Source organism: Haliotis rubra, unplaced genomic scaffold (genome assembly GCF_003918875.1).
Source record: "Haliotis rubra isolate DU_JTF1 unplaced genomic scaffold, ASM391887v1 Scf78, whole genome shotgun sequence".
Taxonomy (NCBI): domain Eukaryota; kingdom Metazoa; phylum Mollusca; class Gastropoda; order Lepetellida; family Haliotidae; genus Haliotis; species Haliotis rubra.
Genome location: NW_025767501.1, coordinates 1 through 72,089, shown reverse-complemented (window position 1 = coordinate 72,089; position 72,089 = coordinate 1). Strand labels below are relative to the sequence as shown.

Below are 72,089 nucleotides of genomic sequence, written 5' to 3'. Positions count from 1 at the left end.
TATCTCGTTAGTCGCCTCTTACGACAAGTATGGGTTACTGAAGATCAATTCTAACCCGGATCTTCACAGGTATAATGTTTAAGGGAGACAAGCCGCCTACTTTCATCTGAAGGCTTAATGGACCTCCTCTTCTTGGAAGTGTCACTCAGACTGATCAATTCCAACCCGGATCTTCACGGGTCTGTGTGTGGGTCTGTTGGGAAAAAGCCTGAAGTGATCATCAATGGTGAAATCACCATAAATGGTATGAATAATTTTTTTTATCAATTGTCAGTGTTTCGTGGTCAGTCTTGCCTGTAGCTAAAGTCTCTACCTTCCTGAGCCTAGTGGTTAAAGCGGTCGCTCGGCACGCCGACGACCCGGGTTCGATTCCCCACATGGGTACAATGTGTGAAGCCCATTTCTGGTTTCCCCTGCCGTGATTTTGCTGGAATATTGCTAAAAGCGGCATAAAAACATACTCACTCACCCCTTTAATCTGACGCGGTCTACATATGTTCTTTAGCATGCGTCTGTGAGGCCCGTCACGACGGGAACGCTACAAATTGAGCTCAAGCTGTTGGAAGCATGTCCCCAACGCAACCCTTGCCATGTGACACCAACGTAGAATGCTGACGTCAACTAAAGTGTTAACATTACACGCACAAAATGTGAGATCTGGTGTAAGAAGGCAGGGCAACTGTAACAATACCCGCAGAAAATTAAGAACTAAATAATGCTAAAGGAATCAACCATTTCAGCAGGGGTGAAGGCTGAGTCGGGACGACTGTGATGGTGACGGATCTACATGTCTTGGGGATGGAGAGGAGGATTGAAGGCAATTGGTAAAAGCGTTCGGTCGTCCCGCATTGACTAAGGTTCGATTCTCAATATGAGTGCAGTAGTTTCCATGGAATAGCCGCGGTGATAAAGTTTTAGGGTCCTGTTCTGCCATGGATTCGCTCGACTGGGAGACAAGCATGGGGTACCGGGGACCTATTTTGCCCCGCAATCTCCACAGGGAAACACGCATGGAGGACTGGGTGTCTCATCTGCCGGGGAGTGACCACAGAGAGACAGGCATGAGGCATTAGGGACCAATTATCACCAGGAAACTTCACAGGCAGACAAGCAGGAGGCAGTAAAAGCCTTTTGCACTTGACCTCTCACAAAGCGACAAGCAAGAGCTCTTTGGGACCATTCTGCACTGGATTTCTCACAATGTGACAAGGAGGAGGCACTGTGGGCCATTCAGCACTGGACCTCTCACAATGTTGCCAACAGGAGGTACTGTGGTCCACTCAGCACTGGACCTCTCACAATATTACAAGTAGGAAGCACTGTAGACCATTCAGCACTTGACCTCTCATAATGTGGCAAGGAGGAGGCAGTGTGGGCCATTCTGCACTGGACCTCTCATAATGTGGCAAACAAGAGGCACTGTGACCATTCTGAACGGGAGGTCTCATAATGTGGCAAGGAGGAGACACTGGGGACCATTTAGCACTGGACCTCTCATAATGTGGCAAACAAGAGGCACTGAACCATTCAACACTGGACCTCTCATAATGTGGCAAACAAGAGACACTGAACCATTCAACATCGGACCTCTCATAATGTGCCAAGGAGGAGGCAGTGTGGACCATTCAGCACTGGACCTCTCATAATGTGCCAAGGAGGAGGCACTGTGGACCATTCAGCACTGGACCTCTCATAATGTGCCAAGGAGGAGGCACTGTGGACCATTCTGTACTGGACCTCTCATAATGTGCCAAGGAGGAGGCACTGTGGACCATTCTGCACTGGACCTCTCATAATGTGGCAAGGAGGAGGCACTGTGGACCATTCTGTACTGGACCTCTCATAATGTGGCAAGGAGGAGGCACTGTGGACCATTCTGTACTGGACCTCTCATAATGTGCCAAGGAGGAGGCACTGTGGACCATTCTGTACTGGACCTCTCATAATGTGCCAAGGAGGAGGCACTGTGGACCATTCTGCACTGGACCTCTCATAATGTGCCAAGGAGGAGGCACTGTGGACCATTCTGCACTAGGAGGAGGCAGTGTGGACCATTCAGCACTGGACCTCTCATAATGTGCCAAGGAGGAGGCACTGTGGACCATTCTGCACTGGACCTCTCACAATGTGCCAAGGAGGAGGCACTGTGGGCCATTCAGCACTGGACCTCTCACAATGTGCCAAGGAGGAGGCACTGTGGACCATAATGTGCCAAGGAGGACAGTGTGGACCATTCAGCACTGGACCTCTCACAATGTGGCAAGGAGGAGGGTGGGCCATTCAGCACTGGACCTCTCACAATGTGCCAAGGAGGAGGCACTGTGGACCATTCAGCACTGGACCTCTCACAATGTGGCAAGGAGGAGGCACTGGGGACCATTCTGCCTCTGAAGCTTTGTGCGGTTGAGGAAATAATCGCACGCTTGTTTGAATTCAGCTAAAACCTAAAAACCTAAAGTCTCCCACTGATCTTCTACGTTACCCACAAACGTCATACTGTGTCGAGCCCAAAATATCGTTCATCCATGATTTCACTGATTCCAGCAATGTCGATACGAATTCGTTAAGCAAACCACAAATTCAACACAGAACTAGTCATTTATCTTAATTTGTCATTTTCTGATAATAAATGTGCGTTAATATACATCCCCTTGTTTATTAATTGGACACACATAAAATATGGTTTCAAAATACAATTATTCTATTTTAAGCCGATATGGCGATATGAGAAGCACATAAACCGTCTTTATATGACTCGATATTGCAGGATGCGCAATTACGTATTGTTTGTTGTGAACATAAAAACACCATAAAGGTTGAAAGCTGTCCAACTTTAAGGACATCCAATCGCTTCTCATGGTTTGTACAAAAACGGAAATGCAACTAATTTTCCGGATTTGACATAGCGATTGGACAGCCTTGAGCAGATTATCAGAAAACGTTATGGAGGACTCATCACAGAGCAATGGCGGCGATTACTCGCAAACAAAAATAAATTGTCAATCGCCCCGAGTATTTCAAAACTAAAATTCTAATCAGCACTTTCAATCACGATTTTTAGATGAGATTAGTCACCAATAAAATTTCTGCATAGTTTCCACTTAAAACGTTACACAAAAAGTTAACATGTAAAACACTGAGGGTTTGAAGAGATGGGAACGATGGATACTGATTGTTATCAATACTACCGTCACCTGCACGTGCACTGCCTCGTACTCGCAGCACATGCACAGGTGTAGAGGTGTGGTGCATGAGCTGGATCAGTCCATTGTGAATAAAGGGGTAAACAGAACTGAAACCATGTGCATGGATGATTTTGAAATTCAACTTTTTTCATCTGTGGGTTTTCAGTTGGCGTAATTGTCTACCAAGAGTTACTTACTAAAAATTAACATATTCCACCAACCAATGAATCACCAACTGCTGCCAACTTAATACATTTTGATTGATCATGAATAATTATACATAAAATCATTTCTTCTACTGAAGGCATATTCTTGGCATTTGTACACCATCTTCTTCTGACCTGGCATTTCACACCATCTTCTTCGTGGCCTAACATTTATAGCATATGGCCTAACATTTATCCCATCTTTCATATGGCCTAGCATTTATCCCATCTTTCATATGGCCTAGCATTTATCCCATCTTTCATATGGCCTAGCATTTATCCCATCTTTCATATGGCCTAGCATTTCCACCATCTTCTCCATGGCCTAGCATGTATCAGCATGTTCTCCGTGGCCTAGCATTTATCCTATCTTTTATATGGCCTAGCATTTATCCCATCTTTCATATGGCCTAGCATTTATCCCATCTTTCTTATGGCCTAGCATTTATCCCATCTTTCATATGGCCTAGCATTTACACCATCTTCTCCATGGCCTAGCATTTACAGCATGTTCTCCGTGGCCTAGCATTTATCCTATCTTTCATATGGCCTAGCATTTATCCCATCTTTCATATGGCCTAGCATTTATCCTATCTTTCATATGGCCTAGTATTTATCCCATCTTTCATATGGCCTAGCATTTATCCCATCTTTCAAATTGCCTAGCATTTATCCCATCTTTCATATGGCCTGGCATTTATCCTATCTTTCATATGGCCTAGTATTTATCCCATCTTTCATATAGCCTAGCATTTATCCCATCTTTCATATGGCCTAGCATTTATCCCATCTTTCATATGGCCTAGCATTTACATCATCTTCTCCATGGCCTAGCATTTACAGCATGTTCTCCGTGGCCAAGCATTTGCCCCATTGTCTTTATGGCCTAACATTTACAGCATCTTCTCACTGAACAAACATTTACACCACCTTTTTTCATTTAGTATTTACACAACACCAAAAATTGGCTTCACCCGTTGTACCCACGTGGGAATTCGATCCTGGGTTTTCTGCATGATGAGCGAATGCTTTAACCACTAAGCTGTCCAACCGGCCCCGCCGTTTAGCGATGTTGCCATCAAGTCCCCCGAATTGACTCCTAACATTGGCAAACTGTGACCTCACCCCCATTCACACGACCGCCTGGATATTTAAGGTAATTCGCTTTATACATGCACCGAAACACATTTTCCATGGCATTTGCAATAGTGTATGAAAACATTCATATGATATTCATGTAACATGATATTAAAGTTTGATGGCTGCTTTTAGGTAAAAAGTAATACTGAGTGTGAAGTGATTCAATTCATAGTAATTGATTTACAAATATCATTGAGTATGGGGGACGATCGCTGAAAGAGTTGCCCCGCTGGCAAAGTTTATTGATGCAAGATCACGTTCAGAATGGTCCGAGAACGGGAAACGACGAGATTTGAAATGGCGGAAATCCTCGCGAGCACGTGTGTAAACATGATTACGTGACTTCCTTGGAGAACTCGGCAGATTCAGCGGTAATCAAAGAAAGATCCCACAAACGAGTGAACAAAAACATATTGTAGGTTTATATGAATTGGTTAGGGGAACAGATGTTTGTAGACTTAGATGTGCGGCTCGGCGTGAGAGTTGGATGGAAAACACAAAAGCATGGATCTCGTCCCAAACAGGACGTGAGATGTTATATGTGGAGAGTAAAAACCGAGTGCCGCCCTGCCTATTCACAGACCGACATAATAGGCTTGGACGGGGATTAGTTCATGGATTGTGATGATGTTTGTTGCCACAGTAAAACATGCACAATGGTGTCTGACCCAAAATTATCTTCTTTGATGTGGGATCCAAGGTTAGGGAACCTCAACTAAGATGCCGTTTAAATTGGCACCGATTACCCCGTGTCTATACATGCACTCCAATTGTAAAGTGCTCCAGACCCAGCAAACTTCAAATAACGAATGGTTTTTGTCAGTATACAATGTAACGCTTGCTAGTTTGTTCCTCCCAAGAACAAACACTTTTTCAGCCTTCAGTATTGCAAGATGTTGTATGCGGTGAAGACGGAGACAGGCAGCAGGCAGCATTATCTCCCCTATGTTAGGTCATGAAAAGTTGACATTGTTTAGTTTTTGTTTGTTTAACGCCGTTCTCAGCAATATTCCAGCTATATTGCGGCGGTTTGAAAATAATCGAAGCTGGACTAGACAATCCAGTGATCACCAGCATGAGCATCGATCTACGCAGGCCACCGAAATACAACATTACAGGTTAACATGGGTACCTATAATGAGACTCCGTGTTTTAAAATCTGCGATAGTGAGTGAGTGAGTTTAATTTTATGCCACACTCAGCAATATTCCAGCTATATGGTGTCGGTCGGTAAATAATAGAGTCTGGACCAGACAATCCAGTGATCAACAACATGAGGCAGGGTAACGACAAGTACTGTATGTCAATGTCTTTTAGTGTTACGCAGCCAGGGGCTCGAATTGTTAGATTCTCATACCACGGAAGCGGCTACGTGTTTCTTCAAGCTTCACTGGAACCTACCCGTGAAGGTTCGGGTTAGAATGAACCTTCAGTAACCCATGCTTGTCGTAAGAGGCGACTAACGGCATCGGGTGGTCAGGCTGGCTGACTTGGTTGACACATGTCATCGGTTCCCAATTGCGATGATCGATGCTCATGATGTTGATCACTGGATTGTCTGGTCCAGACTCGATTATTTACAGACCGCCGCCATATAGCTGGAATATTGGTAAACTAAACCCACTCACTCACTTCACTGGAACCAGCGTGCGAAATAGTTTCCAAATTTTGCTAGCCGGTCGGGCTAGATATGCCTGAAAGTTACTAGCCCACAAAATAATTCACTAGCCCGAAATTTAAATGTCCACACGGGTTTCGTCACAAGCTACTAATATGATGAACATGTTTATCAGGCCATAATCTTGCATGATTTAAAAATGTATCATAACTTAACAACTCGGAGAGAGAGATATATTTACAAAATGACCCCATGAAAATTCACTGGTCAGTCGGGCCAGCGACTGTGGAGATAAGCAGCCTGATGATGATACCCGTATCAAGCCGACAATTCTTATACTCATCTATTTTTGTAATCTTTTGCTTAGTTTCGACATTCAAAATTAGGGCAAGTGAATTATTTGGTTGGCTATTAATTTTCTGGCATAGATAGTCCGACTGGCTAGCAAAATTTGGAAACTATTTCCCTCACTGAAACGATCACGTACCTACAAACCAGGGATCAGCGGATCCAAGCTCTGCAAGGGACACAACTCTGGTGACGCGTCTATGTTGCTGTGGTACGGCAGACAAGGCTTTGAAATTACTAACAATTATTGGCCTCTGAAAATGACGTTTTCCTACTAACAGGTTTCACTGCAGCTTCTGCAGCAATATGTTAGCGTTCAGCCACGAAAATATGGTATAATCTGAGGAGTATCCGGTATGAATGCGTACGGTGACTTCCTTGTTACTTTGAAATAAACAAACTGTTCTGCTGATGTAACTTGTTGTGAGAGCAGTTGAACTTTAAAACAAAAGCGTATTTCGCCCGTTATTTGTTTTCTGTCGTCGCCGAGGACCACTAAATGCAGTGTTTCGTGTCGTCAAGTCACAGCAAACGAGCATTCGACAACCGCCTGTCTATTTGCTAAAGTCGACAACAGATTGATTGTTTGTTGTTTAACACTGCACTCAACAATATTCCAGCTGTATGGCGGCGGTCTGTAAATAATCTGGACAAGACAATCCAGTGATCAACATCATGAACATCGATCTACGCAGCTGGGAACCGATGACATGTGTCAACCAAGTCAGCGAGCCTGACCACCCGATCGCGTTGGTCGCGTCTTACAACAAGCATGGGTTACTGAAGATCACTTCTAACCCGGATCTTCACGGGTAGTTTTACAACCTGGTCCTGTTTTGTTATTACATTCAACAAGGAACAGCTGATCCCGAAACGCTCACACATTCAACATCATCTCAGAAATACTTTTTAACTTACGTGTAAAATGCATTTCTTACTAACAAATGCTTTTCATTATTTGAACGAAAACATTTATTTTGGTGGATTACGAAAAACCGTAATCTCTACCCTCATGTTGGGGTGTCACGTAGCCTTGTGTGTGAAGTGTTCGTTCGTCACGCCTAAGGTCCGGGTTCATTCCCCGAAGTGAGTACAACCTCATTAAAATCTGACCTTTCACCCTGATGTCATACCTCTTTGCGATACGATCTGAGAACACTGACATAGGAAGTCGTTACATGCGAACCCTGAGAGAACCTTTCCCGATGAAGGATAATTGAGCCATCAGATGTCAGTTTTTGTAAAACAAGATTGTGCAGTAAAAAACCCCATCGTTAAAACTATTCCTTCAGTGGTATTCTCATATGTGTGCACATGCCACATATACTCATGCCAATAATGGTTGTCAAACCCCCACCCCCACCTCACACCCCCACCCCAATTAAAAATTGAAGGGGGTGACAACCATTATTGGCATGAGTATATGAAGAGTAGTATAAGTTATCCACAGCAATATAAGGGTGCTTATATAATTTGTCATATTTGTTCGTTTTCAAGATACAGAACTGTGATACATTGACTGAAATGCTTCCCTCACTGATAGAAGACACACGGCTGATGTTTAGAAAGTTTATCAAATCCTCAGATCTTCACGGAGAGAGATATCAGAACGGGACAATGTTAGTGAGACGATGAACCCAGTAGGAGGACACTGGGCACCAGGTATTTGTGGAAGTCAGTCGAACTATTCCAGTATTTACTTCAAGCTTTGTTACCAATTTTGGACGAAAAGTTAATGAATGAATCACATTTTCAAATATTTTCTTTTACAGTTTTTAATAAAGCGTGAGACCACTAATTCCTTTTTCGACGTGTTCCAGTAATACTTAAGATGCCATATTCCCTTTGTGAGTAAGTTTAGCAGCCGCTTTTAGCAATGTTCCAGCAATATCACTGCGGGGGACACCAGACATGGCCTTCTCACATTGTGCCCATGTGAGGAATCGAACCCGGGTCTTCGGCGTGACGAGCGAACGTTTTAACCACTCGGCTACCCTATTCCCTTTTGTTGTCTCTCTTACCAGAAAGGCGTACACAATGAAACATGTATCGAGGACTTCAGCTAAACAATGTCTTCCTGCTGACACGCCATTCGGACCTGTGTTCTTAGTAAGGGACGTTTTTATTGCATTATTCGACATTGGAATATCAGGGACATGTCTCCATGTGTAAGCAATTTTATCGTAGAAAATGAATTATCCCTTGTACTATAAAGCTACATTGTTGCAAAATGATTTTTAAACATACATAGTTTTAATATAGAAATATGAATATGTACAGGTAACTGAAAAAATATCTTGTCTCTGAAAAAGACTTCCCAGCATTATTCGCTTCATCGTCACCAGAATCAATTGGAGATTCACAACTATATCAGAAATGAATTTCACTCAACATCAACTGTTTTGCTGCTGCTGGTCAATATCTAAGGCCAAGTTTATTTTCTTAGCCCCAATAAAGAAACAGAATTTTCTTAAATTTTGATAATAAATTGATAATGATGAAATCTCTAATGACAATATGTTCAATATTTAATCATATATATTTCATGTATATTGTATACTGGCAATCGCATGTACATGCGAAAATTGTAACACCTGAAAATGTAAAATGGGCCGGTGGCCCCATTACTAGGATAAACTCATTCTAAGAGCATCAATGTTTGAAGAAGTCAACAAAAAAACCCAAAGCAATATAAATACCGTCATGTACGGGAATTTTGCAGCTTTGTTTTCCAACCTCTGTAAGTGTTTCAGTCAGTGTGCGAACAGAGACCATATAATAGAGGGACGGTCCTCAAGCCAATGCGCAAAACCATCAGCGCTACGGCTTGTACTGCGCAGCCTGTCCGGAAGCTGGCGAAAACGTGTGTTCACTTCCGTCATCGATTTCGCGTATTTTCATTGCAAAGGTAAGATTTATTTTTTTTTCATTTATTCTCATGTAAATACTTATATTTAAAACAGTGCATTTGAGGTGTATTAGGGGTGCTAAAACATATATTTGTCTTTGTATTTGATGAATATTGTCATGTGTGCTCGTTGATCTGTGAGAACAATGGCGGAGGTGTAAAATCGGCGAAAGTCCCGATTTTGATTTTCAATAACGGCTACTAATTCTCAATACAAATCCTTAATTACCGGGGTGCAATAAATGCAGATAAGATAAAGATTGGTTTTAGTGGCTTTTATAAGTCTGTGGCGGTCGCGTAATTCCTTATTGTGACTCCTGCAATGTGACGAAATATGATGTTTTTCGAAATATTTACTCCACAAGACTTGATTTTCGCACACTTTCACAAGAATAGTTTACTACTAGCATTTTTAAAATAAATATGTCAACATTCACGGAGATTTCCTCTTTTGCTTGGTACTAAATTTATATGTCTACATCTGGTGTTTTATTTTTTATGATTTTTGGCGTAAACCCATATTTGCGTCGTATACTGAACATTTCAATTACCTCGTAGCAGACGACATAACATTCATTTAGTTTGTTAATATGGACCCTAATATATATTCAAATCATTCTACATGAGTCTCATTCACCTAATCGGTTGAAAATATTTTTTATTGTTCATTGTGATGATTATGTTTGTAGAAAAGATCCATATTTATCATGATTACAATACATATATTTTACTGTTGTTATTATTCTTCCTAATGAAGTTTGATTATGAGTTTACCTGGGCTTAGACAGTACCAACAGCCTGTCTTTGTGCAACAATAAAAATGAAAAATGAAGTTATTATTCAACATTATATTTATATCATAAAATTATCATTGGTTTTGTAGATGCCCAAGAAAAAGAAAGTTTTCATCGTCACTCGTCGGAAGGGCTACTCATAGAGCCTACCAGTACTATTATTAAGTACAATATTCCCATTTTGAGTAAGTATATCGACCTTGTTTGAAACCAACTATTGCATAATTTTAACAATTATTTAGAACCCTTCATATTATTTTTTCTTTAATATTAATACTGTACATGTGTGTTTCCTTTTTTTCAGTTCAAGAGATGAACCCACAGATACCCCATACCTGGAAGAAGCCACAAATGTCCATCTGGAAAATGTCCGAATGTAGCTTTCTTTGGACTCTGTTCTTGTATGGAGGCTATCGATTAGAGCCTGGATGTTTTGGCCACTTATTGTCTTCTTTTTAGCAGAGCATGGACAATATATCCAGAAATGTAAGTCCTCTGGACCATGGAATGGCGTTTACCCTTGCGTTTGTTATGGGAGATAGTGGTGCACAGGGTTGAGTTAACAGAATTGAACTTTCTGAGATTGCAAAAGGTCAAGCGAATCCTTTGAGCTATTTTACAATCCACGTGGGATTAATTCCGCTGTCTCAAATTCTTTCTATTAATATAGAGAAGGTTCTATTAAGGCTCTATACAGAAGGTTTTATTAAGGCTGTATGCAGGAAGGTTCTATTAAGGCAATGTACAGAAGGTCTATTGAGGATTGTGGTTAATAGTTTAGGTAGCCATTTGGCTGTGCCTTTCCTGGACCCAACAATATGTCCCTTTGAACAGATTTTAATGGACCTTTGGAATCAAGTACAAAAGAAGAATCGAAATGTCTTCAGGTTTGAGTGTCAAATAATAGCACTGACACATGGTTTTGGCGATTTCCTCCTCTGAAATATGTACTGTCGTTTATGTGGCATTACTGGATATGCTTCTTGTACCAGGTTATGTGATCATACAATATAGTGATTCTTACATAGAATGGTAATGGTATTTGAAGCCGGGACAGTGGTATTAACTACAATATGTGTATTTAATACTGTACATGTGTGTTTCCTTTTTTTCAGTTCAAGAGATGAACCCACAGATACCCCATACCTGGAAGAAGCCACAAATGTCCATCTGGAAAATGTCCGAATGTAGCTTTCTTTGGACTCTGTTCTTGTATGGAGGCTATCGATTAGAGCCTGGATGTTTTGGCCACTTATTGTCTTCTTTTTTAGCAGAGCATGGACAATATATCCAGAAATGTAAAATAGCCCAGCTTGGTCATTTCCGATGATATGGTTTACTTGCTTCTCATCAGCTGTCTTCATCGATTCCGAAAGAAAGTAAAAGAGCCTTTGAATGATGCGGTCTAGTAATTACTGGGTGAAGATGTGAATAAGTCTGATGTGATGGCTGCTGACATCTTCTATACAGGTGTGCATGCTTGAAAAAAAATCATCGTGTATGGACATCTGATGATACCTGCTCCAAAGTACCTCTCGGTCATTTGATAATGAGCCTCCATGGCCAAACCCCTTGAACACATGGTTTACTTTGGTGTCACAATAACTATAAAATCGTTATATACTCTGGTAAACCAGTCTGAATATCAATGATGAATTATGCATATTTTAATACCTTGTTACTACAAATATAATGACTAAACAAACGTGCATAAAACCTTGTCAGGTTAAGTATCATTTTCTGTTCCTTACCATTCAAGTGATTTTCAAAACTGACATGACATACAATCTTGCATGTATAATCCTTCAAATCTGATTATAGGAACATATAAATGGGATCAATGTTTCTGGTTCTTGAATGTTGAGCAAATATTATGTTAAAGTTTATTGAAAAGTAATGAGTGGATGAATATTGATTTATTCTAAAATATTTTGCAATATCACAACCATCCTCTACTACATAGGGCAATATATATTCAAATTACTATGATAATAATAATTCGCCACCATAATTTTTTGAGTCTGACATTCTATCCAATTGCGTAGATCAATGCTCATGATGTTGGCCACTGGATTGTCTGGTGTGGACTAGATTATTTACAGACCGCAGCCATATAGCTAGAATATTGCTAAATACAGCGTAAAACCCACTCACTATTTGAGTCAGTTTCGGAGGGCAAGACACTTTTAATATCTGTCCAGTTAAATGAGTCTTCTTTCCTAATTGAAACTAAGGTGTATCACACCAACCAGTGGTTGATGACACGAGCATCTATCCACGCTGGAGGAGCACTCATTGTATCCACCAGTTCCTGAGGTCGACTCAAAGGAGAAACATGGGAGCAATAACGCGTCGTTATTTATTTCAAAGTAAAAAAAGTCTATTCAGTAAATAGTAAATACCTTATTGTGTGCTTTATTTGTACTTTGTGTTTTAATTATTTTATTTTTTGCGACAAAGAAATGTTCAAATAAGGGCAAAGCTACCAATTACAGAAGATAGATGAGCAGTTCGCATATATATACCCTTTTAGGAACTTCATAAGACACTAACTTCTCCTAAATTCGAGAGAAACCAAATGCGTTTTTGTATATGTTGGTGAAATTACTTTTGGTATATTTATAGTTCAAGAAAGGGTGTTCTGAAGCTCTGGAGCAGTGTTTGTTAAGTGTTTGTCGATGCAAGGAGCAGTCTTCTAAAACAGCGCCATCTGTACCGACCAAACGGAAACACTTGCCAATGTCTTAATGCAAACACATTAATGTTACACAAATGGCTATGGGCTACCGCGGTATAATAGGTTATCTGTTTTGTGTTAGTGCTTCGAAGTAAATAAACATGAAGACAAAGCGGTCACAGCAATATTCCTCCATATAACAGCCTGGAGTGACGAAAAAACTGTATTTGCGGTTAACCATGCCTTCCAAGTCCCACTTTGATCTGTCAGATTAATTTGATTTTGGCGTGTCCGTCATCGAGGTCGGTTTTGCCTGGATTCGAGAGGACAATTTCCACAAATATTTTATCGTATTTGTACTCCACATTCGAGTTTTATAGCCGACCCCGAGGGTAGCGTTTGTGGAGGGAATCAACAGGGAGGAACATCACAGAAATCGACACATCGAACCGAAGTACGGTTTTCACTCCGCCCAGAGCTGGCTGCGGCTTTCCTAAAGGAACGTGCTCAAAATCAGATCTCTGCAACAAAGTCATCAGATGTTTTGTATTGTGTACATTTGAACTGTTTACGAAGCCAATATAATCTGACGGAGTGTTTTGTCTCCGGGGAGTCTCTGTACGGTGGGAGGAGATAGGGAACGTTCACTGGATTAATCAGAGAGTCTGTATGGACTTTGTATGGTCTACCTGGAAAAATATTTAAAAATGCAAAACACATTTGTATTTTCTTATCCGTGAATGATTTATGACAAGCAATTTATTAAATTTTCCATTTGAGAAGCTATTTTGACAAGTAGCAGTGATGACAGATTGTGTTAACACAATAATATTTTGTCATCTGGCAAAGAAAGTTAATGATCTTGAAAATAATTTTTTTATTGAACAATGAACATGAAACTTAAGATACTCTTCTTTGTTAAATGAAATTGATTTGTTTCGCCAAATGAACAGAAATCCACAAGGAGGGGAGCTCAACTGGTACCCTTGAGAATAGCTTCATCTTTCCTAAATGGCTTACCCCTAAATTTTGATGTTGGCAATGAGAAAGGCCAGCATTTGACATGATGTATTCTCAGTAAAATTCAGATGCTTTCATGTTTGACAAAGTGAACCGCTGACATATATACTGTCACCTAGGTCCTCTGGACCATGGAATGGCGTTTACCCTTGCGTTTGTTATGGGAGACAGTGGTGCACAGGGTTGAGTTAACAGAATTGAACTTTCTGAGATTGCAAAAGGTCAAGCGAATCCTTTGAGCTATTTTACAATCCACGTGGCATTAATTCCGCTGTCTCAAATTCTTTCTATTAATATAGAGAAGGTTCTATTAAGGCTCTATACAGAAGGTTTTATTAAGGCTGTATGCAGGAAGGTTCTATTAAGGCAATGTACAGAAGGTCTATTGAGGATTGTGGTTAATAGTTTAGGTAGCCATTTGGCTGTGCCTTTCCTGGACCCAACAATATGTCCCTTTGAACAGATTTTAATGGACCTTTGGAATCAAGTACAAAAGAAGAATCGAAATGTCTTCAGGTTTGAGTGTCAAATAATAGCACTGACACATGGTTTTGGCGATTTCCTCCTCAGAAATATGTACTGTCGTATGTGTGGCATTACTGGATATGCTTCTTGTACCAGGTTCTGTGATCATACAATATAGTGATGCTTACATAGAATGGTAATGGTATTTGAAGCCGGGACAGTGGTATTAACTACAATATGTGTATGTAGGGTAGACTTTGGATGACCAAGGACAAGTTTGCACATTCTACATTATTTGCCGGGAAACCACATTATAAAGTATCCTTCATGTCATTAACAAAGTAATATTCTATATTTTCAGGTATATTTTCTGTCAATTAGTTTCATTATTAGTTAGCCGTTTACCTTTGTTCAATGACCCGCGAAGATCCAGGTAAGGATTAGTCTCCATCAATGTCGCAAGAGGTGGCTAAAGGGATCGTTTGGTCAGGTTTGCTGACTTAGTTTATGCAGTTCAGTGTATCCCGAATACATGGAGTGGTGCTCATGATGCCAATCACTGGATTGTCTGGTCCAGACTGGATTATTTACGGACCACCGTCATACAGCTGACAAACGGTTGAGTGCGTCGTTAAACAGCCTGTGTGACTACCCGATCCTGTTAGTCGCCTATTACGACAAACATGGGTTGCTGAAAACTAACGTATATTCTTGAGCAGGTTATGATTAGCAGATACAGAAGTGTGTCGAGTATGTACGGTGGATGACAAACAAAGTGTTTGCGATACTGTCCCCAGTTAGTCTCATCTCTGAGCTGGTTGGATCAGTCCAGATTTCTTAGGTTGACCGTTTATATTATATAAATATGTAGCGTAACTTAGTCATATTTTTATACCCCAACATAATGACGGACTAACCAGTTGCCTCGACTAAATCTTAATAAGAATGTTTTCTTGACCTGAAATAGAGCAAAGCTCAGTCGTCCAATTCACTCAAATTTGCTGAACAGACCTTAGGTGGGTCAGAAACCTATGGTCATTGGTTCGAATTCCAGTTCGTGTTAATTTTTGTTAATTTCTAGGTCCTTCAGTACCATATCCGTGCTGGAAGGGTTCATGAAAGCAGTAAATGTCTAAGAACGGACTAGGGCCCCGTTTCACAAAGCTATCGTAAAGCAACGACTGTCGTAAGTCAATCCTCAAGTACGGGATTTACGATGAGCTTAGCGCTTCGATCGCTATGTGGGGCCCTGCATAACTTCGAGCTTTCAAAGCCATTTCAAGCTCGCCCTCCTTGTTAAAATTGAAATATTTTTCAAAGCAGCCATAAAACGACATTAATTCCATCTGCAACTATGTTGTAATACATTTCAAAACGTCTTGTTAGTAAAAGATCCAAGAAACAAAACGCTTTAACTATGTACCTAATTTCTAACGAGAATTTTTTTTATCAAAAGACTACTTTCAAGAAATATTCGTTTATTGTTATTGCAATAATACCGTTGTTTGTTTGTTGTTCAACAGCGCAAAGGGGCGGTGGGGTAGCCTAGTGGTTAAAGGGTTCGCTCATCACGCCGAAGATCCGGGTTCGATTCCCCACATGGGTACAATGTGTAAAGCCCATCTATAGTGTCCCCCGTCGTGATATTGCTGTAAAATTGGTAAAATCAACGTAAAACTTAATTCACTCACTCAACAGCGCACTCGGCAATTTCAAGCTATGTGGCGGCCCAACAATACTAAAAACACGCCAACACATCGTAAAGGTACACTGGCTAGCTGAAGCTGTGGTCTGATGAAAGAAACAACCAATTATTTTCAAACAAACCGCAGTGTTTCCCGTGTAACGTGGATGTATTCGTAATGACCAAAACCTTCATTCTCTAAGGACTTGTCGCTTTGGCCTCTGTGGTTAAGCTAACTTTGCGCAGGTTACCAAGAGCGTTAACTTGGGACATTTCCTAACCTGGGCACGTTTTCAGTTGATTACAGAGCTGCTGAGGATAGCCTTCATTAAGAAACCAAGAGAAAAAAATGGCGGCGAGAGCGAAATAGGAGCAAAATGAGAGACTTAGAATTTACCCCGGTTTGTGATTGGAACGATTGATCAAATTTGGTTCGAGGAAAATTGGGATCTTGAGGTTTGATTATTGTCTAAATCACAACTCAAATCGAAATATAGCAAAATCCTTGATAATACACGCAAACGTCGCAGCACCATAGAGTTAGTTTTCGCCCTGCTGTATCGGAGTATCAAAGGGGGATAACCGCGGGGGTGGAAATGAGATCTCGTCAGCTAAATCACGATTCAAGGAGTTGATAATGGCGTGATTTCTGCGAGTCATTAATTACCTCCCCTGACCACAACCAGCCTATCAGATAGCACCATCTTCACGAGATTTCCCCGCGCCCAAATTTAATTTGCATATCAAAGTAGAGAATGATTGGTAGTAATGGAACTCCGCTGTATCTACACGCAATCGGACTCGAGGTCCGTACCCCGCCATCATCTCAGACAATTCTATTGATCAAGGATATTTTCTCTCGTTTTCTCTCGTTTCCTCTCGTTAACATCTCGTCCCCTCACCTTGATGGGAGACACAAAGTGAATTAAAGGAACAATACGTTGATAGGAAGCAGGGGGGAATACCCTTCTCATGGGCCAGGAATCAGAAGTCCATTTTAAGATTCGAGTTTGACGGAGTCTTGATGATAGAGGCTGATGATGCTGATTCTTAAGCGTGTCTGTATGTTAATACGGCGTATATATGCTAAGTTAGTTACTGGATGTAATGGAGAGAGTTGCCGGGAACGAAAGCTTAATGTTGACATGCAAACTTCGCTTTAGGAGTGCAGACAGACATGAACACTCCACTTAATCAGTGATCTACATAAGGGTTATACAAATACCGCTTGAAGTGTGTTGAAATTTTATTTCCTTTAAAATGGAATGATTTGGTTTATCTGCAGCAAACATGTTCTTGTTCCGGATTGTGAAAAAACAGTGTTAAGAACGTTGCAATCATTACTATGGCAACTGTGATAGCTACGTCACGGCCACCCGTGGGGAGTCCGGCTAAAAAAAAGTAGGTGCCCAAAAACGTGAGGGACTGTTGAAAAGTCCTGAGCCAAATTATAATGCACAACGTTTATAAGGTCAGTGGCTAATTATATTCAACAAAATTCTTTCCACGCCTGCCAACGGTGTATGATTGTCTGGAATCTCATGGTGGTGTAAAATGTCGCCCAAAGCTCAAATGACGTCATCGTCATTTGCATGAGTGTTTTTGTCGATATTTACCCTTGATATTCTCAAACAGCAGCCGAAACAGAACAGCATAACACTGGCCATTAATGGCCTGACCTTTCGAAGGAGTTAGCCCACCAGTGGGATTCCTTTCAAATCCCAGAAAACCCATTTCGGGGAAGCAATCATCTTGGCAGTTGATGGAATAGACTTCTTCCTCAGAGGAGACGTCAGATGATGCCATTGTTTGTGATCGAGGTTGCTCATTTTCTCAACATTTCAAAGAGCGTCATACGACCCTTGTTCAGATGTTCTTCGTTTAAGGTCTCGGTAAAGCTGTCATAAAATGTTATGGTGGCGCTGTGGAGGGAATGACAAAATTTGACGCATCAGTGACCAAAGTACTGTCCGGTGTAAGTCCATGTTGTGGATATTTCAGGGGAAATATTAACTAGGCTTTGCGTGTGTTTATAATGCGTCACGTGTTTGGGAACGCGTGGTATCATCACTATTTGATTGCGATACATAACCACATGCTCATGATATGGACGAAACTCTACAGTTGCTCGTGGAGAGATGCAGAAAGGGTTTTGTGCCTTTTATTTGCCTGCTGTGTGGTCTCTTCGTGATTATCCAAGGGTTACACGTCGCTTAACAAAATCAGCTGGTCCTGCTACAAAGCAATGCACAAATGCAAGAGAATTAATTACCACATTTCAGAAGCCTTGGAACCATGCGTGCTGTAACCTTGTCATGTCTACGAATGTTCTCGACTCACTGATAAGAGATGCCTGCTGCATTGTATGAGTAATCATACCGTTTATCATATCAGCATATACCAAAGTGGTATCAGTCAAGACTCTGTCTTCCCTCTGCTCTCCACCTCCTCTTTGACAAAGCAGTGAGTGAGTATCGCTTTTAGCAATATTCCAGCAACATTATTATTATTATTATTACTGGATATTTATATAGCGCACATATCCACAAAGCCAGTACATGCTCAAGGCGCTGGTATTTTTTCCCTCGGTCATTGGATGTAAATCTCAAAGGCACATCGTATTATCAATCTCAACTTCGCTGGGAACATACAACTCTTGCAGCCACTAGGCGCACCGAGTTATTGCGGCTTTCCCATCCTTACGAGGTACCCATTCACAGCTGGGTGGACTGGGACACATAGTCACAGTACTTTGTCCAAGTTTACTGCACATTGCTGTACCCGCAACAGGTGTTTGCACGTATTCTTGTGGCAACCATCTTGTCATATACCAACGGATTCGTGGGTTCTTTTGGGTGCACAGGGTTGTGTGCTGTACACTAGGGGTTGTGACAACACTGAAAGAGTCTGCACACAAAGTTGACTCTAAGGTTTTTACACCCGGTCACAGGTGGGCTCGATCCCGACAACTCAAGCTCGCTGGATCACTAGCCTGGCGCCTTAGACAGCTCGCCCACCATGCCCCATCACGGCGTGGGACACCAGAAATGGCCTCACACACTGTACCCATGTAAGGAATCGAACCCGGGCCTTCCGCGTCACGAGCGAACGCTTTGACCTCAAACTTACCCCCTTGACAAATGAAGGAGCACAACGAACTAGCTGACAGCGTGTAGCCCATTTTGTCCATTTGCTTCAACGAAGAATTTCTAGACATTTTGTTGCTTGCAGAAATAGGCTGCCTGGTTGTATTTAATTCAACTCTAGCCTTTAGACATGGAAAGTATTGCACTTTATGCTTGCGACCTGTTGTGAGTAACTATACATTCAAAGTAGCTCAGAACTTATATATACTTATAAGTCACACCTCCATTAGTCGAAAGAGGCGACTTAAAGGATCTGGTGGTAAATCTCAGTGACTTTGTTGGTGCATGTCATCAATGCTCTTGATGTCAATCACTGGATAGATTGTTCCTGATTCGATTATTTGCAGGCCACCGCCATATAGCTGGAAGTTTGCTGATGGCATCGTTAAACAAACAAACAAACGAACGAACGAGCAAGCAAGCAAACAAACAAACAAACCAAACGAAAACAAACAAGCAATCAAACAAATCTCATGAGCCAAGATCTTCCAGAATCCATATGGTTCTCGTGCACAAACTGTACTACAAGCGCTTTCAAATATGGAGATAAATGTGATCATAAGGAGAATTTCAAAGCGCAGTTAAATCCCTCATACTATATGTAACAATACTGAAAAACTATATTAAATGTCAATTTCCAACTGGAAACTGCGTTGATCGTCCTTCAGTTCATACCCTCAGCTCCAAGACGTTGTCCTTTTATCAAAACAGATATGCTTAGTTTGTGAGGTGTCGGGGATCGTTATTTAGATCAAAGTTACTTCAGTGGAAGAAAAACACAACAAAAATTGTCAAAACGTCTAGCTTGATGTGGTTAGGCACGCTCCGCGAGACAAGGAGATTTGTCTGTGACGTTTGATCGACAGTTCCCGCTAAGACTGTGGTTGGTATGTACTTCCAGGTGACAGTTGCCGCGAACAATGTTTGTAAAAAACACGACAAGTGAATTACATGACCCAAAATACAATACGCAACAGAAACGATTATTTATCAAGAAATACGTTTACATAAAAAGACACAAAGCCAAAGATATACAAGTCCAAATGTTTCAAAACAACTTTGATGAAATTGAATTTGATCTTAAACAGTATTTGATGTTAATTGCCCACGTTTAATGGAATTTTATTTATCTGGAATTCAAAGAGACCTTTTCCTTTTACTGTCAGAAATAAAATCTAACTGCCAATCGAAATGGGTTTGTAAATGCCTCTTGTGAAAACGTTACCTGTCTGTTTCAAGCACTATTTTACAACACAAACCTTTTACGTGTGGATATATGGATCCTTGCCAAAGTATTCGCTTTTTACGTATGGTATTTACAAATATATAGAATTTTAGAAAAATGAAAATCACAATACCATTCCATTGCCTAGTGCCTGTTATTATATAAACAACAATATCAATATTTGAGCCGGTTATATACTATTTGTGACAGTAATAAAACCGATTTGCATATATATAACAAATCATACACATTTTAACGGCATTCACGTTCTCGGATCGTCTTTTATTTATGAATAACAGTGACTGTCACAGTTTCCAGACAAAACACAGTACAGCGCGAATAGACGCGGCGTGCGTCAATACACTATTACAGTTGATCACACAAACATATGTTTGCATATCCCGTTATTAACAAGATTAAACGTCAATAAACTCGTCAGATGAAATATAAACACGTCAATCAAACATCTGCAATAGACAATAGGGATATGATATGTCAGTTTATTGCCGATTGATGTGTGTGTTTAGACAGAACCAGAAACGTTTGCGACAGTCCATCAAATACACGAGACACAAGCGTGCTATTCACTGAACGATTTGGCCCGTAATAAATGATATTCACAAACATCCAGATATACATTTTCATGAAGTAGTACCCATTAACAAAACTTACAAATATTTCTTTCATAAAATAGCATTCCTCGTATTATCCCGATGAGAGTACAATGCGCAATTGCTATCTTTATTAATAATAACAATCGAGGTACATGAATATTTGTTTCTAAAAGATATCATCTCTAAGAAGTTCTGTTTGTTTTATTCAATGTCTGTGCAAAAGTATATATTGTTCAGAGTAGACGAGTTAAAAACAGTGTACATCTATAACAATTTCGTCTTTAATGATAAGGCTTGAACCTCATATCTTCTGTCCAGTAAATTCACGAATCTCTAAACAGCCGAGCAATCCGGCGTTAATATTAGTTATTTAAGTTATTCGGCTCGTCTTATTTCTATGGGATCCTAAGGATGCAAGATCCACAACGAAGTGTCAAACCCACGACGATAAGCTTGATACATACAAACCAATGATCATAAAGGGAGCTATTCTGAGATTCGAATCTAGGATCCTAGTGAACAGTCAGCGAACTGAGACTTGCTGAACGAATCCTTTCAGTTTTGTTAGTGCAGGCAGTGTACCTGTTTAACGCCCAATAATTTAACAATGAGGTAATACAAATTATGTTGGTGTGTAGTCTTGTGCCCAGGTCACAAATCAGTTGTTAGTCGCAGATAGTCCCTGGATGGGTGACCGTGTTTGGCACCTGAGAGTTTCTAGGACTTTAGTCCTGCCCCACAGCGAAGCACACGTGATGCACCTGGTCTCACCTTAGACAAGTCAGTTTGTTCAAAGTTTCTTCTGTTCACTCAGCGGAAAATGGGTACCCGGTCGGATAAGTCATGCGACTATTAACCTTCTAGCGCCTCACAGGCAGCTTGGGTTATCCAGGGTAATAGATAATAATCAGATTGCTTGTGCGCTTTGAGCATACAAATATGCTATTTTATTATTGTTATTATATTATTATGACCGCCTGTAGTTGTTTACCCATGGAATCTGGATAGAAAGCCGTACTATTACTATGAGAGCCCACCGCTGGCTGGTGGGGCTGTGTGACCTGATACGTTAATCTGGGATAGTATTGACCAGGTTATCAGTCACTTGATTGTCTGGCACAGACAAGTCAAAACATTGATTACACAACAGTCTCGTTTCCTGTTGACTGGGTTCCGTCCTATTGTGCAACTTAGTACAATAACCAGTTCAGAATTTTGAGACCAATTCATTTAACTGGATACATGAATATTAATCAGTATCATTTGATATATCTTAGCACTTGTATATTGCAACACTACGCTCCTTATAATCCTTGCAAACATGTCGTGCAGCGTACTCTGCCCTTCAGCGAGCACTGACAAACAGAAACCTGGAAATCGTGGAAATCTCAAAACGAGGCTCTGCCGCTAGAACAGTTTTGCGGTCTGGTACGGACTTGATATTGTATCAATCACATTGTGCGTTACAGAAGTACACTGAATGAGCGCACAAAACACATACAGGTGTAACCAGTGAGCCAGATGCATTAGTGAATCATTTTACGACCTCATCAAACTGGGGCAGTCTGTGACGTCTCAGTTAAGGTCATGCTGCCTACACCTCGCCATAAAATATAGAAATACGATGTTATTAAAGTTTAAAATTAAAATTCACGCTGAAGACCCGTGTTCGAACACGAACATCATCAACTGACCCTAACCACACCCTTCATGATCCTAACCACATCCCAATTTTAAATGCCTTCCCAAATCCCACCCCAGATAGCATCACTCAATGTCTGAATGGATCCAACCTTCCTAACATCACCCCACCCCAGATGAGCATCACTCAATGTCTGAATGGATCCCACCCTTCCTAACATCACCCCACCCCAGATGAGCATCACTCAATGTCTGAATGGATCCATCACTCACCCCAGATGAGCATCACTCAATGTCTGAACGGATCCCACCCTTCCCAACCACCCCAGATGAGCATCACTCAATGTCTGAATGGATCCCACCCTTCCCAACATCACCCCACCCCAGATGAGCATCACTCAGTGTCTGAATGGATCCCACCCCTTCCCAACATCACCCCACCCCAGATGAGCATCACTCAATGTCTGAATGGATCCCACCCTTCCCAACATCACCCCACCCCAGATGAGCATCACTCAATGTCTGAATGGATCCCACCCTTCCCAACATCCCACCCTTCACCCCACCCCAGATGAGCATCACTCAATGTCTGAATGGATCCCACCCTTCCCAACATCACTCCCACCCCAGATGAGCATCACTCAATGTCTGAATGGATCCCACCCTTTCCCAACATCACATCCCCACCCCAGATGAGCATCACTCAATGTCTGAATGGATCCCACCCTTCCCAACATCACCCCACCCCAGATGAGCATCACTCAATGTCTGAATGGATCCCACCCTTCCCAACATCACATCACTCCACCCCAGATGAGCATCACTCAATGTCTGAATGGATCCCACCCTTCCCAACATCACCCCACCCCAGATGAGCATCACTCAGTGTCTGAATGGATCCCACCCTTCCCAACATCACCCCACCCCAGATGAGCATCACTCAATGTCTGAATGGATCCCACCCTTCCCAACATCACCCCACCCCAGATGAGCATCACTCAGTGTCTGAATGGATCCCACCTTTCCCAACATCACCCCACCCCAGATGAGCATCACTCAATGTCTGAATGGATCCCACCCTTCCCAACATCACCCCACCCCAGATGAGCATCACTCAGTGTCTGAACGGATCCCACCTTTCTCAATATCACCCCCCACCCCAGATGAGCATCACTCAGTGTCTGAACGGATCCCACCTTTCTCAACATCACCCCACCCCAGATGAGCATCACTCAATGTCTGAATGGATCCCACCCTTCCCAACATCACCCCACCCCAGATGAGCATCACTCAATGTCTGAACGGATCCCACCCTTCCCAACATCACCCCACCCCAGATGAGCATCACTCAATGTCTGAACGGATCCCACCCTTCCCAACATCACCCCACCCCAGATGAGCATCACTCAAGTGTCTGAACGGATCCCACCCTTCCCAACATCACCCCACCCCAGATGAGCATCACTCAATGTCTGAATGGATCCCACCCTTCCCAACATCACCCCACCCCAGATGAGCATCACTCAGTGTCTGAACGGATCCCACCTTTCTCAATATCACCCCCATCCCCCCAGATGAGCATCACTCAGTGTCTGAACGGATCCCACCTTTCTCAATATCACCCCACCCCAGATGAGCATCACTCAGTGTCTGAACGGATCCCACCTTTCTCAATATCACTCCCACCCCAGATGAGCATCACTCAGTGTCTGAACGGATCCCACCTTTCTCAATATCACCCCACCCCAGATGAGCATCACTCAGTGTCTGAACGGATCCCACCTTTCTCAACATCACCCCCCCCCAGATGAGCATCACTCAAGTGTCTGAACGGATCCCACCTTTCTCAACATCACCCCACCCCAGATGAGCATCACTCAGTGTCTGAACGGATCCCACCTTTCCCAATATCACCCCACCCCAGATGAGCATCACTCAATGTCTGAACGGATCCCACCCTTCCCAACATCACCCCACCCCAGATGGGCATCACCACCCAGTGTCTGAACGGATCCCACCTTTCTCAATATCACCCCACCCCAGATGAGCATCACTCAGTGTCTGAACGGATCCCACCCTTCCCAACATCACCCCACCCCAGATGAGCATCACTCAATGTCTGAATGGATCCCACCCTTCCCAACATCACCCCACCCCAGATGAGCATCACTCAGTGTCTGAACGGATCCCACCTTTCTCAATATCACCCCACCCCAGATGAGCATCACTCAGTGTCTGAACGGATCCCACCTTTCTCAATATCACCCCCCACCCCAGATGAGCATCACTCAGTGTCTGAACGGATCCCACCTTTCAAATATCACTCAATGTCCACCCCAGATGAGCATCACTCAATGTCTGAATGGATCCCACCCTTCCCAACATCACCCCACCCCAGATGAGCATCACTCAATGTCTGAACGGATCCCACCCTTCCCAACATCACCCCACCCCAGATGAGCATCACTCAATGTCTGAACGGATCCCACCTTTCTCAATATCACCCCACCCCAGATGAGCATCACTCAATGTCTGAACGGATCCCACCCTTCCCAACATCACCCCACCCCAGATGAGCATCACTCAATGTCTGAATGGATCCCACCTTCCCAACATCACCCCACCCCAGATGAGCATCACTCAGTGTCTGAACGGATCCCACCCTTCCCAACATCACCCCACCCCAGATGAGCATCACTCAGTGTCTGAATGGATCCCACCTTTCTCAACATCACCCCACCCCAGATGAGCATCACTCAGTGTCTGAATGGATCCCACCTTTCTCAACATCACCCCACCCCAGATGAGCATCACTCAGTGTCTGAATGGATCCCACCTTTCTCAACATCACCCCACCCCAGATGAGCATCACTCAGTGTCTGAATGGATCCCACCCTTCCCAACATCATCACCCCACCCCAGATGAGCATCACTCAATGTCTGAACGGATCCCACCTTTCCCAACATCACCCCACCCCAGATGAGCATCACTCAGTGTCTGAATGGATCCCACCTTTCCCAACATCACCCCACCCCAGATGAGCATCACTCAATGTCTGAATGGATCCCACCTTTCCCAACATCACCCCCACCCCAGATGAGCATCACTCAGTGTCTGAATGGATCCCACCTTTCTCAATATCACACCCCACCCCAGATGAGCATCACTCAGTGTCTGAACGGATCCCACCCTTTCCCAACATCACCCCACCCCAGATGAGCATCACTCAGTGTCTGAACGGATCCCACCTTTCAACATCACCCCATCACCCCACCCCAGATGAGCATCACTCAATGTCTGAACGGGATCCCACCTTTCACTCAGTGTATCCCACCTTTCTCAATATCACCCCACCCCAGATGAGCATCACTCAGTGTCTGAACGGATCCCACCTTTCTCAATATCACCCCACCCCAGATGAGCATCACTCAGTGTCTGAACGGATCCCACCTTTCCCAACATCACCCCACCCCAGATGAGCATCACTCAATGTCTGAATGGATCCCACCCTTCCCAACATCACCCCACCCCAGATGAGCATCACTCAATGTCTGAACGGATCCCACCTTTCCCAACATCACCCCACCCCAGATGAGCATCTCAGTGTCTGAACGGATCACCTTTCCCAACATCACCCCACCCCAGATGAGCATCACTCAATGTCTGAATGGATCCCACCCTTCCCAACATCAGCATCGTCACTGTGTCTGAACCCCACCCCAACATCACCCCACCCCAGATGAGCATCACTCAGTGTCTGAACGGATCCCACCTTTCTCAACATCACCCCACCCCAGATGAGCATCACTCAGTGTCTGAATGGATCCAGGCACCTTTCTCAACATCACCCCACCCCAGATGAGCATCACTCAGTGTCTGAACGGATCCCACCTTTCTCAATATCACCCCACCCCAGATGAGCATCACTCAATGTCTGAACAGATCCCACCCTTCCAACATCACCCCACCCCAGATGAGCATCACTCAATGTCTGAACGGATCCACCTTTCTCAACCTTCCCAACATCACTCCCACCCCAGATGAGCATCACTCAGTGTCTGAACGGATCCCACCTTTCTCAATATCAAACTCTTCAATCCACCCAACCCACACCCCTTCAATCCACCCAAACCACTCACCTCTTCAATCCCTCCAACTCACACCTTCAATCCAGCAGGTCAGTGGTTCAATGGCCGGGCCATGTTGCAGCAAATATATGATGCTTGTTGTTTCCCTGCCTTGCTTCAGATTGTCCTGATTTGCGTAGATGGATGTTGCAGCAAATATATGATGCTTGTTGTTTCCCTGCCTTGCTTCAGATTGTCCTGATTTGCGTAGATGGATGTTGCAGCAAATATATGATGCTTGTTGTTTCCCTGCCTTGCTTCAGATTGTCCTGATTTGTGTAGATGGATGTTGTCAATGTTTGTCAAGCATACAGTCTTTCCTTTCAGAAATAACAGAGTCAAATGCTCGGAACAGAGGACTCCCTCCTGGTTGCGGCCAGATGTTTAATGAAGACCTGGATGAGAACAAAGGTGATTACTAACCTCTGATTATGAACATCTCAGTAAGCAAGAATTTGAGGGTAGGTTGCCCAGTACCCATGCTTCTCATTAGAAGCAACTGAAATGGGTATTGTGTGGTCACAATGGTTTCACTCTAGGTCAATAGTACGTTGATAGTACAGTTTGAAAGACCAGCTCTCCATAAGTAGGATGTACTGATTCTCTCACTGTGACCCACCGGTTTGTCCACTCAAGGTCAAACTATACCAACTATAGACTGACATCAATCATATTCAACAGAAAAGAACTTTGTTTTCGTTGTTTGTTGTCTGTGTACTTGAATTATAACTGCTTGACATTTGTAGTAGTTGGTCCAGAATATTTCCTACGATGGTGTGTGGTCTTGTGCATAGAGCCCTGGGCCTAGATTTTCGAAACTCTCTTAGCGCTAAGATAGTCGTAAGTGCCATACATTAACATTAACTTGCGACTGTATTAGCGCTAAGAGAGCTTCGAAAATCTAGGCCCTGGTCACAAATCAGTTGAAGTTAAGTAACGTTTAGTGCGGAGAGTCCTTGGATGGGTGACTGTGTTTGGCAGCTTGACTCTTGAGATTTTTAAGGACTTCAATCCTGCCCCACAACGAAGCACATGTGATACATGTGGTCTCACCTTAGTTTGTGTGAGTGAGTGAGTTTGTTCACAATTGCCTCTGTTCACCAAGCAGAAAATGGATACCCGGTTGGATAAGACTATAAACCTTCTAGCGCCTCACAGGCAACTTAGAGCGTGCCCGTGTGGCGTGGAGTTCAGCGCTATTTAAGTGACCTCATCAAGTCCAAGCACATGTTTACCTCAAATCTTAAACTAAAATGTATTCGGAGTGTTTTAGCATATATAAAACTCACAATGCCCCTTTCTCTCTCAGTCTGGAGGGAGCTTCATAATTTTTTCAGGGAAAGCAGATGGGGTAAAATAACCAATATACCTTATTTAAAAAAAAAAAAAAAATCAGCTCGAAGTGCCTGTGCTATTAACTTTTTAATCTAAAATGCCGGTTGTGGAAGGTCTGTCGACGTCTGTTGTCATTTCGTTTTTGAAAGTAATTAAGTTTTCACTTTGGTCAGATTACGACAAGTGAGAGAGAACCATAACGGAAATCTCCCAGTGTACGTATGTACAGTACTGCTCAAAACTATTTACCTATTTACCGCAAAAACGGTACTTTTGCGGAATTGAAAGTCCCTGGATTAATGCGGGCACTGTAGGGATATATAGCAGTATATCTGGGGAATAATGCCATCTGTAATATATTTAATAAACTTTTCGTGAAAATCCAGCAAGTAGAGCTAACGATTTGTGAGCAGTACTGTACCGTGTGGACATGATCAGTCTAATTTTCACATTGTCAGTTAACCTATACATTGCACGGACAGCTGTAATCTCAGATTGTGTCTACTCACCGAGGTCACGTGATGGGTCAGTTATTATTAAGTTTGTTTACCAGAATTCCCATTTTAATCTATTGTGCGACGGTACTATCAAAGTCTCGCGGAAAGGGTCACCGTCTCGCGAGACGACAATTCAGACAGAGCTTGGTATTATAGGAATACACGTAGAGTATGTTAGCCTAAACAAACTACGGTAAATACGTTAACCCTCCGTATTGATAAGGTCCCAGCGTGCAGGTGATTCGATTTGGCGGTCGTGACCGGAATTTGCATCCATTACAGAGAACACCGAGATGCAAAGATGTCAACTTGGCTCCGTGTGTTACTCGCGCGCAACACAGATGAGCGTGTCTGTCAAACTGTGTATAAAACGGTGTACATTTTGGAGTAAATTTCAATGTAAATCTCACTTACATAAAGCGTTTTATATTTATTACAAACACAATGTGGGTGAAAACAAATTCTCTACTAACCTGTTGGTTGTTTATTGAATAAATTTGTCTTGAGTCATATTCTCAACCAGCATATCTGTTACCGTAAGCTTTACTATAGCCTATATAGTGGTTAAAGCGTTCGCTAGTCACGCCGAAGCCCCGGCTTCGATTGCGTACACCGTGTGAAGCCCAGACAGACAGACAGTTAGTTTATTTGAGTGCGACCTTATATATACAGTAAAAGTGCATGTAAACAATATAACAATATAAGGTGTCCTCCCAAAAGTTAGACGTCCCAAAAGTTAGACACGTTAAAACAACAAAGGTTATAGTTGGTTGCACTGAGGTTCACTACACTGTTACCTTCGTTAATTAATGGACTAGTCCAAATGTACTAATCCAAACACAAAGAGAAGAGATTTGGGATAATGACAATGCATGACTTTATTTGGCATAAAACAAAATGAGTTAATTCAACAAGATAATTTAAATGACCAATGGATGACTTTGTAATGACTTTATTTGGCATAAAAACAAAATAAGTTAATTTAACAAAATAATTTTGTTCTCAGTTTACAGAGTATGTAAACAAATTTGGACATTTTTACAGGAAGAATTGTTAGTTCTAGCTTGTGCCAAAAACTATAAATAACATTCTTTTGCAAATTACGATATCCAGAGGCATTCGACCAAGTTCTCCATATAACATAAAACTTGGAGTTTCGAAGTCCAGTTGCCAATTTCAGAAACTTTAGATGAACTTTTTCGGTAGCAGCTAAATTTTCGTATCCCCAGACTTCACACCCATAAAGTAGAATTGGTACAATCATCACATCAAAAGCTTTTACTATTCAGTCGAGGGGTAAATATATGTTACGAGCTCGTTTCAGTAATAAAAACTTAGCCTTAGTTGCACTGTTTAATAGTTGTTTTATAGCGTAGTTCATTTTCCTGCGGGATCGGGTGGTCAGGCTCGCTGACTTGGTTGACACATGGGATCGGTTCCTAATTGCGCAGATCCATGCTCGTGCTGTTGATCACTGGATTGTCTGGTCCAGACTCGATTATTTACAGACCGCCGCCATATAGCTGGAATATTGCTGAGTGCAGCGTAAAACATCACTCACTCACTCACTCATTTTCCTGTTTCTATGATAGTTAATACCAAGATAGGTATAAGAATCAACTTGTTCTATTTCATGATTACCAAGAGAAAAAGAGTATTTAGATTTAGATGCGAGACCTCCGCTAAATATGACGATTTTAGTTTTTGAGACGTTAACATTAAGCTTCCATTGTTGACAATAACTTGCGAAGTTACCTAAGTATTTTGTAAAAGAACTGCGTTGTCACTCATTAGTACAGTGTCGTCAGCAAATAGCAATAACGGAAACGTAATACATTGGTCTATATAATTATCTAGTTTAAAGTTGTTGGGTATACTCTCGGAACCATGAGATAGTAGCGGTGACAAGTTTTCTCCTTGTCCTACTCCAGAGTGAAGAAATAGTCCGAGTAGGATTTAATATTATTGTACATGCACAGAAAAGCTTTTCTTAAACTTCTTAAGATATGTGTAAGTACATTGTGAAAACACATTTGGAGTACCCAGCGATTGAGTAAGCCAGTCAACATTACCATTCTGATCAAAGTATTTCTGTGCAAATGTGAAAACCATCTCGTTAGTGTATGGGACAGGTTCATTATATCAGTGGGTCAGACTAGGTTGTAATCACAGTCACGCCTGATTGATTTGTCTGACAATTGGGATGCATGACTTTTGGGACGTCCAACTTTGGGAGTAAACCCAATATAAGGAATATATGAGCCACTCTATCAGAGTTCCGAGAGACTTGTATATAAATATATAAGCTTGCGCGCGCACGCGCACGCACGCACACGCACACACACACACACACACAGATATATATATATACACTAAACGCCAAAAGAAACGTTACCCTCCTTCCTTAATGACGGAGCTACAGAAACAGAAAATGGAAAAATGTTACTTTGCAAGCAAAAGGTCTATTATTAGCGACATAGTCAGTATCATTCTATTTTAATTAAGGGTGGTTAGGTAGGGTCACATTATCACGTGTACTTGTGAATGTAAGCATGAATGTGATATTAGCTTGAAGCTGTTTTGATTCTTTTCTAGCTGGCTAAATGATTAAATATGAACGTTGCATGTTGTATACACAGATTATAGGGACGCTTGATTTGGCTTGGCAGCGCTATACCTCTATCTGTCATGTCTATTGAATTAAGATGCCTATACCTTCACCACATTGATTTCATGCTTTAAAATCTGTCTGACCAGTATTTCATCTGATTCTGAATGATGTACTGACCGAGTTGAAATCTTATGTATACAGTATGACATTGTATTTATTGAATCATACATTGTTTCAGGGCGTGTTGTTACACAGGGAGTAAACGTTCTCACCCCGTAACACGTGTTCTGGAGTTAGTTGTGTCCAATCTCTATCACCGTCACACAGCTAATTACGAATTACGTGCTTTCATACAATGACATCATGTTATGGCACTTTCTTGATTAAGATGCAATTAAACAATTAATAAGTCAAACTTCATATTTCCTAAACACTGAAATATGTAAAGTAGTACATGTCCACACTCTCCCTACGCCGTGACACTCAATGTACAATGTTTTAAGTAAAGGAATATTTGCATAATATAGAGAGATACATGTATGTTTAATTGCTCTGAATTCGATATATATTTCCACAATATTTTGCACACAGTACCCATCAGACTTTATCTATTTCCACAATGTTGGCACACAGTACCCATCACACTGTATCTATTTCCACCATATTTGCACACAGTAAACATCACATTGTATCTAAAACAGAAACAACAGATACTGTATCTATGCATTGACACACAAAAACCTACCTCCCTTCAGACGGGCCATTCCTTTGTCGAGGTACTTGAGGTCCATGCTTAGTGCCTCCAACTCCCTCAGTTTCAGGAAAATGGCGTCATTTACCTAGGGGGCCCAAGTCACGTTGTGGATTTTCTGGACAAACACAGTACCCCTTTCTTGGATGAATTAGTACCCCTTGTCACTTTACTATTGCCATTAACATGAAACCAGTTGTGATGTCTTCAATAATCCTCAACGTGCGACAGCCATTGTTGCCATTGTACGTATACTTTTAGTCTTGTGTGAGTATAGTTTTACACCGCTTTTAGCAGTATTCCTTACTCTTATCCTTGTGACATTGGTACTGTTTAGAATGGAGAGCCTCATGCGCCCTCGGCCAAGTTAGGTTTGAACCAGGTCCTCCGGGTTCTGCCTGTGCTACAATGTCCTGAAGTGGTACTTGGCGATCATTTTAGATGTTCCTAAACATTTTTTCACAATATCAAAGACACGTTTTACTTGTTATCACTAATGCAAATTAGCAGAAAATGTTTTAAAAGACTGAAATCATAGGAGTGATTATTTTACAGATTTACACGCTCTACAACAGTTGTTTCTTGTTTTAATAGTTGAAAAATGGTGACTTTAAATGGTTTATCTTTGTCTCAAAGCAGAATTTCATTTCAACCTTTCTTTTGGATATCTAAATCACTGTTATTGGGTTATTTCGGCATGGATGAAAATAGGACAATTTAACTCTTTTTTTCGTGATTTCCATAAAGCTGTTTTGTTCAGCTTTCTTGTAAACTAATACCTGCTAACATATCTTTGATAGTTTTAAGGTAATTCATGAAGGTAGGACGGTAACGTTTCTTTTGGCGCTTAGTGTATATATCATATAAATGCATAAACATATTTATGGTGTCCCCCGCCGTGCTATTGCTGGAAAATTGTTAAAGGCGGCGTAAAACTAAAACTCACTCACTTACTCACTGGAGGCTGGTGTAGCTTCGGTCGTCAGGCCAAAGACCGGGGTTAAATTCTATACCTTGGTCCATTTCTGGTGTACCCCGTTGTCATATTGCTTGAGTATTGCTACATGCGGCGTAAAATCCCACTCACTCTGATCCCCAAACACTCTTACCGGGAACGGGAGGGTGGGGTAGCCTCCTGGTTAAGGCGTTCGCTCGTCACGCTGAAGACCCGGGTTCAAGTCCCCATATGGGTACAGTGTGTGAAGCCCATTTATGGTTTTCAGCAGCGTAGAACTAAACTCACTCACTTACCGGCAACCTGTGTGCTCATTGTAGACTCAGCTTCGTACAGTATTTCAGTATATCATTTTTAGCCGGGTTCTAATGTCACGACCTAAAAGTCAAATATCAAATCAAATCAGCGAGGGACCTTTTGTGAGAGAATAGTAAAGAGAGATTGAGATTATGTTCTACTTTCCGAAACAAAGATATGTCCCCAATGGCGAATGCTTCGAGGGTAGGTCTATCGTGACAATATGGGGATTAATACACTGGATAATGTCGGATGAAATTTCGGTGTCAGATGCAAAGCATACAGCCTCGCCGGCTTTACCATCACCCAGAAATTTTCCAGCGATGTGGCTGATTGGTTTCTTGTCTAAAGCCGCACCCAGCAATATTCCAGCGATATGGCGGCGGTTTGTAAATAATCGGGTCTGAACCAGACAATCCAGTGATCAACGTCATGCGCATCGATCTACGCAAATTGGATACGATGACACGTGTCAACCAATTGCAAGTCAGCGAGTCCGACCATCCGATCCCGTTATTCGCCTTTTACGACAAGCATGGGTTGCCGAAGATCAATTCTAACCCGTATCTTCACGGGTCTCCATCCACGTGACAATAATCTATAAATAGTGGCGTATGCACCAGACAATCCAGCGATAAACGAAATGCTGTCCGTACATTGTTTTATTGTTCCCCATCTCTCACCTGCTCAGAAGTTTGATTCCAACGTAAATAACTATACGGTTTTCTTATCTCACTTTCCGGATTTACGGAAATATTTTCCTTGAAGTAATACAGAAAATACTCTTACCCTTGCGCATTCATGAAAAACATCTGATCAGCTGGAAGTACATTCATTAAAAATGTTTCCGAAGAAATGCCACTCAATGTACTCCTTAAATTAATTTAAAAAATATTACAAAGTGATCTAAATTCTGATCATGCGTCAGATAAACCCCCCACAAAAACTTCAGTCACTCGGATTTACTCGGCTAATTCCGCCAGTAAAGTCGCGCCGATTGAATGATAACTCTTCTGTTGAGCCGGATAATGCGTGCAGTCTTAATGAAAAAACATAAACAAAATACAGCAATATTACAATCATATTTTCCGTACGAACGGAACAATCGCATCACTCACAATAAGAAAATAAGTCGTTAATATACATTAGTGAACTGATTCGCAAGATGCTGCTGATAATTTTGAAAGCCCTATGACCTTGACTGTCAGTGTTTTGATTAATCAACTATGAATGATTTAAACACTTGTCAGCAGTAACTAATTAACGATGCTTCGTTGTCCTATGTTCAGTTGATACTGAATGCTTATCTCGGATCCATATACCCTGTTAGTCACCTGCAGGGTGACATCACTGTCATTAACTGGCATTCTTTGAATAATTAATAAATGCGAATATGTTCCGGTTCCCGTTGCACAAATCCGTATTTTTGTGTTTCTCAGCTCCAAAGTCAGACAGAAACAGAGCGGACGGTAAAGTATAATTAAAAATAGGAATTATTTTTCAGTGTGTAAACATTTTAGGAAATTTTAAAATTTAGATCACGGTAAAATGTATGAATGGATAAAGAAATATCAATTGCTTTTTATGAGTGTGCAAAGGTGGGATGTTTGTTTTATCAATTATAGTTGCCGCTGTTACAGGTCATTGGCTTTTTAAAAGCCGTCTGCGTTCTGCTGTTTATTTTGTTGACAGTTACATAGACAGATTCTTTAATACAAATGCATAAAATCGGTGATTTATAATGTGATTAGGTTGTCTGACAAAACATCCAGGTGATTGGGTTATTGGATGAAGAGATATTTACAAAAACGGTCCACATGCATTTCATGCCAAACTATAGGGTATTACTTCCTACAGGTACTCATTGAAGGTGAGACATGCTGGGATGCTTTACCTTTGTGAGACCTGCGTGTAGGCTTAAGGATTATATTTCATGAACAGCCTATTCATATGAATAAAATGTTGTTTTTGACTGTTTCTTGTTTCACATGAAACTTCCATCACGTGAATCGCACCCGTAACATGACATATGGTGTTCAGTACTGTTACCTACTTTTCTCTCAAAGACCCACAGGCGATGTGTGAGTGAGTGAGTCTGAGGTCTGGGATAATTGCCCTAGCTTTATTTGTGATAAACTTGAAATGTTACAACTTGAAGCAGCACGAATTGTAACCGAATTGCCTAAATTCGCTTCAAGATATAGTTTATACAGTGAAACTGGTTGGTTACCATTGAAAGTTAGACGAACACAAAGAAAACTCTGTACATTCTACAAAATTGTTAATATGCAAGCTCCTGATTACCTGATAGATTTACTTCCACCTTTTACTGAAACCATTTCCGGATACAACTTGCGTAACAAATCAGATTTGGCTATTCCTAAATTTTGCACCTCAATTCTCTAAAATTCATTTATTTATGATTCTGCAAGTCCATGGAATGCTCTCTCCTGTTCATCAAAATGTACAAATTCATTATCATCGTTTAAATCAAAGTTATCTGAAAAAAATGACAAAGTTCCAAAATATTTTCTGTTTGGTGAAACAAAGACAAATATACAACACACAAAGTTAAGACATTCGTGTTGTTCATTACATGCAGATATGTTTCGTGTTAATTTATCAGAGAGTAAAGCTTGTAATTGTACTATGTGGTGCTCCGGTGGAAGATGCTAACCATTTCTTTTTTTTAAAATGTCCAAAATTTGTGCATAAATACATTGTACGAAGTAAGCGTTTCGATTAATGAATAATATGTCTTATTATTATTATTATCATTATTATGTCCATTCATTATTGTTCATGTTTCTGATGGGACCGGGCGGTAATAAGTTACATAACTTGTGCCCAATCCCTTTCAACATTGAATAACATATGTTCAAACAAACATACGTAATTTGTGAATTCTGTTCGGACGAAAACGAAATACGCTTGTATGTAAGAAGCGTATTGCTGCCATTGTCTAATATATTTATCATCTACGCAGACAATGCTTACATCTATGTAGAACATTCTTTCTCATCTCCATAGTTTTATACAAATCCATCCATTCATGCATCCATCCATCTCTCATTTCAATGTATGGTGGCATGCTAGTCGTTATTTTCCATTCGGCCTATCAGCGTTACAAAAAGACATTTAAATGGCAACTTACTTTATTTGCAATTCCCGAACTATGTCATTTAACACATATTACCGTACTTACTCTAATAAGCGCCGGTTATCTAAAATGCGCCGAGCCTCTAATAAGCGCCGGGGTAAAGCAGCTCACTGACAATTACGGTAATTATAGGACCCAGTAAGCGCAAAAGCGCCCGGTCTCTAATAAGCGCTGGGTCTAGAACTCCGTTGAAAAAAATAAGCGCCTGGTCGCTTATTAAAGGAAATACGGTATGTTTGAAAGTCGAAGCGGTGAGGTGTCTCCTAAGGGGAAGTGTTCACTTGTCATGGAGGAGGCCGTTTTCATTCTCTTCATGGATACAAGCCCCTACCAAGAAACCAGGTGTGCGTGTTTAGATTATGTGGTAATATTGCTCATAGCATCCTCGATAATCTCCAGGGTATACGTTACGATCACACTCCACTATACCCTGGATGCATCCACGGCTTAGCCCCATTATTATATTACCTTCCTTTGCTTGCTCCGTATTCTCACAGTAGCCAATCAGCTAAGCCGCCGTTACATCCGAGCTTGCCAGTGTCAACAGACAATGATTTTATTACAGTCTCACTTGTGTACATACAGTTGATTGATATATATATATATATAAAATAATACACAAAGGGTAAGAGAACACAAACAATCACTTAGTGACTTATGAGAGACTAAAACTAGTAAATACATAGATATATATAGAAATATCAATATATGTACATATGTAAACGCATATAATGCTGCTAACGGCATAAAAGTAAAACAGTATAATTAGGGATATAAAAGTTGACGTCGTTCCGATAAGATTGCAGGTTCTGGCAGTGTGTAAAACAATATTACAATCACTAAAAAGTACATAAAACTTTAAAACATCATTAAGGTTTGTAAAAACATGATATATCTGGGCACTTTTCCTAAAAAGTTCAACTCTCTCCTCTTCGTATATTGGACATTTGAACACGTGTGAAATTCGCCCTCAATTTCATTGCAGTTGAAACATAGTATTTCTTCTGCTGGTAAGTTCTCATAGCGGCCTGTCTCAATCCTCAGACGGGCGACACCAAAACGAAACTACGCAAACCCGCTTCTGTGTGTTTTTGGTATAGGGGTGTGTAAATATGACTCTGTGCAGAAATCGTGCTTAAAATGCCTGTAGTTTCGCAGCTTGTTTCTTCCGTTCCTTGTTTCTTCATACTGAACGTTTTTCCTCCAGCTGAATTTGTAGTCATTAAAAACTAGTGTTTTGACAGTTCTTACAAGTAACCGGGACTCAATTCGCTGTGCTGTTGTTAAGTGGGCAAGACTATTTCCTCCAGGAACACTTGTATTCTGTGAGGCCAGTTCTTCCTCCTGATGCTATCAGACCATAGAAACATGGTTTTATTTGTTCTTGTCTCTCGCATGTTCCTGAGTCCAGCCCACTGTCTGACTACAGCAGACCATTGTCGTACTATAGGAGGAATCCATCCCGAAGCTCCGTTTACTGCTAAGTTGGGTGTGTATTTACCCACGCCAAGATAGAAGAATGGCTCGATGGTGTACTGCGTTGATGCATGAAAATCAACAAAGATAGCGGTCGTAGTCGTGAAGGTTTGTTCGCAGTGCCACTCAGATTTTTGGGATATAATACAGACAAATTGACAGATCTGAAAAAATATATGAAAGAACTCATTCTACACTCTTTCAAGAGTAAATCTGAACGTGTTGCCAAGTTTAAACGGTTAGATAAAGAAGCGAAAATTAGTTGTGATTGGTTCGCTTAACTTCCCAGCGTAGACACCTGATTGAATAAAAAGTCGGCCAAGGGAGGTAATATAATTATTGGGCCAAGCCGTGGATGCATCCAGGGTATAGTGGAGAGTGATCGTAACGTATACCCTGGGCCTAGGTTTTCGAAGCTCTCTTAGCGCTAACATAGTCGTAAGTTAATGTTAATGTATGGCACTTACGACTATCTTAGCGCTAAGAGAGCTTCGAAAATCTAGGCCCTGGAGATGATCGAGGATGTGCTAATTGTGGCATGAACCCAAACACATTCAGAACAAACCTCTCAACTTGTAGAGTCGCCAGTAAAATCAGATCAGTTTATGCATAAACGCTTGCGCATCATTACAAGGGGGGCTACTCTTGTTTCATGTGTTATCCTCAATGTGAATGAGTAGCGGTAGGGGTGAGGGTTCGAGACCAAACAGGGACGTTCTACCCTGTCTTCGAGATAGGATTGGTTGTTATTTAACGCCACATTCCATCGTCGGGCAGTTAATGAAAAACCTCAGGCTTCTGCAAATGACAATGCCCTGAAAAATAGCGTTAACCTTATAAATAACAAAGGTGTGCGAGAAAGGATGGAGGCGGCACAGCACAGGTTAATGAATCAATAACTTTGTCGGCACTTGTGCACGTGCTTCTCTAACGCCTGGCTGTCCCTTTCTCTGAGTTTTAGGCAAGAATTCTGCAAGCAAATCACAGAGTTGGTCTGATGTTTTGATTATGATCGGCGTTTCATTGAGTATTATATGTTTAGTAGTTTTCAAGTTAGATTGCAATTCATCGGTCCGCTTTTGAGCCAAACGGACTATAATGACTGAAAGAGGCTTACATGAAATTGGAATGCGATTTTTTAATCTGAGATCTATTTGTTCGATAGCAGTTTACTAAAGTTGAACTCAACTCAACGTCAAAAGATTGGTCATTCTCAAAGTGAAGCAGATGTCACTTATACTGCAATGAACAGTATGGGAGTATATAACGAAACATACCACTTAAGTGATAACAACTCCCTGTTGCATAGAGCGGCATTTCGATGTACATCGCCAAGGATAAACTAGCTGATTGGATGTTGAGTGAGTCCATCACCTGGACTGGATTTCGATTTTGTCATACCGAAGTGTATTTACAGATAGAATCTGTCAATCAGCTGTTCAATTACCATCCAGTCAGCCTGTCTACAATTTGTTGTTGGTCTTACTCTCCTGTTGGTCCCATCAAACTGTGTGCAACTTGCTAAATTACCCGTTGTTAATCTGCTGCTGGTCACTATGTATATTAACGCACTCACTCACTCACTCACTCTCTCACTCACTCACTATGCTTATATACTTCCATTCACCTGGTTGTAGTAACTTGATAACGGTGTCGGAATAAACATGGAAACGCCCCTCTATGCATCAACAAGAAATCGGCATCTGTAAAGTCGTACTTTAAGAATGCCGATGAAACAACTATTGGATTACGATTGGCGTTATGTTCTCAATGCAGGTTTTTTTCTAAACAAATATATGTTTTGTCGCGGCTTACACTACACTGACAGAAACATATTATAAATCAATATGTGAAAATATGAACGTGCAGATGTCGCTTCAAACCTTATAAGAATCGCATTGAACAGCCGGCGACTGCAGATTTGAACATTTATTGAATAGCATATGTTATATTTGGGATTACACTTTCTCAGTAAAGTACATTTGACCACTTTCCAAATTGCACTGTGTAATTATAGCTTTCAGCCATGGGAGCCGTGCCAATTTACACTAATCAGAGGGGTACACAAAGTCCACATTCTAGACTACCAGTTGTCCGACTTCCATTTTTGTGGAAGTCGCGGTGGCTGAGCGAAGAAGATAATCTATCTACTCCCGACATGGATTTTGCTTCCCGGCACCGTATCTTTAGCTTTGGTGGTACTCCCCGTCCCCCTTGGAAATTAGCTCTCCCGGGAAATCCGAAATATACATTTTAACCTTCCCGGGACATCTGAAAAATGTAATGTATGTAATCTGTATATATACGAACAGTGACAGGGGAAAACATTTGCGCTTTTGTGGATAACAGTTAAAACATACACTTAAAACGATATTTTGGAAAATGCTAGCCATAGCAGGGGTAAATATAACAGTCAATATCAATGGAATACACAATGCCATTTTAGAAAGTGGTCAAATGTAATATATGTTATATTTGGGATTACACTTTCTTAGTAAAGTACAGATTCTAGTATTTTTGGGGTTGAGTCCCATCCGGGATTCGAACCCGCACCCTCAGAGTCAGGCACCTAATCGCCAGCACACAAAGTCAGACGCCTAGATCGCTCAGCCACCGCGGCTTTTCTAAGAAAGTGTAATCCCAAATATAACCACAGCAAAATAACTTCGTTTCCGGACACCGGAAACCTAACTAAAACAAAATGGAAACTTAAGTTTCAGTTAGGTTTCCGGACCGTTTCTGTACATTTCCTTCAAGTTTCCGGAAAACGGAAACTTACAAATTACCCACAATCCGGTAAGGCTCCAGCGCGTTTCCGTTACCCAGATTCCCGTAGGGCTCCAGTGCGTTTCCGTTACCCAGCTTCCTGTAAGGTTCCAGTGCGTTTCCGTCACCGAGCTTCCTGTAAGGCTCCAGTGCGTTACCGTTACCCAGATTCCCGTAAGTTTCCGGTGAGTTTCAGTTACCCAGATTCCTAAGAGGTGCCATTGGGTTTCTGCTATCCTCTACTTTCAGTTACTCTACTTTCAGTTGGTTTCAGTTATTTACTTAATTCAATTAGGTTTCCCTTTGATTTCCGTTTCTATTAATCACATTAACCATATTCCATAAGTTTCAGTAAATCAGAATCTGTATGGCTCCATTTGGTTTCAATTATTAGTATTCAGTGATTACCAAATGTCCACATTAAATGATGATTGAATAAATTACATGACATAATACATTCAAATACATTTCCACTACAGTTATCGAAACACCACCTGGACATAAAACAAAAATCAGTCAGTCAGTCGATTTCTCTTTATTCATCATAAACAAAATATGCTCAGTAGCACTAACATGTAGGAATACACACACCAAAAAACCCACAACCAATAACACACATATGTACATCACATTGACCTCTTAGTAAGTCATAGTATGTCTATGTTTCAATGTTACATAATACATTGTCACAAATCACAAACTCTCGTCAGTTGATTTATCTATATTCAGAGAGGAATGAATTGCACACTTAAAACACACAAACCACTTGCCCATATGTATATTTATATTTATTATTTATCATTATACAAGGAACAGGTTTAAGTGTATTCAAAACTTAAATGTTTGGATGTGAAGGAATGGTGACTCAGTTGTTGTTTTTCCTAAACAGGGTGAACACAGGGAATAACCAAATGTACATTCTATCCTATCCCTAATTATCAGGGCTCTGGAGCATGCTGAAGCCATTCGTTCATTGTCCAGTAGGTGTGCGGACAAAAAACCCTGTGGACAAAAGCCCCCTAGGTCAAAAAAAGCCAGGACAAAACCCCCTTGGGACAAACAAAAACCACCATGTAGGACAAAACCCTATTACAATTTGGGCACTAACCATCAACACAACCTGATGTTATGTCCCACACCGGTCAGAAAGTCTTCAATGGAGATCTTAGCATCTCTTCGATTGGATTACCTCCATGCTGGAATGCTACTGCCTGCTTAGTTTATGGAGCATATATTTATACCAGTTGTAATATGATAGTGAGTTGAAATACTTAATAATGTATACACATCTAAATACTAAGATAATTAATGAAACCTGTTAATCCCTATCAGGGATAATCTCTTTTACTGATTCAATCAAAATATGTCACTTAAGTCAATCACTCAGTAGTTAAAACATATTTGGGGGTTTTGTCCAGAGGTCCTCATTTGGAGGTTTTGTCTTTATGGGTTTTGTCCTAAGGGTTTTTGTCCCACAATCGTCCCAGTCCCACAAAGTCTTATAGTGTAGCAGCTTCTCGCTTTCCCATGTAAATCCAACAGAGTGGACAAGATAACAGTCCTCTTCGTCGCACACCACAGGCGATGTCAATTCTGGGGTTAGGACTGCAGCCACCTTCTGTTTTCTTTTCTCAGTCCAGTTAATTTTACTATAGTTTGGCATGAAATGCATGTGGACCCGTTTTTTTTGTAAATATCTCTTCATCCAATGACCCAATCGATCTCAAACTGTGCAAGTGGATGTTTTGTCAGACAACCTAATCACATTGTAAATCACCGATTTTATGCATTTGTATTAAAGAATCTGTCTATGTAACTGTCAACAAAATAAACAGCAGAACGCAGACGGCTTGCAGAGGGAGGGAGCCAATGACCTGTAACAGCGGCATATTTGATTTTCTGCGGCTGCTCATTTCGTTGCTAGGCATATCCAACACTATACCGAACATATTTATTATTCAATCATTTATCTGTTATTTTGTAATTCCTATTTTTCTTTTGTTGTCAAATTATTTCAATTATGTATCCAGCTATTGGTTTTATGGGGATTTTTTTTCTTTTTTTGGGTATACATAACATAATAATGTTTCTGAATATACATAACATATATTATGCAAGCTTAATGATGTTTCATTTTTCATATTTTACCATTTTTATTAGACATTTCCTGAAATTGTGTCACTGCCGTTACGAAATTTGTAACATCATTTTGAAAAGAAAAAATCAAAAGATAATATTTATTTCATGTACATATATATTAAAATATCTAGTTTTACAATATAACATGGAGTTTTGAAATTGTATATTTATTGCTTATGAAAAAGACAAAAAAATTCAAATGCCACATCTGTGACATCAGCCACTGGAGTTGTGACACATGAACATTGAGTAAAATTGGGTGGTGTAAAGTAAATATAAAAATATATTTTCCCTAATTTTGTTACTGTAAAGTGTAGAAAAATATTGTGATAAGTTAGTTACCATAATTTTTTTGGTTTGATTTTGACTTAAGTTTGTCGGATACAAACATCTGACATAAATATGCACGGATTTTGAGAATGACTCATATATTGATATAATCTTGCTAATGTTATAATGAAATGAAATAAAACATGAGTCAACGTCATACTTTGTTTTATATATGGTGCCGTTTTAGCCCAGAAATCAGTAGCCGTTTTCGCCAATATGGTGCCGTTTTAGCCAAACAAATTTGGTGCCAAATTTGGTGTGAACAAAAAACGAGTTGATGACAATTTTAATTTTGGTTTGCATTTATGTGTAAAATGGCGGAGGCAATGACATTCGTTACCTTATAAAAGTTAAAACCCAACATATAAATATCATGTCGAGCAATAATAAGACTTGGAGAAAGTTATTTTACCTTAAATAAGTCCGTTTTAGTGGATTTTCAAGGGACTCCACGAACTTTTCCATGATTCTTCTCACAACAGTCTAAAACATAAAGAGACACACTTTTGGATTACGAACATATGTCGATTGGTATTATTTTTTTCTACCTAATTATCATGAACTACTTATTTCATCAATGTTTGTTTCTTTGCTGCATATTACCATTTCAGACAGGTATATTTTAATGGGGAACACGGAAAGCGTAATTGTCTTATGGTTATATCTTAACGGAATGTTCACCTGTTATCAACAATAATGTTGTGTTTTACAGATTTCACACCAAAATGCAATGTCTACATTAATAACCGTGGTGGAAATTGAAATGCGAGCGAACCGTTACTGTAAAATAACGTTGTTATCGGAAACGTTTAATTCGATGCAAACTGACTGCTATGATAAGAAGGAAAAATAATGAATTTCAATTTCATCTGAAACCAACCTGACAAGGACGGGGTACAGCTAATTTCTCTGCCCTTGGTTTCCGTTGAGAACGCTCAAGTTTCCGGATCCTCAGTTCCAAAGCTTCGATTGTGAAATATGTTGCCATGTCTCAAGAAAACTGTATACAGACTGCCATTTCTACTACCTTACTCTCATAGACCTTACTTCAAAACAACAAGTACGAAGTTTTTCCAATCTCGTGCTTGTACGTTTGAACAAAGATGGCGGCATTTCAAACAATGACTTATGGGTGCGCAATTATTTTTTAAATTCTATTGTAAACATGCCAATAGTCTACTTACCCTTCACAGTTTTAGAAAAACACTGATAGCTGCAATATGTGTTTATGTAAATTGTTTGTTTTTACAATGACCATCACATCTCGCGGGGCCTTATTCATTCCTAATCAAGCGCTTCCGGTTACGTGGTCTGGCTGCCAGGTGGACAGCACCTGCTCCATCGACCGGGACGGATACAGGGACCGGGCAGCTGTCTACCTTGGCAGAATTTCTTCAACCTAATCAAGGAAACAATAAGAACGGTGGATGTAGTTCTACCCTGATTGTAATAAAGTATTGCAGCAGTGTAAGCTTTTTCAGATTTTCTGATGCGTCGATGGTATGATGACCGATACTATTTGATCCCATTTCTGTGTTCTTTACAAGAAACAACCTGATGTCTGATGACCTGTTATATTAAAACCACCCATTTGATATATTGGAATCCGTAAAGTAAACCATCCTCACTTTGCCATTGCAAGATTTACTTGCAATAAATTGGTATTTAGGTATACACATTTTTTAACTTTAGTACACAGCAAATGCTGCATTTCTTATGCAACAATGAAGTTCCGTTCATGTCCTCAAACAGCGTCGACTCCTAAGTGTTTTAGGCAATTAAAATTGTATGCAATACAGCGATCACTACTCCATTGCTGTAACCCGTGTTTGGTGATAGAAACCTACACCTGTTTATTTGTCATCATTCATTTAATCGTCAAATTAATGAATTTATAATAGGTATAATTAGTGGTATCACCACTCAGATTACCTGACAAAGATTCCCATTTAGCATTTCTCAAGTCTGCACTAAATATTCAAATTAAGGTCTGATGTATTTCATGTCATGTAATGCATGCATAGAGGTGCAGCAAAGGAATTATCAACTGAGTTAAAAAACCAACACAGATGAAAGGATTAAACGATAGCACGCTAATTGATTTATTACGTTTATCTTGCCCAATGGATATGTCAAAAGGTAGGGTTTATGTTTGTAGAGTTACTAACCTATACTGAATACACCCACATTCTGTCGTGTAAACACAACGACCTTCATTCAAGGATTAATCGACAATACGTTGACCGCTCATTGTTTTTTTAAAAATAATTCTGGACATTATGTAAATATTTGTCAGGCGTGTTATCTTAGGTATCCAATGAGAACATACACCAATGTGAAAAAAACCTGAAACAAAGTCACTCGACATGGAACAGTTTTTTGTCAGCTGCAGATGAATGGCATATCGTTCCTATATGTGGACATTGATGGACACATTCCTCGAACAAGGTAAGGGAACAGGCCAAAAGGGACAAAGGCCAAAAGGGACAAAATTGAAAAAGTCAAAAGGGCCAAACTTTTAGACAATAGTAAGATTAACAGAAATTCACTACATGTTGTTGCAGTAGTTCTAATCCTAAACATTCTAAACATATCAGAGTGTATCAGTGTTGTTTATTTAAAAAATAACAGAGTGGTAAAATGTTTACTTTATACCATACAACTGTTTGTGTAATGATTACAAGTAGTCAGTAATCAAAATAAGATTTACAGTAGTGGTTTTAAAAGTGTTTATGTTATGAGTATAGTCAACCATGCAACTGTTTGTGTAATGATTACATAAATATTTAATCAAATATCAACTATCGAGTGTATGATGGTCACACTATAAATTATTACTTTTGTTACTATTTACATATTGATACAAATAATAATAATAAATAATAATATAATAAAACATAAAATATATATATTAGTTTGCATGTTCCCTTTTTACCTATGGCCCTTTTGACTTAAGTCTATGGCCCTTTTGACTTTCCTTTGGCCCTTTTGACTTTCCTTTGGCCCTTTTGACTTTTTCAATTTTGGCCTGTTTGTCCTTTTGCCCTTTTGACTACAACCCACAAGTTAATAGCCTAATAGTTTTGCTATAACGTTTCTTGGTTATCTGTATTTTCTTCTTATGTTCGTTGTAGCATTCAACAAAATCATTCCCTTTCAAATGTTTCCGTAAGTTTACCAAACGAAACGTAAAGAATCTTCAGGTTCCATATTCTTTCAATTAGGTTTCCGTTTTCCTGAAATAAATTTTATTTTATGTGACAATATCTTTTATTTGAATTCTGATGTACAGAAACATTGACATTACGAAACTAAAACCTATATAATACATAGGCAGTTTAACGTAGGTTAATGTAGGTTTCTGGATATATGCATATGGAGTCAAATTTAATTTTCTACGATCGTTTCATTCAAGTTCTCACTAATAGAAACCATCAATGATGGTTTCCAGTTGCTTTATGCAATGGAAACTAACAATGATATTTTACCGTTAGTTTCCATTTCTGTAAATCTGGTTCTTAGTTTGTTTCCGACAGTTTTCAGTCGCTGAAACTAACCGTGTTAGTTTCAGCAACAAGAAACTGCCGGAAACAAACAATCATAGTTTCCGTGAGCGGAAACCTACATGAATCTGGCATTACCCAGTTTCATGTAGGTTTCCGGAAATCTGGAATGTAATGCGGGGGGATATAGTCGTCGCCTCGTCCGTCTGTCCGTCCGTCCGTCCGTAATCATTTTGTTTCCGGAGCATAACTCCAAGACCATTCGATATTTTTCAACAAAAATGTGTATATATATTAAACAGAACCTAAGGTGGTGCCTTTTGCTATTTACAGATTTTTGGCATTTTTATTTTTCTCAGTTTCCATGGAAACGTTTTGGACTCAGTCTTAAAGGGAGGGGTGGGCTTCGTTTCCGGAGCATAACTCAGAAATCGTTCAGTATTTTTCTGCAAAACTTGGTAGATACATCAAACAGAACCCAAAGTGGTGCCTTTTGCTATTTACAGATTTTTGTGATTTATTATTTTCTTGGTTTCCATGGAAACGATTCGGACTTCGTCTAAAAAAGGAAGGGTGGGTTTCGTTTCCGAGCACAATTCGAAAACTTCTTAATATCTTTCAGCAAAACTTGGCAGATATGTGAGGCAGATCCCAAAGTGGTGCCTTTTGCTCATTACAGATTTTTGGCATTTTTTTTCTTTGATTTCCATGGAAACGATTCAGACTTAGTCTCAAAAGGGAGGGGTAGGTTTCATTTCCGGAGCACAACTTGAAACCCGTTCAATATATTTCAACAGTATTTGTGAGATATATGAAACAGATCTTGAAGTGATGCCTTTTGCTATTTACAGATTTTTGTCATTTTTATTTTTCTAGGTTTCCATGGAAACGATTCGAACTTAGTCTCAAAAGGGAGGGGTAGGTTTCATTTCCGGAGCATAACGCGAAAACTTCTTAATATCTTTCAACAAAATTTGGCAGATATGTGAGGCAGATCCCAAAGTGGTGCCTTTTGCTATTTGCAGATTTTTGTATTTTATGTTTTTCATGATTTCCATGGAAACGATTTGCACTTAGTCTAAAATCCAGGGGGCAGTGGGGTAGCCTAATGGTTGAAGCGTTGGCTCGTCACGCCGAAGACCCAGGTTCGAATCCCCACATGGGTACAATGTGTGAAGACCATTTCTGGTGTCCCCCGCCGTGATGTTGCTGGAATATTGCTAAAATTGGCGTAAAACCAAACTCAGTCAGTCAGTCAGTCTAAAATCAAGCTGGACTTAAAGTAACTGTCAGATGATTTGTTCTTTCCAAGATGTGGGGGCAGGGGGGATATGTCATCTTCTGATGACTCTTGTTATTTTTGCTGTGAACATATGTTACATTTGACCACTTTCTAAAATGGCATTGTGTATTTCATAGCTTTCGGACGTGGGAGCCGTCCCAATTAACACTTATCAGAGGGGTACACAAAGTCCGCAGTCTAGACTACCAGTTGTCCGACTTCCATTTTGTGTGCGGAAGCCGCGGTGGCTGAGCGGTCTAGGCGTCTGACTTTGTGTGCTGGCGATTAGGTGCCTGACTCTGAGGGTGCGGGTTCGAATCCCGGATGGGACTCAACCCAAATAGTACTAGAATCTGTACTTTACTCAGAAAGAAAGAAGGATGCAGATAAGTGAAGTTATATAGAGGTACAAATGATTGTCCGGGACCAGTTCCAACAAAGCCTCTGCAAAGCCTTATTTCCCAAATAAGGCTTTGGTCGGACCCTTAGCTCTTGCTACCATTACCCCTACTATGAAAAATTAGTAAAATGTCCCCGGCAGCCACAATTCCCCAAGGGAGAAATAGAAATGTATTGCGCTTCCTCCCAAGGGGAATTGTGTCTCACCGATGAGAGAACCTCACATCACACAAAGTTGTGACGGCGGGATACGAACCCACATGTACAGCTTGCGCAGACTATACATAATGGGCCGCACCACTCAACCGACTGAGCTACCGCGGACTTAGCTGAAGTAGGTCAGTTTAACGGGTATTGTATCACGCACCCACGCATCACGTGCTGTTGACAGGATCAATAGTCCTCTGTCTGGCCCATCAAGTAGTACAAGGTAGGTTCGTCTGATTTTATTTTCATTTTATCTATGTTCACGTGCCGCTATGTGACGTTGACCTCGATGAAACAGTTTAATGTGAATCGCCTATGATCTCTTTGGTGTTCGTAATAAAGGCTTGCTGGGCTTTTTGTATCCCCTGTTCTATGTACTTTTTTTTCTCGTCCTCGCTTATAGCAGACTTACGAGACTTGGATCGAATCTCTTGTTTCATTTTGTCATATTTTGTGAGTTCAGAGAGGATCAAACGAAACTCCTCCTCCGAGATCTTGTTGTCAGTGAGTGCGGTAGAAATAAGATCGCTTATGGTGTTAAGCTTTGCTTCAGCTAGAACCCTGATCTCATCATGCTTCAATGCTTTACGATGTAGTCTGCGGGATACAAGCTTAAGCACCACCCCCAACACCCCTGTCACCCCAGCTGTTATTTCGAGCCCCATCACTATAGGTGCTGCCACGATGGTAGCTAACAACCCAACACCTGCCACCCCTAGCCCCATGCTGGTTGTCATAAGGGTGGTATCAACACCGTCCACGGCATTGAAAGCTCTATGGTACTTCTTATATAGTGCTTTCCGCTTGTCGCGGTCTTGTTCTAGTTGACGTTTTACATCGCATAACTGTCTCAAGCGGAACCCGTCTACGGTTTCCAGGGTCTTCACTACTTCATCTATGCCTGGGTATAGCCCCATTCTGTGTGTCTATAATATATCTGATAAAATATTTTTTAATTGGGGATCAGTTAATAACCGATCAACGTACTTGAAGTTTATAAGGCCTACGTTCTCAGGTATCTCAATAGAGGAAAGTTCAATAGGTAAAATTGGGGAACTTCTAAATATACAGGAGCTGTAAAAGGGGGGCAGCAACCCCTCACCATCCTGTCGTATAACGAGACTACAATAGCTGTCTTTAGTGGCCTGAATAGATGGGGTTATTAGCACCCCAGATAAAAGGTACCATGAGGACCCACGGGTATTTTTAAAAAGAGTGTTATGATTAATGTGGAGCCTGGAGGCATAAGCCTAGGCAATGGTGGTAGGTTAGAGTATATATTAAATGATAACTGTGCATTCCCCCCGGTTGCATCTAACATGTAACCCGGGTGATCTGGGATTTGGGAAATTCTAATTTTTTTAGGACCGCTGGATCTAAACCCCCCAAGCAAGATACCGCTGTTCTTAATTTCATCGATCTCCCTAGATCCATGATTACGAAAAGAAACGTAAGGTGTGGTGAGGGTTATATCGAGCAACCATTTGGGTCCTCTAAAGTGTTTGTGCAGGAGCCAATGGTCTATTTTCATCCGCGTATACACGTTGCCTCTCAAGCGTAGGACGTACGAGGTGTCATTCTCGCCAGGTTGATCGAATCCCTCTACACCACCTAGATCCCCGAGTGTGGGTTTGGGTAGATGATCGGTCATTACCGCCCGCCTATACACGTTGTCTTTCAAGTGTAGGACGTATGAGCCACCTTCCTCACCAGGCTGGTCGAATCCCTCCGTGTCCCCTAGGTCGTTAAGTGTAGCGTTGGGATGATGACTAGTCATTGCTATAATACTATTATGATATAGTTTCCAACTAGTAGTTTGCTGGTAATAGTTTAGGGGTATAGCTCAATCCTATAATATATTTTAATTGGGTTTCATTTAACCTTCGATTAATGTACTTAAAGCTGATAACACTTAGATTAACGTGCGTGTCAAAAAGCGGGGTCTTAGCTCTACTTCCATTAAGGAGACGAACCCCATCAAGGCTTGCTAAAGGTCTGTTTCCCGGTACCTTAATAATGTTACAACGTTGGTTATTACACCTGTCTTCCCAATGTATCACCATATCATCTATAATGTAAATATACACCCCAGGCGACGGTCTATGTCCGAGATAGACGTCTATGATAATTGTGTAGTTTTCCGCGACATTTCTAAAGACCTCTTGGTCTTCGAGTAATTTGATCTCTGTCTTCACCTTCCCACTGGAAGCTAACATGTTGCCCGAGTGGTCTGGTATTGGTATGACTTGTACATTAGATTCCGGAACGAACGATCCTATAATCATGCCGTTGTTCCTAATCTCGGAGATAGTATTATTTTGTTTCAAGGAGATATAAGGTGAGGTGAGGGTTAAGTTAACTAACCATTCAGGCTCTTTAAAATCTGATAACGACACCCGCCTATACACGTTGTCTTTCAAGTGCAGGATGTATAAGGTGCCTTCCTCACCAGGTTGATCGAATCCCTCCGTGTCCCCTAAGTCGTTAAGTGTAGTGTTGGGGTGAAGCCAAGACATTGCTATAATACTATTACGATATAATTTCCAACTGGTTTTCTGATAATAGTTCAGGGGTGCACTTCACCCCCATGAAGTGTATGTTGTCGGGTAGGAATATCTTGGTTAGTGATATAGTGTCTTCCACGACCACGGTGACACCCTGCAGACTGGTTTTGGAGTCGACACCCACCCGCACGTAAACGTTGCAAACGTGATACTGGTGTTGTTTCCCCCACCTCAGTTTGACCCCCTTCACGATTTCGACATCATCCCGCGATGGTTCCCCTAGGTAGACTTGGATGACCAGTGTTGAGTTCGCTGGTAGACTCTCCAGGATGGTGACCACGCCTTCGAATTCAGACACCAACTGCAATACCACGTTTTGCATGCCCGCTTTACTCGATAGCATGTGGGCTGCCATACTGGCGAGTGGGCTGATGACTACGCTACGTCTCTGAGTCGGGACGTAAGCCACGAGCAGGGTTCCGTTGTTCACGACTTTGTTTAGGTGGTTGTCTTTGTTATCCGTGAACACGTAGGGGGAGCCGAGCCTAATATTGAGAAACCAGTCGACTTTATCGGGTAATAACACCCACTTGTCATCATCGGTGAAGACGAGCGTATATGGCTTGTTTCGGGCGACGGTAGTGCTCTCAACATCTTCTAAGTCGAACAGTTTGCCCCGAACGATGGGTATATCATCCATTTATCATCACCGGTGTTGACTAGGGTGTACTTAGTGTTGACAACCGCTCTTGAGGTATCTACTATATCACTTAGGTTGCTAGTACCACCATTGGAGGGGACTTCAACGCGTTTGTAAATACTGTTTTTCAGTTGCAAGGGGTACAATTTACCATCTACTCCGGGGTCGTCGAATCCGCGTGTGTCCCCGAGGTCGGAGATCCCCACATTGATGCATTTTTTCAACTTCATTCCAGGACCTTGTGCGCTGGTCATTTTATGTGCAGCGTTATGCTGAGGTATCCTATATTCACGAGATTATGATTTATATCTAACACCGATATTATCAGCTCAGGGATGTTGCCCTGGGTTAACCTCTTATACTGCCGAGGTGAAAACGACTCGGTTCTACCGTCGTTGTATTTCTCCGTTTTCACCGGTACGGCTCTCAGTATAGTGGAAGGGTGACCCCCTTGAATGTTGTCCGTTGTGCTAACCTGGCTGAGATGAATGCACAGCTCTCGATACGGTACTAGGTCGGGTAACTTAGTGCCTGTGGTGGTAGTCGTTGGTTTTATCTCGTCAGGCTGCATACCGAGTGTCCTCGCCAATGGTCGGCCAAGCCTCAAGGAGTTTCTTCCGTTGTTGATTAACACCACTGTGCCGTTTGAGTCGTTCATCTTGAGTTCGGCTCCCAGGGTTTGAAGACCTGCCGTAAAGAGAGAACGCTGCTGTAGTAGCCGCCAGTTATCTGGTTGCGAGCGCCACCTACGAACAGTTTATTGTTGCTAGCGTTGATGTTAGTCCATCGCGGTAGGTAGGTGATATCGCGCACAGTGCGAATTTCGAGTTGACCCGACGTGTTATCGATCGCGTGCGTCAACTGAACGGCCTCACCGCCGTTATTCCTGGAAGTGTTATGTACATGTTAGAGTATATAAACTCATTATATAATAGTTTTAAAATGTACTCCCCTGGTGTGTTTTACCCTAAACTGAACGTAGATTTCCCCCACATGAAGATCGTGGTCGCTGCCGGGTTGTATTTCGATGCCCAGTTCATAGATGTGTTTGATAAGTATAAGTTTTCGGTGACTAACGCTAAGGTAGTTCACGCTTGGTTCAACAAACCGATGCAGTTCTGGCAGAATCAACTCAACTTCGCCGTGTGGTGCGCTACAACGGGGTGTGGTGTGACATTAACCGACACTCGGCGTGGCCCACTGAGTCAGTCTGTGTTCACGTTCCACGTATACTACCAGGTCAGGCGTATCCTCAAAGAGATCAGCCCGGCCCCACAGGAAAAGGCATGGAATACAGTAAACAACCAGTACGATAGACGGGCCTACGAACGTATTTGCAACGAATTCGAACTAAACACGAAGACGGATTGGCGTTTGCCGGGACCGAACCACGGGTTGGGTATCCCCATCGCTCACAATATGCCCCTCGTGGAAGCCAGCGAAGTTGAAAGAATGGGGATACAAGTCGTATCATCACCTCACAAACCAACGAGTGGGATGACCGTTACATGGCTTTCGACAACAGTAAGGATTACAGAGTCTGGAGGTTTGAGCAGGGGGCAGCGGATGACTGGAAAAAGTTCATGCTGGACACATCGAAAGGGTTTACTCGTGCCGGGGTAATCAGGTTAAACGACTCGATTCGAACGTACGTGTGGGTGCTGTTGGGTGCGCAGACGCAAACGCGTTCCAATATCCTCGGTAAGGGGACTGCTTATGACGCTCAGAAACAGTTCGTTTTCAACGTTGAGGATGCTATCAATGCTCCAGTTGATCTCCCGAGTGCCATCAAACGCTACCAAGACGTGTTGGAATATGCCAGATCGAAAGTCGACTACGTGTTCGACGTGGGGTTGTACATGGCTCCGAGTGATATGCAACTGAGAGTAAAAAAAGTGGTGGGCTACAACAACGAAATAGTCATAGCCACGGCGGGTCAAAAGTTGAGCGTCAACCTCGATGTCAACATACCCCACATCCCACCACCCACGACCGGTGAAACGGGTATAGTGGCACCACCCCCGGAGCCTAGGGTGCAACCAACACCCCCTGTGGGGTCACCCCCACAATCCAATCAGCAACACATCGACCGTAAAACAGCCCTGGTGGTTGGCAGGGTAGCTTTGGGACTCATTTGGTTAACAATTCCTTAGCCGCTACGTACACCAAACCCACCACGGCTACGATGGCTGCCCACAGGTTTTGACTAAACCACGTGGCAGTTTTAGCCAGAGCGTTCAGCAACCACAAGATGATGCTACCCAGGATGCCAGGCAGGGCTTCGGCGGCCTTACCAGCCAGTTTAGCCAGGGCTTCCCCGAGTTTTTTTATCCAGGCTTTGACACCCCCACCACTTGGTGCAGGTGTGGGTGTACCGCCGGCAGGCATCAGTGACACCACCAGGGTTGATATGATGAAGCCCAATGCAGTCAGAATGCTGGCGATGGTGATCCCTTGCTCCCGGAACAGGGTCCAAATCCTGTCAGCTAGCGTGGTGTCTTCATTTAGAACTCGATCGATGGTTTCCCGTACTCGACTGATCTGCGATCGGAGGGCTTCCCGGTTTGAGGAAGCGGATTCCAACCGAGTCCGTCCCTCTTCTTCCAAGTTTTTTATTCTCTCCTCGATACGGCGTTTCATATCATCGCCTTCAGTTTCGTGAGTTTTATTTTCTCGAGCGATGCGCCATCGACTTCGCTCAGTTTCCCCATGTTGTTAACGAGTTCTCCACGTACATGTTTCAAGGCTTAAGGCCTAAGCCTCGCAGTTCCCTCAGGGGAAATTCGAGCCCCGGCAAGGGTTTGTCATGGTACGTAGCCAATATTTTTCGATACTGTCCGATGTTTCTTTAGCATCCCCAGTATTGGCCCTGGCTACTTGCAGATCTTGGATCTAACTCTTCGGGGAAGCTTAGGCCGTATACCACCGTAATCTATGAAGCCTAGTTCCCCACGGAGCAGTTGACTCCCACCAGGGCTGACTGGTAAGTGTTGACAAAGCATATGGCTTCCTCGCCTTTTTTTATGATATCGGCCCACGGGTAAGCCTTCAATCGCAGCGTGCCCTTCTTATCGACGATAAACTTGGAATAGTCCCTCCCCAACGGCTTGATGTTGTCTTTATTTTCAACTGCGTCGTAATAATCATCGACGGCCGACTGTACAAGTTCAGTACTTAAGGGGAACGAGGTCTCCTGCTCGTCGAATGCACTATTATCCCACATATCATCCATAGGTATGTATTCGGCCATTATTTAGTATTAAAACTTATATATTTCATTTATATAACAATGTACGGTAGAAAACTAGATCCTTTCAGAAGATTGAGAGAGCCACTAGGGGTCAAAGCCGTGCGCCAGTCGGTGACCATCACCAACAACCCCAGCAAGATAGACCAGAATCAAACGCTGCTGGTTAGATTTCCAAACCTTGGCGCGAATGACCTCATTGTACCAGGCACTGTTCGACTGGCGTTCAACCTCACGTTGACCTCCGACAACGACAAACGCGAGCTAGTGCGGAACGTAGGTCGAGCCATCATCAAGAAAACCACCATCAAGATCACCGGTAACGAGGTGCTGAGTATGGACGACAGCGACGTGTTTCACTGCTACAGGGACCTCTGGAAAAGCGAGGGAGAACGCGTCAATGACGTGTACCAGGGCATCAGCAAATCGACCAGGTCGCGCATTGGGTGTTGCTCACGGAACACGCGCCGTTTTACCAGGCCGCGCTGGGTGATAGGCTTGAATACGAGCTCACGTTTAACGACTACAGCAAAGTAGTGCGTACGCCGAATGGCGATGAGGCTAGTTACACCATAGACAACATCTCTCTGGAGTTCGACATGGTCACTAACCCGGAGCTGGCCAGGCAGGTTCGAAACCGGTACTCGGGGAATGTGGCCATCCTGTACGATCGCATACTTAGGCATAGATCCATCGTGCGGGATAAGAGTGACACTGTGTGGAATATCAACCTAAACGTGCCGGCGCGATCGATGAAAGGCATCCTGATCATCCCCCGTGGAGGATTACGAGCCGCCCGAGGGACAGCGAAGTTTTTCAACCCGAGATTGAAAAGGTGGAAGTGACCATCGAGGGCGTGCCCAACCAGCTGTTCAGTCATGGTATGAGGGCGTACCAGCAGTGGGATGAGATAAAAAGCTACCGAGCAAACTCCCATACATAACCAAAGACCTGGACCTATCCTCCGTGTAAATCGGGTGAATACCTGACCACCAAGTACGCCAGCTATGGTTGGACATGCGATCCACGGATGACGCATAAACTGCACGGTAGGCGCATCTGCGATAGACAACGGTAGTGAGGGGATTACTTATCCAGATTACCAAGAAGGCTCAACCCGCTGGCAAGTTGAAATTATATCTGTCGCGTGAATTATGGACGCCGCGCAACTTAATATAGACAATGGGAGATTCGCGGCAAGCCATTTATTAATTTACCACGCACACGCCCACACCGCGCTTATAGTGCGCGGGCAGACTGGCTGTGGGAAGACCGTTTTCATGTTGGATATGTTGAGGGTACTACAGGGATGTGTTCGACCACATCGTTATCATGTGCCCTACTCTGGGTATGAATAAAACGTACACGGAAAGACCTTGGGTGATGACGGACCCGGACGTACACAGAGTCGATCCGGGACCACGTCTGCAGGACTGGTTGAAAGCTTACCATATGAAATTTAAAGGGGAGTCGACGCTGTTCATACTGGATGACTGCAGCGCTAATCGCGAGATAACAAAAAAGAGAGACATGCTATCGTACCTGGCCTTCTCCGACCGACACGCAAATCACAGCGTCTGTGTGCTAACACAGAAATTCAACTCGGTGTTGAAAGACCTCAGGGAGCAGACGCGATGGGTGGCCTTATTTCACTGCAAGGACAGGGATTCGTTCGAGGAGTGTTTGAGAGAGAACGATGTGATGAGTAAATTAGAACGGGAACGTGTGAAGAAACAGCTCGCTGAAACTAAACACGCTAAGCTAGTGCTCAAGACAGACCAACCCGTGGCCTATAGAGTGTTTTAGCTTAGCAATGCTAAGCAAAGCTAAGCAAATGCTAAGTAAATGCTAAGCAAAGCTAAGCAAATGCTAAGTAAAACTTAGCACTTATCAGTTATAGCTATGATATTTGAAGTGTTCGTCGTGTGCAACTTAACCTTCATTTCTCTGTGTTTCATCTACATCGTATATTATATTGTTAAAACTAAAACTTACTTATCACATTATAAGATGGCAAAGCCAAACATTACTTTGGGGAGTACACTCCAGATAAAATTCACAAAATGTCAGCCGAAGAAATCGATAAACTGTACGCTAGATACGAGGGTAGACTAGGTGCAGAAATGACAAAGACAATAGGATCGGCTATGACCCAGATATACACTGGTATTGCGTCGTACTTCCTTCCCATCCCCCCGGAGCGCCGACTTTACTTGTGGGAAGACCTCGAGAAAGACCCTTTTATCGAACACGCCTTGAGCTCTATTAGCTGCGATCTGTACCACAAATACGGTATGTTGTTAGCCCCGGTGACGGCGGCAATTATCACGGTAAAGCATTGCCAATTTGAGAGGAAAAATAATAATAATAGTATAGATGGATGCTGCACAGGAGACCCCACAACTGGTGGAAACCCAGACCCCCACGTTGGGGAAACCCCAACTGGAGGAGACCCCAAAGTTGGGGGAACCCCAACCCCCTACAGTAACCAGGCAGAAGAATCCTAAGAGAGTAGCTGCCGGTAAAAAACGGTGGTGTAACCAACATAAAATTATCAAGGTGACCCACCCATCTCGACTCTTGTTGGTTGTATGCGCAACTGCTGCCGTGGCTATCTCATGGTTATATACACGACACAGTGAGGGAAACCCACACAGGGATCCCGGGGAGGAACCCCCGCAATTAAAGGTCAACCCGCATATCATGCAATAAAATATATATTTTTATATCATATACATAATGTCTGAGGGGAAAACGTTCGTCAACGGCGCATACCACGCCACCGTGGTCGCCAGTCTAGCCGTAGAGTGCATTTCGGTTGACCAAAATGGTGCTTAAACAACCGACTATCAAGCTAGATTTCAACCAGCAGGATATGGGTATGCTAATAATGAACCTTGGTATGGCGATGGCTACAAAGACATCCTAGTAAAACAAGGGATAATACCTGAAGATATTATGAAATAAATATAGGATGGCCACGATAGCTATGATGGTCGGTGGTGCGTTAGTAAATGCCCTAGCATTTTCCGAGTAATTTCCTCTTCACCGAAACTACGAGAGTCTGGCGCCACTGAAATACAGGCAGAGAGAAAGCGCACGACCTCGCTATTGAAAAATTACAGACAGCACAATCCGATGTACGCTAAAAAACGCATCCAGAGGATCAATTACATTAACGAACAACTCAGGCATTGAAAACCATGCCGTTCAAACATTCCGCGATGTTGGCGAAACGCGCGAGAGAATACTTCTTATTAACTGGTAAAGCGATTGGAACCCTCAATAAACCCACACTCGCTCAGTACTACACACCATCCAAGGGACAAATGGACCGTGAACTGGTCTTCATAGCGTTGGGTATAGCAGCGACTGTGTTGGTTGCAAAACAATTAGACTAAGTACTCATATAAGTATGCTAAACATGAGACCTGCTCCATACCGATGCGAATACATACTTATGGGGAAGAAAGAACCCTGTGATAAGAGATGTAGGACAGAGGGGTACTGTTGTTTCCACATGGGAAGCCCTAACTACAGGTGTTCTGTGTGTGGCATAGGAGTTAAAGGACACTACTGCCTATGTAAAGCTCACGGAGCGAACGTAGTCAGACATCACCTCATCTACGAGAATAAAAAGGCCTACATAAAAGAACGTAGGCGACTTCTCAAGATAGCAGTGTAAGGCTGGAGGAGTTACCTCCCTTTGACAGTGACCCAATTAGAGATTATACACACCTACGTATAGCTATGTTTGTGGAAATTGAGCCCAGGGACATCGAATCTCTGGTTAAAAACATACTCAAAGATGAATTGAACTTATGGGGGCGCTTCAGATTTCAGATCACATTGGGAGTGGTATGGATTAAAGAGGGTGTTAAGTGTACTCATCCCTTCACATGTGAGGGGGACGTCACGACTCAACACCAGATAAATTGTTTTACAAGTATAACGCACAACTTCAAGGAATACTATATCCAACAGTGTGAGTACTGGATTGAAACAGCCCATCTAGTGATTTTATGATATTTTTTATCAATTACCTCCCTTTACTGTGGTCCAATTAGACATTAATTCTCTTAGATGTGTACGTAATTATGACCACTATACGCGAGCTTAAGCAAATCGCCAGACAGAGAGGTGTGATCGGGTATTCTAGAATACGGAAGCCAGCCTTGTTGAGATTACTTAACATACAAGCCCCTCCCACGGTAAAACAATTAAAAGCTCAAGCAAAACAGCTTGGACTCACGGGTTATTCAAACCTGGGGAGAGCCGGGTTAGTCGCATTGTTATCACATGCCCCCGTAGCAAATCCCACTGTAAAACAATTAAAAGCGAGGTTCGTGATTTGGGGTTAGTGGGGTATTCCCGTATGAGTAAACCACAGCTTGTAGAACTGTTACGGCAGAATAGAGCTATTGACCTACAGTTCGATGCACTGAACTGGCTGTAGGTAACTATTTGAGAGGCTGGCGCATGCATGTTGATAGGAACATAGATATCACAGATATCAAGCCTCTGATAGCTGATAAAATAAACCAGGAACTAAACGATCTTGGAAGTATCAAGTTTCAGATCACAGTTAAAATGTCGCTCGATAAGCAAGTTGGGGGAGGGTCACTGAGCACGTTCAGCCTTACTTCAGAGGTAGGCAAGAGGTTGTCACGATACAGAGACCATTAACGCGATCAATCGATACCAGTTTTCAGCAGATCTGAGAATACCTAGAACGCTACACACACTTGGGGTCCGGTGGGCTGTAGATAAAATCGATAATGTCTATCTAGACATAGCTAACTACGTGCCGTTCAGAGGTGGGTCATACCTAGACTTGCCCCTACTATAGGAAAAAACATGCCATAGTAAGCGTTAAGAATAGAGGAGGCGATTGTCTGAGGGTAGCTACCAGGTCAGCCTTGTTTCCAGCTGACACTCATTCAGACAGGCTTTCTAGCTATCCCCAAGACGATGGGCTCAACTGGGATGGTATAGATGAACCCACCCCCATATCCCAGATCACTCAAGTAGAAAACAGAATAATCTAGCTTATAACGTCTTTGGGCAACGGAAGGTAACACAACAATAGTACACAGGGTCAGTCCAGTGTTGGGGGAAAAGGGTCGCCAAGTTATCAATATATTCATGATCCAACGAGGTGAAAAGTATCACTACACGTGGATAAAACATGTCAGCCGGTTGTTGCACGACCAGTCGAAGCACGTTGGGAAAAAAACAGTTTTGTGTGCGATGCCTGCACGGGTTTCAGCCGAGCTGATTTATTAGAATCCCACCGGGAGGATTGCCAAGGTGTGGGCAGACGCCCACGCGTTGACATGCCTAAGGAAGGTGACAATATCCTAAAATTCGACAACCACAAGAACCAAATGTCTGTGCCTTATATAATATACGCCGACTTTGAAGCCTTGGTCAAACCTGTTGTTGGGGATACTCCCAATACTCTACCCACAGGTGAGAGCTTCACACTCAAAACACAGGAGCATGAAGCCTGTGGGTTTGGATACGTTGTCGTCCGTTGTGACGGGGAAACGAAAGCTCCGGTAGTGTATAGGGGTCCTGACGCGGCTGAAAGGTTTCTAAAGTGTTTGCAGGAGGAAGAAAAAATTATTAGGAACGCGTTGTATAGAGTCGCTCCCATGCGTATGACCCAAGCCGACAGGCTAGCTCACGCCTGTAGCACTAATTGTCACGTGTGTGACTCACCACTTAACGGTGATTCGGTAAGAGATCACTGTCACGTAACCGGTAAGTATAGAGGCGCCGCTCACAGCGCGTGTAACCTTAAGCTTAGAATCAACCCTAAGACAATAAACATTCCCGTTGTCTTTCACAACTTGAGAGGGTACGACTCTCACTTAATCATGCAGGCCATCGCGAAAATCGATGGTAATATAACGTGCATCCCCAACAACATGGAGAGATACATCTCCTTCAGCTTAAACGGCCTTAGGTTCATAGATTCAGTACAATTCTTATTGTCTTCATTAGACAGTCTGGTCAAGGCCAACGATACCTTCCCTATTACCGATCGATACACAGACTCCGAGACTAGACCCCTGCTTATGAGGAAGGGTGTGTACCCCTATGAGTACATGGATAGTTGGCCCAAGTTCACCGAGACCAGACTACCCCCCATCAGAGAATTTTACAGCAATCTGACCGACTCGGAAATATCCCAAGACGATTACTCGCACGCTATTAATGTATGGAATAAACTAGGTTGTGAGAATCTGGGTGACTATCACGCCCTGTACTTGAGGACAGATGTACTGCTGTTAGCCGACGTGTTTGAGACGTTTAGGCGGACATGTTTTAAGCAGTATAAACTCGACCCTGCATGGTATTACACCAGCCCAGGTCTGTCGTGGGATGCCTTGCTTAAAAAGACCGGAGTTAAGTTGGAATTGCTTACAGATTATGACATGCACCTATTCATTGAGAAAGGCTTGCGAGGTGGGATCTCCATGGCAGCCAAACGATACGTGAAAGCAAATAATCAATACGTGAAGGGCTACGACCCTAGCAAGCCAACCAATCACATTCTCTACCTCGACGCCAACAACCTGTACGGCTGGGCCATGAGCCAGTATCTACCCACAGGGGGATTCGAATGGGCGTCACATGAGGTCGATGTTATGAGCATCGCGTCAGATTCTAACAAAGGTTATATCCGAGGTTGACTTGAGTACCCCAAGGCATTACACACATCACACAACAGCTACCCCCTGGCCCCCGAACGTATGAGGGTTAACCCAGACTGGATGTCTGAGTACCAACATAACTTATTAGGTTGGCGGGTGGCAGACGTTGAAAAACTTGTGCCTAACTTAATGAATAAGACCAAGTACATCGTTCACTATCGCAACCTACAGCTGTACCTGTCGTTGGGTATGAGGCTGACCAAAATACACAGGGTGCTCATGTTAGGACCAGAGCCCATGGATGGAACCCTACATCAGAATGAACACAGACCTCCAGCTTGCCACCAGTGACTTTGAGAAAAACCTCTACAAGCTCATGAACAACTCGGTGTTAGGTAAGACTATGGAGAACCTGAGGAAACGCGTGACCGTGAAGCTGGTTCGGTTGAATGAGGAAGACAAGCTCAGGAGACTGATAGCCAGTCCGGCATTCAACCGTAGCAAAATATTCACCGATGACCTAGTTGCCCTACACATGAAGAAAAAGCCACATAAAATTCAACCGGCCTGTTTACGTGGGGATGAGCATCCTTGATTTATCCAAACACCTGATGTACGACTTTTACTACAACGAGCTTAAGAAACAGTACGATGACAGGTGTGAAGTTCTGTACACTGACACGGATTCCCTGCTGATGGAGATTCGAACCGAGGACGTGTACGAGGACATGAAAAAACACCTCGATTTGTATGACACCAGCGACTACCCCAAGGACCATGCCATACACAGCACGGTAAATAAAAAGGTTCTAGGTAAGATGAAGGACGAGTGTGCTGGCACGCCCATAGCCGAGTACATAGGTTTGAGACCTAAGATGTACTCCATCCTGAAGGCCGACAATGGTGAGATCCGGAAGGCTAAGGGTGTTAAGAAGTACGTGGTGAAACAACACATCAAACACGCCAGATTCAAGGAAGCCCTGTTCAAGACCCGTACTTTTAGACATGAAATGAACACACTTAGAAGTGATGGTTATAAGATATATGGACTGACTATAAACAAGACGTCCCTGTCTCCTATGGACACTAAGCGTTGGATAGCTATTGATGGGATAAACACGTACGCGTATGGACATGAGAAAATTGAACATGTCACGGAACTAGAGAAAGATTGAGGCTATTTACTATAGCCCGCGTGGGTACTGGAAAGGAGCTAGCGCTGTAGATAAGCTGGCTAAAATGGCGCGAGTACCCCCAGAGGAAGCCAAAGCGTGGCTTGAAAAACAAGCCCTGTGGCAGATCTATTTGCCGCCACCACGCTACGTGCCTAGAAGGAAGTTCGGAATTAACATACCTAATAGCGTTCACCAGGCAGACCTACTGTTCCTACCCCACGACAAGAGGTACAAGTATGCCTTAACCGTAGTGGACGTAGCCAGTCGCTACAAGGAAGCCGAGCCCTTGACCACGAAAGATTCGGTCCAGGTAGCCAGAGGATTCGAACGCATATACAAACGCAGTCCGCTGACGTGGCCGACAGAGCTGCAAGTTGACCCAGGGCGGGAGTTCATGGGTGCCGTGTCACAACTGCTAGCCAAACACGATACAAAGGTCAGGCGTGGCACGGCCGGAGCCCATCGCAGCCAAGCAATAGTTGAGAGATTTAATAGGACTTTGGCTGAGCGTTTATTCGGCCATCAGTATGCTAGGGAGATGGCCACCCCGGGAAAACGATCGACTGAATGGGTCACGAGGTTACCCAAGGTGGTGTCGGCAATCAACCATGAAGTCACCCGTCTCACCGGCAAGAAGCCGGCAGACGCTATCAAACTAAAATCAATAGTGTCAGAGTCGGCCGCTCCATTGCGTGGGAAGGAGAAACAGATCCCAGATAGGGCCCTAGTTAGGTATCTATACCAGTCTGGGGAACATGAGGGTGATAGCCGTAAGCAAGCCACCGATCCTATATGGTCAGTCAAAACTTACAACATAGATAAAGTGGACATCAAAGCAGACGAGCCGAACTTGTACTACTTGAGGGATGGGCCAGGCAGAGGGTTTGTAAGAGAAGAATTATTGATCGTAATGCCAGTATGGCACAGTGTTACCTCCTGTCAACACGGTATAGTGTCACGTGATCTCAGGATAGACCCGTTAAACCGAGATGATTCAGCTAAGTCCGCGGTAGCTCAGTCGGTTGAGTGGTGCGACCCATTATGTATAGTTTGCGCGAGCTATACATGTGGGTTCGTATCCCGCCGTTGCCTCAGTGGATTCCTTACAACTTTGTGTGATGTGAGGTGATTCGGTAAGGTATCCCGGGGTGAGGCACTCTTATGGTGAGAGAAAGGCAGCCGACACAATTCCCCTTGGGAGGAAGCGCAATACATTTCTATTTCTACCTTGGGGAATTGTGGCTGCCAAGAGCTAAGGGTCCGACCAAAGCCTTATTTGGGAAATAAGGCTTTGCAGAGACTTTTGTTGGACTTGGTCCAGGACAATCATTTCCTCTACTACTCACCGCAACCTCTCCATGTGTTGGATTGAATACAAGAAAGCATACGACACTGTCCTTCACGAATGGATTCTGAAGTCTCTTCGTTGTATTGACCTCCCTGAGCGATTACTTGATTTATTCAAGTCTTTAATGAGTTGCTGGTCGACTCAACTTGAGATGTACTCGCAAGGGCAGGTGCAGACTTCGGAATCTATTCCAATCAGAAGGGGAATTTTCCAAGGGGACTCCTTTAGTCCTTTGTTTTTGTTGTCTCGAATCCTTTGAGCTTCCTGCTCAATAGAGAGGAAGGATACCATCCCTGACCTCCTCAGCACAGATCCCCAACACCGCTTACTCATCTCCTTTACATGGATGACATGGATTGCCAAAGGAGATACCAATTGGAAAGAGCAGGTTCTCCTTGTCGAGTCCTATTCTAATGATATTAGCATGACATTTGGGCTCGACAAATGTCATGCGCTTCATTTGAAACGTGGCAAGGTAGTTAATGGTGGATCGATCAAGTTACAGGGGGGAGGAGTTATTGAGCATCTTGTGGAAGATCAGGCCTACACCTATCTTGGAATGCAAGTTCGAGACAAGCTCCAAAATGCCCAGATTCAAGAAAAACTTCGGGCCGAGTACAAATCTCGCTTAAAGAAAATCTGGAGCTAAGAGCTAAACGCTCGAAACAAGGTCAAAGCCACCAATACTTTTGCTGTGCCAGTCCTTTCCTATTCCTTTGGAGTAGTTGATTGGACAAAACAAGACATCCAGAGTCTTGACCGCCTGACCAGAAGGATCATGCCTGATAACAGAGCCCACCACCCTCGCTCCTCTCTTAACCGGCGTGCATGGGTGCAAATGCGAAGATAATTTCTGGTGTTCCCTGCCGTGATATTGCTGGAATATTGCTAAAAGCGGCATAAAACCATATTCACTCATTCACTCACTCTGAAATTCCTATCTGACTGGACCCGTGAAGATCCGGGGTAGAAAAGGTCTTCAGCAACCCATGTGCTTGCCATAAAAAGGCGACTATCTTGTCGTAAGAGGCGACTAACGGGATCGGGTGGTCAGTTTCGCTGACTTGGTTGACAAATGTCATCGGTTCCCAATTGCGCAGATCGATGCTAATGCTGTTGATCACTGGATTGTCTGGTCCAGACTCGATTATTTACAGACTGCCGCCATATAGCTGGAATATTGCTGAGTGCGGCGTAATACTAAACTCACTCACTCACCTATCTGACTGGGGCTCCTTTTCAGTTTAAATAGGTTTATTTGTTACCATCCAAATTATATACATTCAGAGACTAAGCGTTAGTCTTGTGCATGGGCGAAACCGTTGGTTGCATGCGTTCAGACGTGTGTTTTGGGTTTCTGATATACATTCTCCGTCCGAGAGTATCACACAGATGCTCGTTTTGATGCCTGTCAGGGACTTAGCCGGCCCCAGCTTTTCATCGGAGATGATCAGTGATGACCTGAGTCGTTCCACAAAGGTTGTCAGCACGACGACCATTGTAAGTCTATGTTAAGTATAGGGCTTTCGACCGTCTTAATGCCAAGATCACTTCGCGGAACGGCGAGCTGGGCACATTGTGGTCTGACATTGTCATCTTGCAGTTCAAATGTCTGTCGATTATCACAGTGCATGAAACCTGTGGAAGTGAGCCTGATCACTCGATCCCGTTAGTCGCCTCTTATGATAATAATGGGTTGTTGAGGACCAGTTCTAACCCGGATCTCCGCGTTTTTTTTCACTGCACCCTGACCTAGTCTCCCTAAATTGTACCCATTTTGATCCAATGCTGAAACCACATAGCTTCCCAACGCTCTGAAAGGCTCTGAATGGCAAGAGTTTCGTTTAAGCCGCTTTGAGCTGTATCTCAGTTATACAATATATCAGAGAAATCTTCTCTCTTCAATATGCTTTGACTTATTATAGGTTGTATGCTTCTCTCGAGGGCAACACTGCTACAAAAATGCGTACATCAGACCGCATTAGCCGATGGTGAGGTTTCCAACGTATTTGTCTTGTTAAATGTGCAAAATATCATTTTATTTTATTTTGAAGATCAATAAGCTCGCTACCGACTATAAGACATGTAAACAAAATGGCGTCTGTCTGTCGACTGAATTTTAAAATTCAGTGAAACGTACTCTGACTTACTTTAAACTGCTATAAAAATGGTCAATTACGTTTTAGTTGAGTGTGTTAACGATGCAATGTATAAAATAGTTTAAATATAGCAGTGAAAGTCGGTAAAGCTAATGCATACATAGTGAACTCAAAATCAGCTAGTCGAACGGCTTTCGAACTCCGTGCACAGCTTGCGTCATATGGGCGTCATTTTTTTATGTGTTTCACGTAGCCACCAAAATCTGAACATGGGTCGGTCGGTTGAGAAATAAACAACAACAAAAAACTTAATAAAGACACAATTATCTGAATAATGCTTTTGAGACTCATTTAATGTAATTCTTATTACAATTTCTCGCGTTCTTTGGACTTATGGCAGCGACTGATTTAGTGATATACATTTTATATGGCGAGGCTGTACGAGTCGAGTCGGCGGTGTTGGAATAAAAAATACAGTTATTTGTTATTTAAAAAAATGTTTTATTGGGGGGATGGGGGTGGGGTCGGCAATAAAATTAGAGGGTCGGTCGGGCGATGAGAAACACAGAAAAAAAAAATACTGCCCTATTATCGGGTGATATGTTTTCCAGTTGTCACCCTCCTGGAAGAGGTGACACGGAAACTAAATCTTGTTAAAGCGTCATTGACCAATGAAATTTAAGTATTTTACATGGAGGTAAGAAAATCAGAAATATGACATGCTTGACCTGCTGCGGAACTACATTGATCATTTTGTCATACCAGTAAAACCGGCCATGAATCGCTTTATCACGGAGAGGATAAAGCACGTAGAGACAAGTCATTATAGAGACAAATATCTGCTAGAAAGGTTTTGACTAGATATGCATTGATCAGAGAACATGGAACACTGAATATATGGAAACTAACTGTCCCGCAGAATCAAAGATTTATCAACAATTGCAAAAAAAACAACCCCAAAAATCAATTGCAAAATCAGTTCTGGTGAATGTGAGTGTAGAAAAGTAGCATTGTCAAATACATCCTTATGTTCTGGCCTATCGCGATGCTTGAAAGAAATGAACTTTTGAAAGTTTATGTGATGTTATTGATATGAATGCCTTTTTTGACTGGTGGTCTAATGATGACGATGTCGATCATTATGTCCTTTATGCTTGGAGGTGTACCCGACGGTTTCTCGGATGTTCCATTTGAAACATGGAGAGACTCTATGTTCCTTGTAGCACGTTATTTTAAGAAATTGTATCATCTATTGCAACCTCATTTCATTTGATAGACATACTTCTTGTTGCCATTTAAATCAAATGTGTGTCCATGTAAAATGTTATTCAATAACCTGTAATCTTCAATCGTGGAGGAAATAAAAACAATCTATCTGTCTGTCCATCCATCCATCCTCCCTCCATCAGTGTAACGTGAGAGGAAAGGTCCAACTGACACAGATCTTTAACTTTGAAAGTCCTTTAACACACTTATGTTTTAAATAATCCAATTGCAAGCTGTTGGAAAACACGCCAGCTGGTACGTAATCGTCTATACATCATTTTAACCCCATTTACTGATTGCTAAAGAGTTCAATGTAGGATTCAACTTTTTTCCCCGAAGTTTTGAGTCATCCCCTTCGTTTCCAAAAATTATAATTCTCGAAATGTTGAATTCAAGACAATTCGATCGCGGAGTCACGAAGAATGACAAACACATTTTAAATAGTACTATTCCATTTGCTTTTGTTTCACACGAGTATTCAGGTGAGTTTAGACAGTGATGCTTTTACTTGCTTAAGTTACAGTATAAAACATTGAGAAAAAAGATAAGACAATTTTGTGGGATGGAAAACTGACAGGGCTATTGAGCCCTTAACCTTTAACTTTAAGGGATTAAACATTTTATCCGACACTGAACATTTGAAATGGTCCCTCTGTGATGTTCAAGTGTCACACTGTGTCAATATCAGTCGATAACATCATATTTGATTGCTCTTGTTGTTGGTTGACTCTTACATTCCAGTATACTGCGTGTTTGTCTTTGGAACTCAGGCAATCACAATATAGGATTAGCTGTTGCCAGCTCTAGGTTTGATGACAACAGCTGTTGTCCCTTTCAATGGGGAATCTGGGTTGGAATATTTCAACGGTAACCCTATGGATACGCATGAGGGCCACAGCCTGAAATATGTTTATCATCTACGTATAAGGTACTTCATCTACATGTACGTAGACGATACTTTCACCTACGTAGACGATATTTACATTGCGTAGAAGGTACCACAGCAAAAAATAACTTCGTTTCCGGACACCTGAAAACTAACTGAAACAAAATGGAAACTTGTTTCAGTTAGGTTTCCGGGCCGTTTCTCTACATTTCCTTCAAGTTTCTGGAAAATGGAAAATTACAAATTACCCACAATCCGGTAAGGCTCTAGTGCGTTACCGTTACCCAGATTCCCGTAGGGCTCCAGTGCGTTTCCGTTATCCAGATTCCCGTAGGGCTCCAGTGCGTTTCCGTTATCCAGATTCCTGTAAGGCTCCAGTGAGTTTCAGTTACCCAGATTCCTAAGAGGTGCCATTTGGTTTCTGCTATCCTCTACTTTCAGTTCCTCTAATTTCAGTTGTTTTCAGTTATTTACTTAATTCAATTAAGCTTCCCTCTGATTTCAGTTTCTATTAACCACATTAACCATATTCCATAAGTTTGAGTAAATCAGAATCTGTATGGCTCCATTTGGTTTCAATTATTAGTATTCAGTGATTACCAAATGTCCACATTAAATGATGATTGAATAAATTACATGACATAATACATTCAAATACATTTCCACAACACCACCTGGACATAAAACAAAAATCAGTTAGTCAGTCGATTTCTCTTTATTCATCATAAACAAAATATGCTCAATAGCACTAACATGCAGGAATACACACACCAAAAAACCCACAAACAAATAACACACATATGTACATCACATTGACCTCTTAGTAAGTCATAGTATGTCTATGTTTCAATGTTACATAACACATTGTCACAAATCACAAATTCTCGTCAATTGATTTCTCTATATTCAGAGAGGAATGAATTGCACACTTAAAAACACATAAACCACTTGCCCATATGTATGTTTATATCTATTCTTTATCATTATGCAAAGAACAGGTTTAAGTGTATTCAAAACCTAAATGTTTGGGTGTGAAGGAATGGTGACTTCCTCAACAAGGTGTACAGGAAATAACCAATTTTTAAAAGCCCCCCTTGAGTGCTTCAATTTCTGATTTTTTTTCTTGACATTTTCTTCAATGAAACAGCAACAAGTGACAGAAATATTGTCATGCGTGCTTCCAATTGCGTATTCTCTGTGAGAAGTGGTGATTAAACCTTGGGTGGTTTTGTTTGTTTGTTTCTTTTGTGTGTGTGTGTGTGTGTGTGTGTGTGTGTGTGTGTGTGTGTGTGTGAAATGAACTGCAGTCGGAATGTATCCGAATGTTAAAGCATTATGAATAGTATGCATCTATGTTCAATAAGTTATATTTTATGTAATGATGCATAAAGAGAAGCGACCTATTACACCAACGTTGTATTCAAACCAAGCCTTGCTATTTCACTTAATTCTTATCACAACACAAGATCAGTGGAGCATGATAAATACCATCCGTGACTTTGTGCCTGTTGTTGCACAATATAGACAGTAAGTGTGGGGTACCTAATACTGTTTGTCTACGATCAAGGCAGGAACCAACTTTATAACTCACAAGGGGACGTACGGTCAGTCAATAAATGGTGTGTACATGCGTTTAAGCCGAGGAAAATATTGATATAATATGGGTGACACAGTCACAAGCTGGCTCTATTGGATTTGTCAATATACCCCACCTGTTGGTCATATAAAATCCAGCAAAGGAGCACTGCAAACCTCACGCCTTGATACGCGTAGATAACGACATGATCATAAATGTACGGATATGCAAACCAATATCAATCCAGTTATTCCTGCAGTTATCAATATAATCATTTCTATCTATAAAGGCCATCCCGCGTGTGTTCATAATTGCCACCACCTGTCCAATCAAAATTGACTGAAATGGTGTAGTCTATTTCATAGCTTAGATGTGTTGTGAAGCAATTCCCGTAAGGTACCTGACAGTAACGCACCAGGTGTGGACAAGGAACAGACATGTTGCGAGCGATGCTGAAATGGCGAGTTTTCTTTCCAATGGTAGTTATGCTTTTCATTGGTCAGATATTCGTCATGGTTAATCATCTTCAAAGTATATATATGTGCGGTAAGTGGAAACTTGGCTTTGATTACTAATCAATTAATTGTAGATTTAATTTCTGGTTAAAATTGAGGAAGTATGAGCAATATGTACAACCAACATTGTCCAGTAGATATATCAGAGAGATCGCACAATCGAGATTTCTTCCAACAAGAATTTTGTTTAGATTCTCAAGGTCTCGGGCATGCCCGTGCTCATAATAAGATCAAATTAGATTAGATTAAAATCTGAAGCCCACGGTCGCTTGTTGCAGTAATATAAAGACAACCAGGAAGCAATTGATGTATCAAAATATTTAAACTGTTAATGTACAGATTTATGTTGCTATTATTGACTGCAATCACAAACCTCTTAAATATAAAACGATTTCAATTCAAACTTACTAATGATGGAGCTATACTGAACCAAATTAAGATTTAAGTCCACAATGGGAGTGGTATGTGCGTTATCATGAAAACAACTGAGTATCATCCAGGCGACAATACAGACAGTGAAAACGGATAAATGCATATAATAATGCGCACATATCCACGCTCGTTACTATGCTCTTGGCGCTACATTAAAATACAAACATCATACATACAGAATTAAGAAAAGCGACAATGGAATAGATGCATAATACATAATAGTTTAGAAAAGCTGTTCATGATAATACTGGTCAAAGAGGTAGGTTTTGAGATCTGATTTAAAAGAGTCCAGAGATTCAGAGTGTCTCATGTCAAGGAGGAGAGATTTCCACAAAGACAGGGGCAATGTAGGAGAAGGTTCTGTAGCCAAAGGTTTTAAGTTTGTAGGATTGAACATTGTGAGAAGGTTTTGGTGCTGTGAGCGAAGTTCGTGGGCTGGACTGTAGAGGATGATCAGATCTGCTATGTAGGGTGAGGTCTTACCATGAAGGGACTTGTATGGATCTTTAGTTGAATCCCTGGCTCTCGCGGGTAACCAGTGGAACTGCTGTAGAACTGGGCAAATGTGGCTGTGTTTTTGCAGTGCGGCTGACGATAACGCGGCTGTGGATTTTGAACGTTTTGAAATCTATATTCTTCATTCAAATTCAAATGAAGTACATTTTTTAACTCAGACATGAATGTTAGTTTTAGGATTGAAAAATGTGCCATGTTACTTGTAGACACACTTGTATTTTTTGAGTTTTTGAACAAGGTAAAGTATACCCAGCGGAGATATTGTTTATTATTTTTCAGTTTTGCAAGAAAAGAGGGCTTCATCCTTACCATATGGCCATCAATATAGCACGGTGAAGTTTGTCAAATGTGTTTTGTATGACAATGGCCACATTACGTCAAAAGAGTCGGGTTTGCAGAAATTAAATTAAATGGCCATGTTTAGACAGACTACGCATACCGTTTTATTCAATATAAAGACCACTGGCCCAAAATACAATACATTTGTTATTGAATAATTAAAGCGCACATGAGATATGTAACCAATGAATATAGGATTTCCTTATTTTGCTGACACATTTCAAACAGTTACAGTATTTTACTTTGGAAACCTTCAATAATCTTGCCATAAGAGGTTCCCCACACTTCAGATCCACAAGCAATGCACCGATCCGAAC

The 72,089-nt window shown here is 42.0% G+C and overlaps 1 long non-coding RNA gene across 1 annotated transcript; it reads right to left on the bottom strand.

Moving 5' to 3' along the window:
• Positions 1–36,791: 36,791 nt before the first annotated feature.
• On the bottom strand, positions 36,792–49,637 carry LOC124260860. Its single transcript, XR_006894197.1, has 3 exons — positions 49,626–49,637; positions 39,482–39,484; positions 36,792–36,895 (listed from the first exon to the last, which is right to left on the bottom strand). It is a non-coding gene; the product is annotated as an uncharacterized LOC124260860 (long non-coding RNA).
• Between the last annotated feature and the right edge of the window lie 22,452 nt (positions 49,638–72,089).